Genomic DNA, 72089 nt, shown 5'->3' with positions numbered 1-72089 from the left:
CAAATTCAAGGCTGATTATAAATGCCACCTTGGATCGCTCCGTAATGATTTGGGTCAGCATAAGTTCTATGTGCAGGGAGCACTGAGTAATAAAGCTCCTGCACATCTTGGAATCACCATCATACTTGCTGGGCATGGACAACCGCATTCTAGGTTCAATGGCAGGCAGACAAATCAGAGCAGTAGGAGTCACAAGAGCAGTCTCAGGAACCTGTTGCTGTTTAGCTAACAGTTGTTGCAGCATGGCCGTGAATTGCTCCAGCTGATCACGCTGTGCAGTAATCTGCCGGGATTAGTGGATCACAATGGTGGCAAGATCTGGCTTGCTGGAAGACGGAACCTCGGCGGGATCCATGGCTGGATCTTACTGTCAGGCTTGCGGGTGTGGATCCTCTGGACCACTGCAGAAGATGACACAAGCCACTACCTGGGACCGGAGTCTAAGTGATACCCGGTATTCACCAGAGCCCGCCGCAAAGCGGGTTGGACTAGCTCCGGCATAGTACCACCAGGTCGTTCCACAAGCGTGCCTTGTCTGCAGTGGCTTCCAGGGTTGAGGTACAGAGACGACAGACAATCCGGGGTCCGATCCGGGGTCAGCAACAGGAGTTCCAAGCAGATGGGTACGTGAACATGGCACACAGGACAGCAGCACGGAGGTACACAGGACAGCAGCACCGAGGAACACTGGAACACAGGCACATGGAGACGGCGTCTGGAGGCTGCTATAAAGACGACGTGTGGAGGCTGCTATGGAGGCAATTTAAATTGGATAGTGCCTGTATGTGGCAGTCCAAAAAAGTTTTCAAAACAGAGGACCGGGTAGGCGGCCCTCCAGAAAAATTAAATATATAGAGTACCTGAATGTGGCACTCCCAAAACATTTGCAATACTGAGGACCGCGAATATGGCCCTCCATAAAAATGTAATACATACAGTACTATAGCTAGTGCCAGTTGGCCCTGGCAAAAAATAGCCAGTTGCCTCTGCTTTAGTGTACAATGAGGAGAAGAAGGAGGAGAATGAGGAGGAGGAATGCATACATGAGAATTATTCATGTTGAGCTGCTTTCACCTGGTGGAGAATGGAAATCGTGAGAAATCCAGACTTTATTCATCTTGATAAGCGTCAGCCGGTCAGCCTGTCAGCGCTATCACTCGACAGGCGTGTACGCTTATCGGTGATGATGCCACTAGCTGCACTGAAGATCCACTCTGAAAACACGCTAAAGGCAGGGCAGTCAAGAACCTCCAAGGCGTACAGCGCCAGTTGGGACCAGATGTCCAGCTTTGAAACCCAGTAGTTGTATAGAGCTGTGAGATCATTTAGGACAATGGTATGGTCAGCTTCATACTCCCTCACCATCTTTCTGTAAAGATCAGCCCTACTCTGCCGAGACTAGGAACAGGTGACAGTGTCTTGTGGGGTGACATAAAACTGGCAAAGGCCTTGTAAAGCGGACCCCTGCCAGTGCTGGACAAGCTGCCTGCTCGCCTACTCTCCCTCGCTTCTTGTCCCGCAGAAATTCGCCCTCTGCTGCTAGCGCTGTCAGAAGGGAAATACTGTTTCAGCTTGTGCACCAGGGCCTGCTGGTATTCATGCATTCTCACACTCCTTTCCTCTACAGGGATGAGAGTGGAAAGATTTTGCTTGTACCGTGGGTCCAGGAGAGTGAATACCCAGTAAGAGTCCCAACGCGCAAGAATTCACTCCCCTCACTGGCCTGACTTTCCATTTCCTCCTCCTCCTCCAACTCCTCTTCTTCTGCCCATACACGCTGAAGTTAATAAGGACTGAGCAATGGTGCCCTCTTCTATCTCCCCAATATTCTCCTCCTCTTCCTTCTCTTCCTCTTCATCCTCCTCCACCTCCTTTGATACGCGCTGAGAAACAGACTGGAGGGTGCTCTGGCTATAAACAAGGGAATCTTCTTCCACCATCTCTTGTGACGAGCACAAAGCTTCCGACTTGACGCGGAGAGAGTTTTTCAACAGGCCAATGAGGCCGATGGTGAGGCTGATGATGGCGGCATTGCCACTGACCATCTGTGTTGACTCCTCAAAGTTACTCAGCACCTGACAGATCTCAGACATCCACGTCCACTCCTCATTGTAGACTTAAGGAAGCTGACGGACCTGACTAGCAGTTCTGGTGGAAGTTGACATCTGGTAGTCTGTAATTGCTCTGCGCTGCTGGTAAACTCTGGATAACATGGTTAATGTGGAATTCCATCTCGTGGGCACATCAAACAACAGTCGGTGAGCGGGCAGTTGGAGGCGGCGCTGCACTGCCCTGAGAGTGACAGCATCTGTGGTCGACGTTCTGAAATGTGCACAGATGCAGCACACTTTTGTGAGCAAATCAGACAGATTGGGGTATGTCTCGAGGAACTGCTGAACTATCAGATTGAACACATGGGCAAGGCATGGCACATGATTCAGTCTGCCGAGTTGCAGAGCTGCCACCAGGTTACGGCCGTTGTCACACACAACCATGCCTGGCATTAGGTTCAGCGGTGCAAGCCACAGATCGGTCTTTGCCGTGATGCCCTGTAATAGCTCTTGGGCAGTGTGCCTTTTATCGCCTAGGCTCAGTAGTATGAGCACCGCCTGCTGTTGCTTAGCGATGGCACTGATGCTCACTGCTTATGGCGCCAAGCCCACAGGTGGTAATTCAGAGGAGGAGGTGGAGGAGGGGTGGGCATCGGCAGTATATGAGTGGCCCCAGGGTCAGACTTGGTCCCAGTCTCCACCAAGTTAACCCAATGTGCCGTCAGCGATATATAGTTGCCCTGTCCGGCAACACTTGTCCTCGTGTCCATGGTTAGGTGGACCTTGTCAGAAACGGCGTTGGTCAGGGCACGGATGATGTTGTCAGACACGTGTTGAGCTGTGACTGCACATCGCGAAAAGTAGTGGCGGCTAGGGACCGAATACCAAGGGACGCCCGCCGCCATGAGTTTGCAAAAGGCCTCGGTCTCTACAGCCCATAGGGTAGCATCTCCAGGATCAGTCATTTGGAGATGTGGACGTTGAGAGGTTGGGCGTGTGGAACTGTATTTACTCTTGCGCTCCAGCGTCTGGGGTATAGACAGCTGAACGCTGCGCATGGAGACATTGGTGGATGCTGTGGAGGATCGCGGAAGCGAAGGTGCGGTTTTCGAGCGGGAGGTGTTTGTGCCAGGGTCCTGGGCAGGGATCTAACTAGCAGAGACCCCAAATGACACAGGGGAAGGAGCAGTGTTGGGCCCGGCCAGAGGTGAACAGCCTTAGTTCCATTGAGTGGGCCGTTTAGCACTCAAATGCCTGCGCATAAGCTAGTAGTGGTGGAACCCCTGCTGATCCTGGTGTAGCACAGGTTGCACACCACAATCCATCGGTCTCTCCTTCTGGCCCCACCACTGCCTCTTCCAACCTGTTCTGGTATAGGACTCTCCTCTGTCTCAGAAGCACTGTCTTCACCCGGCCTATCAACCCAGCTTGGGTCTGTCACCTCATCATCCTCCGATCCCTCAGTCTGCTCCCCCCTTGGTCTTCCTACCCAGATAACAACTTCACCAACATCGTCCGACACCTCTATACACACTTCTTCCACTACATCAACAATGTCATCATCCCCCACAAACTGCGACATTTGGAAAGCCTGGGCATCCTGGGCATGCCCTCGTCCTCTACCCTTAGCCCTCGGGTTCAACATTTTCCAAATAAAAGTCTATTTTATAGACAAAAGAGAAATATAAACTGAAATTTCTTTTTGGTAATTTTTTTTTCTTTGTTTTTTTTTGGATTTATAGAAGAACAAAACGTGCAAAACGTGCAATCAGACAGCAACCTCAGAAGATGATTGCTATGGCTAGTTTCTAACCAACTCTGACAGCACACAAAAGATTTTGTGCTGTGACTTTCACTTTCACTTTTGAAAAAAAAAATCGGCAGACTGTGCCTAATTCAATCAAAACCCCAATAAATTGTCCCACTTAGCCAGCAAGGCAAGCCACAAGCAAATAAAAAAAAATAAAACGCTATTGTAGCCCTAACAAGGGCTGTTGGGTTCTTGGAGAATCACTCCTGCCTAACACTCATCTAATAGAACACGCTAACGCTTTCCCTGACCAGCAGCAGCTCTATCCTTAGCGGCATCCAGGCAGAGAATGATCCAAGCAGCACGGGCAGAGGCTAGTATATTCCAGGGTCACCTGATCAGGCCAGCCAACCACTGCTATCGACATATAAGTGTACCATATAAGTGATGCTGGGTGTACTGCAGAGTCTCCTGGCTTGTGATTGGCTCTGTTTCTGGCCGCCGAAAATCAAAACGGCGTGAGATGCCATTTTCTCGAGCTGGCGAAATTTGCGGCCGAGTAACAAGCAGTACGCTAATGCTCGGACGAGTATGCTCGCTCATCTCTAGTAATTAATTATATTACCTAAAAAGAATCCAGGGGGATGTCTACACATCTGCTTCTCTCTTTTGGCCATATATGTAGAGCAAACCCTTCTTAAAGAGGACATGTCACCCAAATTTTCGGCACTAGGAGCTGCTAAAGTAAGTGCTTGATCAAACGCTGCAGTATTAGAGTGATAGCGCAAAACCTCCGGTAACGCTATCGAGCACTGTGGCAGAGTACAGTGTAATTGTCGGACAGCTCACAAAGCTGTCCGATGTATTCATGAGAGGGCGGGGTTGGGGCGTGGCTAGGGGGTGGTGACTGCAGCCTGGCGTGCGGCAGTCACTGCTGGCCTATGGAGCGAGCTGGAAGGTCTGGGGAAGAGGCAGCGCCTCGGACCGCCCCCTCATGAATACATCCGACCTCTTTGCAAAGGGTCCAATGATTACATTGTATTCCGCCGCAGTGTTATATAGCGTTACTGCAGGTTTCCGGTAACGCTATCACTTTAACACTGCGGCCTTTGTTCAAGCACTAAGAGCTGCTTACTTTAGTAAGCAGCTCCTAGTGACGAAAATTTGGGTGACAGGTGCTCTTTAAATACATGTGCCAGCACTTTGCATATAAAGGAATATGCAAAGTCTGACAGAAAACCAGAACATGGTCCTTAGTAAATGTGACGTCAACAGATTTCTGGTATACATGTATCTCTGACCTGTTATCATGTATTAGAGAATGCATAGTTTTAGGACATCTGGGCTTGTGGAGAAGAGTCTGCTTGTAGCTTTCCTCCAGCTTCTGACAGGTCTCTTATTATACTTAAAGGGGTATTCCTATCAGGGCATTTACATTTAATTAAATTCATTTGCCATATGTAAACATTTCTTCAATTGGATGTTAATAAAAAAAAATGTTCCTGTGTGAAGATAATTTCTAATAAATGTAGCCAGGTTGTCCCTTAGAAACGAGAGAGCTTCCTCGGATACGACCACGTCACACTCTGGCAGCAGTGGCCAGACATGCGCTATAGAGTCCTGCAGGACCATTAGGATTCAGCAATCATTACCACAGGACGGCAGTGGGACCTGCAGCAACTCCCGGACACTTCATATACAAAAACAATTTATTTCTTTGTGCAATCTCTCAGGCAGAGGTGGCCGTATCCGAGGAAGCTATCTCATTTCTAAGGGACAACATGGCCACATGAGAAATTATCTTCACACAGGAACATTTTTTTAAATAACATCTAATTGAAGAAATGTTTATAAATGGCAGATTAATGAAACTGAATGTGAATGCCCAGACGAGAATACCCCTTTAAGGTGAATAAGAATAGACTTGCAAACCATTCCCTATAAGCAAAGAGGGAAATCTCCACTGGCTCCTCCTCTTCACTCTAATCAATGTAAGCAACAGGTTAATAGACCAGTAGAGTCCACAAGTAGCTGCCAGGAGGTGAGGGTGGGGATCCTCTATTGACAGGATAGATCCTCAATGTTTAGGAATGTGATGCAGTCCTGTACCCCATGTCAGCCTGCCTCCAACATCTGCCCCCTCCTCTCAGACAGCATCCCCATGTCAACTCTACCCCTAACAATCAGCATCCCCATGCCTGCCCCTCCTGAGGTAGGTGCTCCTTGTCTACCTCCTCACAACCAGCCTTTCCATGTTTTCCCCGCCCTCACAATGAGCCACCAATGCCTGTCCCTTTCTCAAGTCAGTATCCCCATTTCTGTCCCCTCCTGACAGTGGGCCTCCCCATGTCTTCTGCCTACTCACTGTCAACCCTCTCATGTCTTCCTCCTCGCCATGTATGATCCCTCCCCATGCCACATGCCATTTTACCTTATCGTCCAACTGTAGTTGTTACATATCCAAGGAATTGAAGGCCCTCAGAAAGTCATTGCGCACCCCCTTACTACTAAAAGCCACCTTCCTCCTATAGGCACTGGGCATTGTCATTCTTTGTGTTCCCTACAAAGGAGCGCTTTCTGTTTAATTCTGCACCACATTGATAACCTTGGCTTCAACTGGCTCTTGTCTGTGTCTTACCTTGAATTCGGTCTCCTTCTGCCTACTAACTTCCCACCTGGGTACCTGTAACCTATACAATTATTGTTTCATAAAGTAGAGGCCTTGTATCTTTGTTGCAGCAAGGTCCAGAAAATGCCCTTGGGATTAGCTCAAAGCGAAACCAGCAAAGCTGGTTTTTATACAACTTTCTTTGTTGTTCCTGTAAAATAGCATATTGGCAGACCCTAAATGTTAATGTGTCACATGGATCCTGCTTAAAACTCTCAAGAGATGGAGAGGACAAAAGCTATCAACATTTTTATGACCTTTTCATATTCATAATTGATAGATTTATTCAATACTAAGTAGTGACATTTAGAAAATGAATGTTGTTCTGTTATTATATTAATCCTTTAATTGTGTATATGGGGAGGTGGTTAGTACCTCTATGACTTGCAGAATATATAAAGATATGAAGATATATGATAGAACATAATTCAAGTCATTGATGTGAGATCAATCATCGGTTGTGGTAACATTAACCAGCCATGTTACGCTTTGTTACTTTACTTGTTCTTCTGGTTACAACATGGAATCAACAAGGTATGAAACCATAGCATAAGATTTGTTTGATTCAGTATTACTAATAATTACAATTAGACCTATTATTATAGTTACTCATTGACTAAAAGGTCCTCTAGACAGTGAGAATGAGTGACAGATAAATGTAGTTGAATACACACAAGCAAAATTCAGTATTTTACAGAGTGATGTTTTCCTCAAATAAGCTTTAACCTTAACTTTTATCATTGTGATCCACTATTTCTTTCAGTTGCTTCCAGTAAGTGTGGTGACAAATGCTCATCCAAAGAACATGTTGAACTATATTCTCTCCTGGATAAAACTGAAACTGCCATAAACAATATCCTTCACTCAGAAAACCATAAGAAAATTGTTCAGGACCTTACCAAAAAAATTAAGTCCAAGATATGTGACCTGGACCTTAATGCTAATGAAATGTCTGAGATACGAAAGATGTTTGAAGGTTTCCTTACACAAATTGAAGATGGGAGAATGAATGAAAGCTTCATTGTTGGCTTTTTGACTAATGATCCAATGAAACACATAGATTCATGCATAGAAACCCTGAGGTCAAAAAAGAAATGTGGCAGTAATAGAGACGGTAATAAATCACTAATGTTTAATCTCAGGAGAATATCATAAAATTAGTCAATTTCCATTGTATGTTGATTGGGTAGTTATGAAAGTTATTGCCTATCATCATATTCATATATTGTGAAACAGAATGAGGCAGAAGGGAAAGAAACTGCTGCAATGAAAGAATTCATAGAAGTGTTCATTGTTTATTTTGATTAATTAGTAAAATGTGAATTAAATGAACTGAAGAGAAACCTAAATTAAATTAGGATTTGTGTGACTTGCTGTCGCTTTTTAAAAAGTAGTGATACTTGGCAGGGAGGTTGTTCCAGACATCATGTCAAACTAGCCACAGGTCTTCTGTGGATTTAGGCTTGCTGAAATTTTTCTTTAATTGTCATCCCAGGCAAATTTGAAGATGATGAGATCCCAGCTCTTGAGAGCACAACTCTAATAATTAATCACAAATCAGTAACTCGTGTGACATGGGACAATTTAGCCTATACTTTCATCCCCCATGTCCAACAGTTTCTTTTCTTTCCTCCTCAGTTAATCCTTTCCCTGCAGTAGCTTTCTCCCCTGGCTGCTTACCTTTATGAAACCACAAGAAATCCTACTGCTTTTCCCTGCTCACTCTCACAGCAGGGCTGGTCATATGATAATTTCTGTACGTAGCTAGAAGGAGAGCTTTGTATTTGGAGCTCTATTGTAGGTTCTATGGATGTAGACATCTCCATATCCATACCCTCCCAGCCCTATCATCCCAGTCTATGATTTTTCAGAGATTTCTGTGTCTCTCTTTGTAGTTCAAAATATATCATAGACTATGTCGCCAAGACCGCCTCAACCGAATGGTTTGCTGTCTCCCTGGTGCCAGGGTTCGGCATGTGGTGGAAAGGGTGGATAAATTACTGGGAGGGGCTGGGGATGACCCAGCTGTCGTGGTCCATGTTGGTACCAATGACAGAATAGATGGTAGGTGGAGGAGCCTGAAGAATAATTTTAAAGAACTAGGTTCAAAGCTTAAGGAAAGGACCTCCAAGGTAGTATTCTCCGGAATCCTACCTGTGCCATGCGCTACACAGAGCAGACAGCGGGAGCTCAGGGAGTTAAATGCATGGCTCAGATCCTGGTGTAGAGCAGAGGGATTTGGGTTCCTAGAGCATTGGGCTGACTTTTCACTGGGGTACAAGCTGTTTTCTGCAGATAACTTGCACCTAAGTGGAAGGGGGGCTGCTGTGCTGGGGGAGAAGATCCTAGCAGGGGTGGCGGAGTATTTAAACTAGGATCGGGGGAGGAGGGAAAGGAAGACACTGAAGGGGTAGACAGGTCAGAGAGGGGGCAGGTTATGTTGGTGGGTGGTGATGTGGGCGGTGTATGGGGGCCTGAGGCAGTGGATAAGGAGATCCACAAGTTGCAGAACAGTGGTGAGGATATATGTGCCAGTAAAATTACTTTAAATCAGATAAATAACTGTGGAAAAGTAAATTGTATGTTCACAAATGCCAGAAGTATCTCAGGCAAAATGGGCGAGCTTGAGGCTCTGATATTAGAGGAACAGTTAGATGTTGTTGGTGTAGCAGAGACATGGCTCGATGCATCGCATGATTGGGTTGTTAATATTCAAGGTTTTACACTCTTTCGGAAAGACAGGGCAAATAGGAGGGGAGGTGGTGTATGTCTGTATGTCAGAAGAGACTTAAAAGCGATTGTGAATGAGTCAGTGGTCTCAGAGTGTGAGGAGGCAGAAACTTTGTGGGTTGAAATTCAAAGCCAAGAGAGCTTTGAGAAAATTATTTTTGGTGTAATTTATAGACCCCCTAACATCTCTGAGGAAATAGAGGGTCACCTATATAAACAGATGGAGCGGGCTGCACAGGAGGGGACCGTAGTGATAATGGGAGACTTTAACTTTCCAAATATAAATTGGGGTCAGGGCTCGTCTTCATCTATGAAGGGGAAACATTTTATCAACTTTCTGCAGGATAATTTTATGTTGCAGCTTGTAGAAGATCCCACAAGAGGTGACGCATTGTTGGACCTTGTGATTTCTAACAATGAGGAGACTGTCCAAAATGTCAGTATCAGGGAACCCCTTGGGAACAGCGATCATAATATAATTATTTTCCTCTTAAACTTTAAAAAGCAGAAACAGGTGGGAAAATCGAAAACTTTGAATTTTAAGAGGGCTAATTTCCAAAAATTCAGGGCTGCAATACAGGATATAGACTGGGATCAGATACTGTCACATGGTGATACTAATGTTAAATGGGAGAAATTCAAATCTATCCTGGGTTTTTATACTTCTAAATTTATTCCAATAGGTAACAAGTATAGACGGGCTAGATTACACCCCGCGTGGCTTACAGCTACAGTTAAAAGGGCAATTAATGAGAAAAAGAGGGCATTTAAAAAATATAAATCTGACGGGTCACCTGAGGCTTTCAATACTTACAAAAAACTTACCAAAATCTGTAAAAAAGAAATCAAATCAGCCAAAATACAAAATGAAAGACAGGTAGCTAAAGATAGCAAAACAAATCCCAAGAAATTTTTTAGGTATATCAATGCAAAAAAAAAATGGGTCACAACAGGTTGGACCCCTTTATTCTGAAAATGGGGCATCGGTGACTGGAGACCAGGAGAAGGCAGAGATACTTAATAGGTTTTTTAGCTCCGTTTATACAATAGAAGAGAGAACTTCTGACTTGGGTGGTGTCAGTGCGGGTCATGGATCCTGTGATATACTAGGCTGGCTAAATGTAGACATTATCCAATCTAAGCTCAATAAAATCAATGTGTACAAAGCTCCTGGACCAGACGGGTTACACCCCAGAGTTCTTAAAGAACTCAGTTCTGTTATTGCTGTACCGCTGGCTAAAATCTTCAGGGATTCTGTAATGTCTGGTGTGGTGCCAAGTGACTGGCGCAAGGCAAATGTGGTGCCAATATATAAAAAGGGCTCTAGAACTTCGCCTGGCAATTACAGGCCTGTAAGCTTAACTTCCATTGTGGGGAAAGTATTGGAAGGGTTAGTAAAAGACTATATACTGGAGTATGTGACATCAAATAGTATAATAAGTGACAGCCAGCATGGGTTTACTAAGAATAGAAGTTGTCAAACTAACCTTATCTGCTTTTATGAAGAGGTTAGCAGATGCCTGGATGGAGGAGCAGCTGTGGATATTGTGTTCTTGGACTTTGCAAAGGCATTTGACACTGTCCCTCATAGACGCCTGATGGGTAAAATTAGGGCTATTGGTTTGGCAGAAATCATTTGCAATTGGATTGAAAACTGGCTGAAGGATCGTATCCAGAGAGTTGTGGTCAATGATTCCTACTCGGAATTGTCACCAGTTATGAGTGGTGTACCCCAGGGTTCTGTGCTTGGCCCACTACTATTTAATATATTTATTAATGATATAGAGGTAGGAATTAATAGCACTGTGTCTATTTTTGCAGATGACACCAAACTGTGTAGTGTAATACAGTCTATGGAGGATGTTCATAGGCTGCAGGGTGACTTGGACAAACTGAATGTTTGGTCATCCACTTGGCAAATGAGGTTTAATGTGGATAAATGTAAGGTTATGCACCTGGGGGCCAATAATCCAAAGGCAAAATATGTCCTTGGGGGAGTAAATCTGGGTGAGTCCCTTGTTGAGAAGGACCTGGGGGTACTAGTAGATCACAAATTGAATAACAGCATGCAATGTCAATCAGCTGCCTCTAAAGCCAGTAGGATCTTGTCATGTATCAAAAGTGGTATGGACTCTCGTGATAGGGATGTAATATTACCACTATACAAGGCACTGGTTCGGCCACACCTGGAATATGCTGTCCAGTTCTTGGCACCGGTCCATAAAAAGGATGCCCTGGAGCTGGAGAGGGTTCAACGTAGAGCCACAAAAATGATAAGGGGTATGGAGGGTCTCAGTTATGAGGAAAGATTAAAACAACTAGATTTATTTAGTCTGGAAAAGAGACGACTACGAGGGGACATGATTAATTTATTTAAATATATGAATGGTCCATACAAAAAATATGGTGAGAAGTTGTTTCAGATTAGATCAAATCAAAAGACGAGGGGGCACTGTCTCCGTTTGGAGAAATCAAGGTTTAATCACCGGAGGCGACAGGGCTTTTTTACTATGAGAACGGTCAATCTGTGGAATAGCCTGCCTCAGGCGCTGGTCACAGCAGGGACAGCGGATAGCTTCAAGAAGGGTCTAGATGCCTTTTTACACCTAAATAACATAGATGGTTATGTTATATAGAATTGTTTCCCCTAAATCCCTTCCTCATCCAATCCCTTCCCTTCCTTGGTTGAACTTGATGGACAAGTGTCTTTTTTCAACCGTAGAAACTATGAAACTATCTGCATAAACCTTCCCCTAGCCTCTACTCTCCAGACACTGCACACAGCCTCTTCTGCACACAGCACAGACTATACACTTCATGTAAGTGTTTCAGTGCTGGTTTCTACTAATCATGTGCATAGTTTCTACTACTCTACTCTGCATGTGCATAGACTGACACTGCTAATACCCTGCAATACATCAGTATTGCAGAGTATTATCATAAACAAACAATAAGTTGATTGCTTGTTCATGTCCCATGGTGGAAAAAGTAAAAAGAAAAGTAAAAAAAAAGGTTATTCAATAAAAAATTAAGTAACAAATCAATAAAAATGCCCATAAGCCCCAAAACATATAAAGACATATATAATGCAAAAAAGTCTAAATCATAACACAAATCCCACATATATAGTATCACCGTGTCCATAACAACCTGTAGAGAAAAAGTAAATCATTATTGAACCCGCACGATGAACGCCATTAAAAAAAAAACTGTTATAAACTTGCCAAAAATTATGATTTTTACCTATTCAATCCCACAAAAAAATGCAATAGAAAGTGATCAAAAAAACATATGTACACCAGAATGATGCTGGTGCAAAGTACAACGTGTCCCGCAAAAAACAAGCCATCAACTAGGTCCGGAGACAAAAAAGTAAAAATGTTATGGCACTTGGAAGACAGCAATGCAAAAATGATAGATTTTTTCTCACATTAGGGTTTTATTTGACAAATTTAGCATGGTATTCCTGTAATCGTCCTGACCCATAGAATAAAGATAACATAATTATTAGGATATACGGTGAACACGAAAAAAAAGTACAAATTCCAGTACAGAATTGATGCTTATTTACTCCTGCCCTCAAAAAAAAGTTCCTAAATTTTTAAGAGAAAGCATCTCATCCCAAAAAAAAATCCCATCACATGGCCCCAATAACGAAAAAGCGGCCATAAAACAAGTCAGGACCACATGTGGGGGGTCTCTGTACCTGGGAGAAATTGCATAACAAATTGTATGGTGGGTTTTCTCTTTTTCTCTTTTGCAAATGTGTAAATTTTAGGGCTAAATAAACATATAACTGGCACAATTTGACCATTCTAAATTACACCTCCATTTTGATATAATAACTATGAAGATCTCAAGGGGTTAACAATTTCTTTAAAGCTGTTTCTGATAGTTGAAACTGCATTGAAAATTCATTGATAATATAGGATAATATTTTGATGCTAAATATGTAAAATTTCATTCAAAACTTTATTTATCCCCAAAATAGTAAATTCTGAAAATCCGGAAAAGTGATATTCAATTTGTAAGCCGCGTGACATCAAAACAAATTATCCAGACATTTCAGAAATGATGAAAATGTAAAGTAGACAAATGGGTAATGGGTGGGTAAAATGGGTGGTAAATCTATCTGCCTGAAAACGCAATAATTTTTGAATTTAGAAAATGGCAAATTTTTCAAAAATTCATCATTTTTTCTTTTTTTTTTGATGGATAGATAGATAGATATAATATAGATATGAGATACATAGATAGATACATAGATAGATATGAGATAGATAGATAGATAGATCCATCTTGCTGATTGTAGTTTTTTGAGAGCTGGAAACCATGGTTGCTATGGGCCAAAAAAGGTACTTTGAGGAATCATTCCCAGGGACACCTGGAGCAGAATTATGTATTTTAGTTTTTTTTTTGCTCAGAATGACGGTTACACTTTAAGCTACAAAATGGCTCCGTCCTTAAGGGGTTAAGATTTCTATTTTTCAAAATATCAGAACATAAACAAATTATTAAAAATAGATATAGTAAAAATATCTCAATTACAAATTTTCCCAGTCCGTATTCTCAATCGGTATTATCACCAACAGTGGCTGTCTCAGGAGAATGTCCAGTCATTTCCTGTAATACATTACCTGTGGTGGTGCTGAAGGAGAATTTAATACTTGCTGGACCTTACTGATCACTAGGGACAAAACACTGGGAGTACCTGGGTTCTTCTTATCAGGGGACCGTCGCTGTTAAAAATGTATATAAACCAATGAAATACTTATAAGTTTTAATGCCACAAAAGAGAAGAGATTTGTAATTACATTATGTTTCTTTTCAGTGCTGGGCGTCCTGGAAAACACAGTTCCTTGGAATATGTTCCCACATTGACAATAAAGAGCATTAAAATGTTATTTGTGAGGTACCTCTATTTTCCCAACATTGTTATTACTGTTTTCTGTGACACATTAGAGACATCCACTTAAGGGGATTTTCCCACAAAGACAAATTTTCTCAGGATAACAAAACAACATATTCTCTATTTTACTGTTATTAACATAAAAAACTGCATTTCACATATATAATTCCAATCTGTCTCTATTAGTCCTGATATACACAATCTCAGCTAACCCTAGGCATGCCCCTTTAACCTTTGGCTTAGGGTCAGCAGACATCTTGGACAGCTGAGATTTCTCTGTCTCTGCTCTCTGCCTCTAGCCCCCCTGCAGTCCAGGACAGAACTTACATGGACACAGACACTGAGTTCCTGCCGGCAGCATCGTGAGGAGTGTAAAGCTACGGACAAATAAGTTCTTTATCTGGGTAGGATGACAAAGTCACAGCAGATCTAGTGTGTTGTGGAATAGCAGAGATGTAGGAGAGCTATGTCATTGTGTGTAATATGCATCTCATCATCTCTGATCTGTCTCATCTCTCTTTCTATGTGTCAGATACTAGTACAATATTCAGAAGGTAAACAAAAGTGTATAGAAACATGTTCCCTGATAATCTGAGCACATTTTCAGCTCACAGAACTAGATGAATCATAATGGGGTACATTTACTAAGGGTCTGAATCAGGTTTTTTCGCCAGGTTTCCGAATGTTTTTGATTTGCGCCGAATTGCCCCGGGATTTTGGCGCATGTGATCAGATTGTGGCACACAGGCGCCAGCTTTCACGTGACAGAAATCGGGTGGCGCGTCCGTTGGAAAACCCGACAGATTTGGAAAAACTGCAGAATTTTTTTTTTTAAATTGTATCGCACAAATAGCACTCACATACACCGAGACGGAGGAAGTGAACTCCAGTGAACTCCGGCGGACTTCAGCACAGCAGCGACACCTAGTGGACATCGGGCACACGATGAATCCCGGCAGAACTCGAACGCGCTGCTGTATCGTGACTGGACCGGGTAAGTAAATGTTCCCCAATGTGTCTGCTTAGAGAGTCTCCACCAAGGAGCTAAAACAGCAATAAAAATGAGAAAAATTTTTGCCATCTTCTGACGCTAATAACTTTTTCATACTTTGGCGCATGGAGATGTGTGAGGTGTCATTTTTTGCGAAATGAGGCGACGTTTTCATTGCTACCATTTTGAGGTCTGTGCGATATTTTGATCATTTTTTATTTCATTTTTTATGTTATGTAAAAAGGTGTAAAAGTCGCATTTCGGACATTTGGGCGCCATTTCCCGCCTCGGAGGTCACCGCCGGCCGTAACCGTTTTTATATTTTGATAGATCGGGCATTTTGGGACGCGGCGATACCTAATATGTTTGTGATTTTTACTGTTTATTATGTTTTATATCCGTTCTAGGGAAAGGGGGGTGATTTGAACTTTTAATATTTTATTAATTTTTTTTATTTTTTAAACTTTTTTTTTTCTTTTTTTTTTCACTATCTTTTAGACCATCTAGGGTACATTAACCCTAGATGGTCAGATCGCTGCTACCATATACTGCAATACTTCTGTATTGCAATATATGGCATTTTTGCAGCACATTCATTACAATGAGCCACTGGCTCATTGTAACGAATCTGCAGCTGCCAGATAGCCTCGTGTCAAAAGAAGACACGAGGCTACCATGGCAACCGATCGCCGCCCCCCGATGACGTTCGGGGGCGTGGCGATCGAAAAAAAGATGGCGGCGCCCGCGCCCGCCGGCGACTTTACCCCCACCTTTGTATGAAGAGGACTCAGCCCGTGAGCCCTCTTCATACATCCCTTATACCTCTGCGCCGTAGAGCTACGGCGCAGAGCGTTAAGGGGTTAAAAACCTAAACATAAGGTTAGTGTTACATACACCGCTTGTACGGGTGTGGGAAATAAGGCACAATGGAGGTAGAAGCACAATAGGGCACATTTACTTACCTGTTCTGCGCGATCCCTGAAAGTGCATTGACTGACCGGAATGCACATCTCCCGCTATTCAAGAAGATCTTGCACCCGATTTCTTGCATGTACCGCTTACCAGATCAGTTCATCTTCTTCTTACCAGTGTATATAAGTGCTTGATCTTGCGACACAAATTGAAAGTTAAGTCCCTCAGTACAAATCAGTCGGATCGTCTGACAGACCCCCCCCCCATTTCTGTTGCATGAAAGCCGGTGCGGATGCGCCACAATTCGATTGTGTGCGACACAATCCCCTTCTAAATGACTGTCCCAGCGGCACGATCCCCGAAAACACCGGAAAACCAGACGGAAATGCGGCTATGGGACCCTTAGTAAATAAGCCCCAATGGGCTAGTATTTTGAACTAATGTTGCATAATTGTAAACAGTTAAGTCCAAAAGTTCAGTAGCATCAATAAAGTTTGAGCCTTCCAGAATGCTCAGCTATGAGAGAGTCCATACTGTAGTACAGTCCTTGAAGGGAAATTGGGGTGTAGTATCTGTCAGGATACAAAAGGGGGCAGGGACAACATTACAGTCCTGAAGGTCACGTGGTTCTGTAGAAGGGTCTTCAGTCTGGGGGTCATCTGCTGTAGCAGGAATGTCAGGAACACACCCTCTTTGAATTTAGGGCCAGGATGCTAGCCACTTTCACCCTATACCCTCTCAAAGAGCAGCAGAAATTTGGGATCCTAACTGGTCAGCTAAAGGGGCCTGCTCTCCTTGAGGGCAGGTCTTGGCGCTTACAAAATGCATCTGTTTACATAACATTATTACATGCATGTATTAACGGGATGTTAACATATGTGCGAACATTGGGGCTCGCAGTAGCAGGATATGGTAGGATCCATTAGACAACCTATGTTTAAAGGTTTAAATATCTATCAATGTTTAAAAACAGTTTTTCCCTTTGGTGAACCACCTAACAGTAAAAAGACCCCAAATGTCTGAAACACCACTTTTTGCCATTTTTGCAACACATCAAAATTTTCATAAAAAGCAATCAAAGGGCTATACAGTCACCATAATGGTAGCAATGAAAACATCAACTCATCCTGAAAAAAATAACGCCTTACACAGCTAAGTGCACTGAAGAATAAAAAAGTTATTGGCCTCAGAATATGAGGTTTTTTTTTTTTGTAGAAAAGATTACATTTTTTAAAATCTACTAAAACGCAATAAAACCTATATAAAATTTTTTTTAACAAAACCATTCAGCACAGGGATTAAACAAGACATTTTTCTGCATTAGTGTAGCTACAGCATTATCAAGGTATGTTTGGTTCATAATGTATTAAATCAAATGGTAGATTTCCCTTAAATATAAGTTGTTACACAGAAAACAGGCCTTTATACAGCTCTCTATGTGGAAAAATAAAAAAGTAATGGAATTTTGAAAGTCGGGGGTAACTAAAAAAAAAAAAAAGGGCTGGTACCTTAAGGGGTTAAGTCAGTAAAAACCCTGGACAACCTGTTTAACAGAATTTTAATTCTTTACCATCAAGTTATTTTTATGATTGTTAAAAACTGGATAAAGACATTGGCCCAGATTTATTCATGAAGCTCGGTCTGCACGCGGCTATTCACCAGTGCACCAGATCAAGAAGTGAGCGCCATATTTCCGTCGGACTTGCTGACATAAATGTGGCGGGCGGTGTGAATATGCACTGGAAAGGCCCTTCCTGTGCACACTGTGCACTACTAGTGCAAATACTTCATAAATACATGTGAAACCAGTTTGCACATAACTGTACATAAATATGTACAGTCTACGCCTGCATTCTGGCTGAACCTTTGCGTCAGCAGACTCCTAGTGATCTTAGATATGATTGCCTCCTAATTATAGGTAAACCTGACCAGTTATAATGTATCGGAGAATACATAGTTTTAGGACATCTGGGCTTGTGGAGAAGAGTCTGCATGCAGCTTTCCTACAGCTTCTTTTATGTCTCTTGTTATAATCACAGTAAATATGAATACACTCTCAAATCATTCCCTATAAGTAAAAGGTAAGTCTCTGCTTACAATCCCGCTGGTTATTGTATGCAACAGATTAATGGACCATTAGAGTCTAGTACAGTGATGGCCAACCTATGACACGCGTGTCAGCACTGACACACGTAGCCATTTTCAGTGACACACGGCTGCTGGAGAAAAATTGCTATAGTGCAGTTGTCTGTTGTCTGGGGCCGGTCGGTTGGCGATGTGGTCTGCAGCGAGCGGCTGCATCTCAGTCAGAGAGATCGCAGCTGCTGCTCCCGTCCTGCTCTGCGGAGGCCGCCCAATGACGCCAGAGTGGAGTGTGGAGACAGAGCAGCCCCAGCTCGCAAAGACGCAATCTATGCTGTGCCTGCGTGGGAACATCTACACAGGAGCTGAAGCGGCCTGAAGAGGAGTAAAGGAGGCTCGTGGTGTCGTTGGAGCCTGTGCCAGTTAGGTAAGTTAATTTATTGAGTTGAGCTCTGCCGAGCTGGGCTAGGCTGTGATGTACACTCTTTGGGGGGCACTTCTCAGGACACAAATGTCCTTAAAACTAGCTGTTGCTGGACTGCCACAGGCTCCCCATCACTGGAATAATTCCCCCTCACCCTCACTTATCTTAGCTCATGGCACCCCACACAAGTTAAATAACAGCAAGACCAACAAAAGAAACCAACTGACAGATTAACAAAGAAGTCACTAAGCAGGTAAGTTAAATAATTATACGTATTTGTTATTTAAACTCTAAATATCACAAAATTAGGGTTTTTTTCTCAAGGTGACACACCACCCGAGTTATGCTCATTTTTTTTGGCGAATTTTGACACACCAAGCTCAAAAGGTTGCCCATCACTGGTCTAGTACCTGGTGCCGATGCTGTCAGTCTCAGCAACTGGTCCACAGGCAGCTTCTAGGAGGGGAGGTGACTGGATTTAAGCACAATGTTTATGAATGTAATATAGCCCTGCACCCCTGTCCCATTCCTCCTTCTCAGCCTCCCCCAGTCTGCCCCATTCTACTCACAGTTAGCCTCCAACATCTCCTTATAGTCAGTTTCCCCATGTCTACCTCTTCCTTACACTCAGCCTCCCCATGCCCCCCTTCTCACAGTCAGCACCCCAATGTCTGCCTCTTCCTCTCAATCAGCCTCCTCATGTCTGCCCCCTCCTAACATTCAGCCGCCCCTTGTATGTTTACTCCTCAGCGTTTGCCCCTTTCTTACAGTTAGCTTTCCAATGTTCGGCCACTTCACACAATCTGCCTCCTCATGTCTGCTCCTCTTCACAGTCAACCTCCCTATGTCTACCTATTCCCCAATTATGCCCCCTCCTCACATTCAGCCTCCTCATAGGTAGCCCCGCTTCTTTCATTAAATGACCCTCATTACTCCTATTCACATAGATAGTGTTGCACACACACAGGCCCAGATTAAAGGAAGGCGGGGGGGGGGGGCACATGGGGCACGTGCCACAGTGCTCCCACCACTTTGCCTTTAAAGGCGCCTACACCAATTGTGCTTGATTCCGGCGGTCGCAGGGCTGCCCGAATCGCACACAATCCCCTTATCTCCGCAGGTTTTTTTAGTATGAAGCAGAGCAGGGAACAGTAGCCGAAGTTCACAGGACTTCAGTGTCCTGACGCATGCGGTGCAGTGTGGGGATGATAAATGTTGTGTTTTTGTCACTGCAAGGTCAAGATAACATCCTTGGGATTAGTTCAAGGCCAAACCAGTAGAGCGGGTCCAAAACCTGTTGGACATTGGAACCATTTAGGCTTTTATACAACTTCCTTTGTGGTTCCTGTAAAATAGCATATTGGCAGACTCTAAAGTTTAACGTGTCACATGGATCCTTCTTAAAACTCAAGAGGTGAAAAGTTATCAACACTTGGATGACCTTTTCATATTCCTAATTGATAGATTTATTCAACACGAAGTAGTGACATTTAGAAAATGAATGTTATAACAATAAACCTTTAATTGTGTATATGGGGAGGTGGTTAATACCTCTATGACCTGCAGAATATAAAAAGTTATGAAGATATGTAATAGAACATAATAAAAGTCATTGGTGTGAGATCAATCATCGGTTGTGGTTACATTAACCAGCCATGTTAAGCTTTGTTACTTTACTTTTTCTTCTGGTTACAACATGGAATCAACAAGGTGTGAAACCATAGCATAAGATTTGTTTGATTCAGTATTACTAATAATTACATCAAGACATAATATTATAGTTACTCATAGACTAAAGAGTCCTCTGGACAGTGAGAATGATTGACAGATAAATGTAGTTGAATACACACAAACAAAAAATTCAGTATTTTGCAGGATGATGTTTCCCTCAAATAAGCCTTAACCCTTCAAGGACCTCACCCTTTTTTGTTTTTTCATTTTTATTTTACACTCCCCACAAAAATCTATAACTTTTTTGTTTTAAACATAAAGAGCTGTGTGATGGCTTGTTTTCTGCAAAACAAATTGCACTTCATACTGATGGTATTTAATATTCTATTAGCACATTGTAATAATTGGGTTAAATCCAGACAGCTTCCGGTCTTCGGAAGACTGTCATTGCAACCGATCGCCGCTCCCTGATTACGTCAAGGGGAGCGATGATCTCCAAGAAGATGACGGCGCCCACGCGCAGCCATCTTTTTGAAGCCGCTGGCAGCCTTGCTTGCGGCGATGTGTGGGTTAACACTCACGATCGGTGCTAGCACCGATCTCTGGTCTTACTGGTAAGTCTGTGCTATGATATGCAGCAAAGAGTTACCGGCTATGGAAAGGGCTCACGGGCTGAGCCGACCATGTACCACAGCCGACCCATGACGTGCTATTACCTCATGGGTTATAGAGGGCCTGTCAGCCCCAAAATGGCCCCACCAAACATTCCCCCCAGAATCCTCTCCCTAGCCCCTTTCTACAGTATATATGCTAAATTTATTTTAATGTATGTTGGGAAAGTTACCAAATAAGAGGTCGGATCCCTGTATCTCCCGTGCTAGCAGTCAGGTTTATTCATGAGGGGGCCAGCATTCCTCTGTATGGTCTGTCCAACACTACCGCTACGTTCCTTCACTAGGTCCCCTGTAAGATAAGCTGGCAGCATCACATATATTACACGATAATTTACGGCTCTCCATGACGCTGGATATATCTATATATCCCATTATGACAAATAATTGTTGTTGTTTAAATAATAAAAAGTTATACAATTTTCCAATATGCTTTCTGCATTCCTCACTGTTTTCTAGATCTCTTCTTGCAGTGATTCTATAGAAAGCGTCATTGTCTATTTCCAGGGGACAGAAATCTGAATTACTCTCTACGACACTAATGAGCTTTACACCTGTGTGACCATCGTCAGATTTTTGTCCACTGGAAGTAAACATAGAAGCTTACTATAGAATGACAGCAATCAGAGATCTAGAATACAGTGAGGAATTGATATGGAAAGTACAATAGTTTGGAACATTGTATAATTTTTCATAATGTAAACAATAACATTAATTTGATGAAATGGGAATGCTCCTTTAGTTTTATTCATTGTGATCCGCTATTTCTTCCAGTTGCTTCAAGTAAAATGCACTCAAACAATGTGATAAAATATTTTCTTTCCTGGATAAAACTGATAAGTATCATTTATTCAGAATACCATAAGAAAATTGTTGAAAATGAAGTCCAAGATATGTGAATTTGACCTTAATGCTAATGAAATGCTAAGCTAAAAAAGTTGTCTGAAGATTTCATTAAAAAAAATTCAAAAATGATCCAATAAAACATGTGGCTTTTTTAATAGAAATCTTCAGGTCAGAACAGAAAAAGAAACACTAGATAACAGTATAGTGAAGGTAAGAGATCGCTTATGTATAATCTCCGGAGATTAACAGAAAATTAGTTAAATCAGTGGCATTAGGGCTGTTCCACAAAAGTTATTGGTTATCATCATATTAATATACTGTGAAACAGAATGAAACGGGAAAGAAACTACTGCCCTAAAAGAATGCATAGAAGTGTTACCATAATTGTTTATTTTGAAATTAAACCCAAAATTAAATTTCTGTGACTTTCTGTGGATATTTATACAGTATTGATACTTCTAGAAATACTTGTAGACTGTAACGTCCATGCCTAAACATCACTCTATCTGCAATTAGAAGAATAGATGGTGTTTATTTGTGTGTGAAAAGCGGCTTAGTGTTTCTGTTTGGTTTAACTGAGCCACACCCTGCTCCTTGCATTTCAGCCCTACCCAGCAAGGGTTACCAGCCTGATGGACAGTTTCCCCAGGGTGCTGCTGGAGGCGTGTCTGGGAACTGCCTTATATACCTGTCTACCACAGGCGTGCAGAGGGTGCGATCGCAACCAGGCCCAGGAGGTTTAGGGGGCCCACAAGGTTTTAGGCCTTAAGCTCAGGGCAAGGACCTCAAATGTAGTTTTCTCCGAAATACTACCTGTACCACGTGCCATACCAGAAAGGCAGCGGGAGATAAGGGAGGTAAATAAGTGGCGAAAGGAGGGCTTTGGGTTCATGGAGAACTGGGCTGACTTTTCTGTCGGCTACAGACTCTACAGTAGTGATGGGCTGCACCTCAATGGGGCGAGTGCAACTGTTTTGGGGGAAAAAATGGCTAGAAGTTTGGAGGAGTGTTGGAGGAGTTTAGATAGAGAGCTGGGAAGAGTCATAGTCCATGGGGGAGGAAGGGAGGCTGGAATAAGAATGGGGAATAAGGACAAAAGGAATAGGGATAGGGAAAACCATGTAAAGTGTATGTACACAAATGCCAGAAGCCTCACAAACAAAATGGAGGAACTGGAAGTCTTAATGTTGGAGTGCAAATGTGATATAGTGGGTATCAGCAAAACATGGCCGGACAGTAGCTATGACTGGGCTATTACTATAGATGGTTATAGTCTTTATATAAATGATCGTATAAATAAAAAAGTGGAAGGGGTTTGTTTATATGTGAATTCTTGCCTCAAGCCTGTCATGTGCAAATGTGGAGTCCCTATGGGTAGAGATAAGGGGAGGGAAAAAGAATAATAAAATATTACTAGGGGTTTGTTATAAGGCTCCAGATATAATGGAGGCAGCTGATAAGTCAAATGGATGCGGCTTCAAAGCATGGTAAAGTACTTATCATGGGGGACTTCAATTACCCAGATATTGACTGGAGGGCAGAAACATGCAGGTCCTTCAAAGGTAGCAGGTTCTTGTCAACAACAAAAGACAATTACCTGTCGCAAATAGTCCTGGAGCCAACAAGAGGGGGGGCACTGCTGGACCTTATCCTTACCAACAGACCTGATAGGGTATCAAAACTACAGGTTGGGGGGAACCTGGGGAATAGTGATCATAATATCATTGATTTTGTACTACGGTTTACTAAGAATGTTAGGGAAGGGGCAACCAACACTCTAAACTTCAGGAGGGCAAATTTTCAGCAACTAAGGGAAGACCTTAAAGGCATAGACTTGGATAATGTTCTCAAAGACAAAAGCCCCCCCCCCAAAATGGGACTTTTTCTCAAATATTCTGAAAAAGTCCTGTGTGAAACACATACCTTATGGGGAAAAGCATAAGAGGAACAAGAAACAGCCAATGTGGCTAACTAGTTTTGTAAGGAAAGCAATAAGCGAGAAAGATAAGGTGCCAAAACGTGAAGGTAGCGATGAGGCATTACAGGATTATAGAGAGAAAAATAAATCCTGTAAAAAGCAGATAAAGGCTGCAAAAACAGAGACTGAGAGAAAAATTGCCAGAGAGAGCAAAAATAATCCCAAATTATTTTTCAAGTATATAAATGATAAGAAACTAAAAACAGAGAGTGTGGGTCACATAAGAAATAACATGGGGGTCATGGCGGAAGGAGATGAGGAAATGGCCAGTCTACTGAATGTCGCCTTCTCAACTGTCTTTACCCAGGAAAATCCCCTGGTGGAAGACACAATGAGGAATAATGTAAATTCTTTTTGGAATGTCAACAGTTTAACCCAGGAAGAGGTACGGCGCCGCCTCGCAAGCACTAAGATAGATAAATCACCGGGGCCAGATGGCATACACCCCCGGGTTCTGCATGAACTATGTATCGTGATAGACAGACCGTTATTTTTAATATTTGAAGATTCACTGAGGACTGGTTATGTTCCACAGGCTGGCGCATAGCAAATGTGGTACCAATATACAAAAAAAGGATCAAATAGCGATCCTGGAAACTACAGACCCGTGAGTCTAACTGCTTTGGTAGGGAGTATCTCACTGTGCACAACCTTATAACCCAGCGTCAGTATGGGTTTATGAGAGATCGGTCCTGTCAGACTAATCTGATTGGTTTCTACGAGGAGGTAAGTTCAAGACTGGATCTGGGAGACGCTGTGGATGTTGTATATCTGGACTTTTCAAAGGCATTTGACACCATGCCACGTAAAAGGTTAATATATAAAATGAGACTGCTGGGAATAGGAGAAAATCTGTGTATTTGGGTAAGTAATTGGCTTAGTGATAGAAAACAGAGGATCGTCATTAATGGCACATTCTATGATTGGGTTGAGGTTACTAGTGGAGTGCCACAGGGGTCAGTATTGGGGCCACTTCTTTTTAATATTTTCATTAATGACCTTGTAGTGGGTTTACACAGTCAAGTTTCAATATTTGCAGATGATACTAAGCTGTGTAAAGTAATAAATACTGAGGTCGATAGTTTAGCATTACAGAGGGATTTGTGGAAGCTTGAGGAGTGGGCTGAGAAATGCTTGATGAGATTTAATGTAGATAAATGTAAAGTTATGCACTTGGGCCATGGAAACAAAAAGTATAAATATGTTCTAAACGGTCAATTACTTGGTAAAACTGGAGCTGAAAAGGACTTGGGGGTATTGGTGGATGGTAAACTAAATTTTAGTGACCAGAGCCAGGCAGCTGCTGCCAAGCAAGTAAAATTATGGTATGTATCAAGAGAGGAATAGATTCTCATGATAAAGACATAGTTTTGCCCTTATACAAATCGCTGGTCAGACCACACATGGAATATTTTGTACAGTTTTGGGCACCAGTGTATAAAAAGGATATAGTAGAGCTGGAACGGGTGCAGAGGAGAGCAACCAGGATTATTAGGGGAATGGGGGGATTAGAATACAATGACAGATAACAAAATTTGGGATTATTCAGTTTAGAAAAAAGGCGACTGAGGGGAGACCTCATTACAATGTACAAATACCTGAACGGACAGTACAAGGATCTCTCCAAAGATCTTTTTATACCTAGGCCTGTGACCAGGACAAGGGGGCATCCTCTACGCCTAGAGGAGAGGCGATTTTACCATTAACATAGACAAAGGTTCTTTACTGTACGAGCAGTGAGACTGTGGAACTCTCTGCCGCAGGAGGTTGTTATGGCGGACTCTATGTACATGTTCAAGAGAGGCCTGGATGACTTTCTGGAGAGAAAAAATATCACGGGTTATGGGGATAAAACATTTATTTAATTCTAAAAGGTTGGACTTGATGGACTTGCGTCTTTTTCCAGCCTTATATATGAGGATTCGGGTCTTCCGGCGATTCACTAAGGTAGTTCGCCCGATGTCCACCAGGTGTCGCTGCTGCGCTGAAGTCCGTGGGAGTTCACAATCCTATCCTGGGTGCAGGTAAGCGCGTGTCAAGCACCACTTTTTTTTTCTAAATTCCACGGTTTTACCGATTCCGTCAGCTAGGCCAACACAGACAAAACAGACTATTCCTGCTTATCATGTCTGCATTAAGCCTTGGGTTACTGCAGACAAACCCAGGGCTTTTACCACATGTATTTCATCTGCCTGTAAGACAGATAGCGGTTTTCCCACACAATACCTCTCACTTTCTCACATACCCTCCCCCTCAGTTCAGACCCACCGGGGTGAACTCCTGACATTAAGCAATGCGTTCGGGACAAGGCATCCGCATTGCCCTGTAGCTTCCCGGCTCTGTGCTCCACCATGAAACTGAAATTTTGGAGGGACAAGAACCACCTAGTGACCCTGGCATTCTTCTCCTTAGTTCTACTCATCCACGTGAGAGGAGAGTGGTCAGTTATGAGACGGAACTGTCGTCCCAGCGAGTAGTACCGTAGGGACTCCAATGCCCACTTTATCGCCAGACATTCCTTCTCTACGATACTGTAATTTTTTTCAGCTGGCGTGAGCTTCCTGCTCAGGTAAGTAATGGGGTGTTCCTCGCCATTCACCTCCTGAGACAGAACAGCTCCCAGTCCTACATCTGACGCATCCGTCTGCACAATAAACTCTTTCTTGAAGTTTGGCGCAATGAGGATGGGAGATCCACACAACGCAGACTTCAATGCCTGAAAAGCACCTTCTGCTTGTTCATTCCACCGCACCATGACAGGCCTTTTACCCTTCAGCAGGTCTGTCAGGGGAGCGGACATGGTGGCAAAGTTTGGTATAAACCGTCTGTAGTACCCAACAATGCCCAGGAACGCCCTGACTTGCTTTGTGCTCACTGGTTGAGGCCAACCCTGTATAGCGTCAATCTTGTTGACCTGAGGTTTAATTATACCTCGACTGATCACATACCCCAAATAGTGTGTCTCCTCCATTCCTAGCGCACACTTCTTGGGGTTTGCAGTCAGGCCCGCTGCCCTTAGAGAGTTCACTACGGCCTGTACCTTGGCCAAGTGACTCGCCCAGTCTTGGCTGTAGATGATAATGTCATCTAGATAGGCGGAGGCGTATCTCCTATGTGGCTTTAACACTATGTCCATTAACCGCTGGAAGGTAGCGGGGGCCCCATGAAGCCCAAACGGTAACACAACATAGTGAAAAAGGCCCTCAGGGGTAACAAAGGCTGTCTTTTCTTTAGCCCTATCTGTCAGGGGTACCTGCCAATATCCTTTAGTTAGATCCAGGGTGGTGAAGTACCGAGCACCCCCTAGTCTCTCAATAAGCTCGTCCACCCGGGGCATGGGATAGGCATCAAACTTAGACACCTCATTCAATTTTCTAAAATCGTTGCAAAATCGCAACGTCCCATCCGGTTTGGGAATTAGAACAATTGGACTGGCCCACTCACTTTTGGACTCCTCAATTACCCCTAGCTTCAGCATCTTCTGAACCTCCTCTGATATGGCCTGTCTACGAGCTTCAGGGACTCTGTACGGCCTTAATCTTACCTTTACCCCTGGCTCAGTGACAATGTCATGTTTAATTACAGATGTGTAGCCTGGCAACTCTGAGAACACATCTGTATTCCTTACTACAAACTCTCGAGCCTCTCGCTGTTGCTCTTTGGTAAGGGTATCGGCTATTCGCACTTCTGCCTCCGGCACAGGCTTATCTGCAGCCTGTGAGGGTAGCGCAGGAGGTGGACTGGCCAGGACCATCTCTGTATGCAGACTCTCTCTGTCTTTCCAGGCCTTCAACAGATTTACATGATAAGCCTGCTCGGGTTTTCTCCGTCCGGGCTGACGTATCCTGTAGTTCACCTCTCCTATTTTCTCTATAACCTCATACGGTCCTTGCCATTTAGCGAGAAACTTACTTTCGACAGTGGGGACTAGCACCAACACACGATCACCGGGACTAAAGCTCCTTACTTTTGCTGACCTGTTATAAACCCGGCTTTGAGTCCTTTGTGCCTCCTCCATATGCTCTTTCACTATGGCCGCCACCCTGTCCTGCATATCTGCGATATGGTCTATTACACTTTTGTGGGGGGTGGGCTCTTGTTCCCATGTCTCCTTGGCTATGTCCAGGAGACCCCTGGGATGTCTGCCATACACTAACTCAAACGGTGAGAACCCAGTAGAAGCTTGTGGGACCTCTCGGATGGCGAACATTAAATATGGCAATAGTACATCCCAGTCCTTCCCATCCTTGTTTACCACCTTTTTTAGCATACTCTTTAAAGTTTTGTTGAACCGTTCTACCAATCCATCCGTCTGAGGATGGTACACAGAGGTGCGTAACTGTTTAATGTTAAAGAGCCTACATAGCTCCTTGGTGACTTTTGACATAAAAGGAGTCCCCTGATCTGTGAGGATCTCCTTGGGAAGTCCCACCCGGCAGAACATGGCAAACAACTCTTTAGCAATTAGTTTCGCAGAGGTGTGCCGCAGTGGGATGGCCTCAGGATATCGGGTAGCATAGTCCATGACTACCAGGATATGCTGATGCCCCCGAGCAGATTTAAATAAAGGACCGACCAAATCCATGGCTACCCTTTCAAAGGGTACCTCAATAATGGGCAGAGGTACCAACGGACTTCGGAAGTGTACCATGGGAGCATGCAATTGACAATCAGGGCAAGTTTCACAATACCTTTTTACCCTATCATATACTCCTGGCCAGTAAAAACGCTGCAAGATGTGTTCCAGAGTTTTTGTGGTACCTAGGTGCCCTCCCATCACATGCTTATGTGCAAGGTCTAACACCATCTGACGATATGGCTGAGGCACCATTAACTGCTCCCGGGTTTCACCGTGGACCTTATCAATGCGGTACAATAACTCCTGATTAACCACCACACGAGGGAACAACTTATCCGCACCTGGGTGCTGAGGTAACACCATTAATTTCTACCACATTTTCTCTGGCGCGGACCAGAGTGGGGTCCTGGAGTTGGGCAGTACCAAAGTTGTCACGGGATACCTCCAAATCAGACAACTGCGGTCCTGTCACTACCTCCTCAGTTTCGCCTGCCATAACATCTAGGGGAAACATTACACTTCCATCTCCTGTGGCGGTCACCCCTACGGCAGGAACTCCAGAGTCTGGGTCATCAGGCTCGGCTTCAGAGATCTGACCAGACAACACAGGAGAACAACCCCCCAACTCTTGGTTTCCCCGCCATAGAGTCCAGAACATGGGGAAGTCCCGTCCCAAGATAAGGTCATGGGGCAAGTTCTTGACAACCGCTGCCTCATGTAGTGTCTCTCCACAAGAAGTCTGGAAGTTAATAACTGTGGTGGGGTAGTCCTTTACGTCCCCATGGATGCACAGGACTCCAATTGTGCGCCCTGTGACCGCCTTGGGGTCTGTGAGGGACCCATTAATCAAGGTCACCCGACTGCCTGAGTCCAGCAGAGCCAACGCTGGATGCCCTGCCACAGTCACCCGGCACAGGTGGCGCTCATCAGCAGTGTCAGGGCTAGTAGCTGTGTAGACAGGGGCAGCATAGAGAGAAACCCTTCTGGCGGAACTGCAGTCCATGGGCTCTGAGGAATTGGGGCAATGGGCTGCAATATGACCTGGCTCATGGCAGGTCCAACAGGTGGGAGCCTCCCCCCTCCTCCTCCCCTGGGGTACTTCCCGGACATTAGGCGTTGTCCTGCCCCGGGAATTTGTGGGTGACAAGACCTTCCGTGCCTTAAGGCCTGTCTTGGTATAAGGGGCTTTGTTTGTTAGGGCCTGGGTGGCACAAAACCTCTCCACCAACCCCACCAGCGCATTGGCATCAGACGGGTCCCCGTGTCCCACCCATTGTTGGATCTCACCCGGCAAGGCCCTCAGGAAACGGTCCAAAACAACCTTCTCGACCATCTGGGCTGGGGTTGATGTCTCCGGCTGGAGCCACTTGCGGACCAAGTGAACAAGTTGGTGCATCTGCCCCCTCGGTGGTAGCGCCTCCTGGTATCTCCAGCTATTCACTCTTTGAGCGCGTAGATGCTGATCCACTCCTAGTCGGGCCAAGATCTCTGCCTTTACCCTGGAGTAGTCCCGGGCATCCTCCTCGCTCAGGTCGTAGTATGCCTGCTGGGGATCAGCGACGAGGAAGGGGGCCAACACCTCTGCCCAGTGTTGCTGTGGCAACCTCTCTCGGGTGGCCACCCTCTCAAAGCCTGTCAGATAGGCCTCCACATCATCCTCGGCGGTCATCTTGGTCATAGCTTTGCGGACCTCTTTCCTGGCGTCCTTCACCGTCATTGCTGGGACAGTCCTTTGCTGAGCAGCGGTCAGGGCTGTTATCTGCTGGAGCAGCAATCTGTTTGTCTCTTGCTGCTGCACATTGGACTGGACAAGCTGCTTGATTAACTCCTCCATGGCTGTGGCTTGCAGCTTCAGTGCTGTCAACTTCCAGGATATGCACTAGTGTATACTTCACTGCACTTTGCCCGCTCCAATCCACCATATGTGGGGAATTGCTCTGGTAAATGACTGGTAGCAGTGCAGGAAGCAGTGACACACGCAGGTTTAAAAGTCCAACTTAAGTGTTTATTCACACTTGCAAAACAGAACACAAATTCAGCCTTGGCTTAGGCACATGCAAAAACATTATAAAAGTAATTCCTGCCCGGCTAGGCGCTGTCTAATACATTTGGAGGACCCTAGCTATCCGGGTACCAGGCTGCCTGGCACACGCTCTTGGCCAGCAGCAAGACAGGAGACCCTCAGTTACCTTTGCTGTGAGAATGCAATCTCGCTTTCAGCTCTCCAGGTAGGGCCTCTCCTACTGCTTCTGGCCTGCAGACTAAATCAGGCCCTAACGAGGCCTGTGACCTGCACCTGTGGGCTATACAAAAGCCCAGGACCGAAGCCCGGGTGGAGTAGGAGTCCCACTACCAGCCTACCCCTACTCCATAATAAGCAGGCCCAGTACGTACATTACAAATGTGTCTGTGTTAGCTAGGCCAACACAGACAAAACAGACTATTCCTGCTTATCATGTCTGCATTAAGCCTTGGGTTACTGCAGACAAACCCAGGGCTTTTACCACATGTATTTCATCTGCCTGTAAGACAGATAGCGGTTTTCCCACACAATACCTCTCACTTTCTCACAATACACATACAGGTACCACTGTGTACTACTTTTTAAATTTTGTATATAACATGACGGCTCATTTACTAAGGGTAGCGCTGCTCACTTTCGTCTGACTGTTTGCCGTTTTCGGAATAAGCGCAGCTTTGACAGGTATTTAACACAGGGGTTTGCAGTAGGATTGTGTCGCACGTGATTGGATTGTGGCGCAGCTGCGCTGGCTTTCAGACAACAGAAATCATGGGCGGGCCATCAGACGATCCGACTGATTCAAACTGAGCACGGGATTTAAGATGCAAATTTTGTGATCTCTATGGGACCTACAGCTCCATCAGTAGTGGGTGACAGATGTCTCTTTAGCTCAAATAGAAAAGCCTGGATGTTCCCTATCGTCTATACCATAGCCCATTGTTGATCCTGATGTTTCTTCAGATCCTGACGATACTGCTACAGTAGATGACCCCCAGGGTGAAGAAAATCCTTCTACAGAACCACCTTCTCATCCATCGGAGATGCAGCGGAGATGACACTGACACAGGATCCCTCGTGATCTAAGTCAAGCCCATTTTCTCCACCGGCAGGGCCGGCGCTATGGGTAGGCAAAGGTGGCAATTGCCCAGGGCCCCCAGGGGAGAAAGGGGAATTTTGTTTCTAGGTGCTATGGATCCAGAGATATTCAGGTTTAAAGTGAGGATATCAGGTGCCATTTTTATATATAAATATCTCCGTTTTCCTACATTTTAGAAAAACAAATTTATATTCATATAAAAGAGGAGACTCTCTTCTTTCACAGGAAAAAAGAAGTGAGGTTCTATGAGTCACAGAACCAGAGATACAGCCCCCTGAAATGTCTCTCCCATCTCCAGATTCTTAGCCATCAGGCTGCGGGAGCATTTGCTGCACACAGGAGCTGCTGCACCTCACAGATAATGGAAATATTCACTTTATATGTTACTAGTACTACATTTTGAGAATGGATTATATCAACTAATATTCATGTTTTTAACCCTTCTCATTGCAAATCTAAGAACACACTTTGGGCCACATGTATCAATCGTTTTTTTCTGTTGTTTTTGCGCCTTTTCATTCAGGCGCACCGTTTTTGTGCCATTTTTGCGACTAAATGCCAAACTAGCTGCGCAGCAAAAATAACCAGCTTTCCCTCATTTATCCTAGCAATCCAGATGTTTTGATGCGCCTAATGATATTCATCACTTGCGACTTTTCATTTAGGCGCAAAAACACTCCAGCCCGAAGCTGGCGTTAACTGAGAAGAAAGCACTGAGTCCCTTTGCAGAACAGCTCATTTCTAGCAGCAAAGCTCAGCCAGACACGAGAACAGATCATACAGACATGAGATACTCTGCAGACACTAGAACATATAATACAGTCATTAGATACTCTGCAGACAGGAGCTGCAGACTCTATTTACAGTTCATCACCTTCTATTTACAAAACATTCTGCAGAATCCTGAGCTCAAAGCAAGAGAGCTGAGAACGTTGCAGAATGTTGCACATAGTACTGACAAGTGTCCCCCATGTAATTCTGCACTGTATCACTAGTGTGTCTGAGGGGGATACTGTGCAGAATTACAGGGGTGCAGCAGGAGACCAGCACTGGGGGATCCCCTCCAGGAGAAGCCACTGCTGAGGAGGTCACTGGGTGCTGGGTGTCACACACCTGGGTGCTGCTGTGAGTGTTATCTTCATTCTGGGCTGTGGGAGAAGCAGAGAGGAGCTTGTAGCAGGATCACATGTAAGTGCCCGAATCTAACATTGCGCCTAAACTGTGTTAAAGTAAAGTGATTAATAAGAGGCAGAAAATTACCTTATCACAGATGGTTGTAGCTTGTGATAATTCTGGAAAACAGTGCGCCAGAATTTACACGCAACTACTACACTTAGGTGCACAAAAGTGATAAATGTGGCCCATTCTCTCTTATTCCCTTTTATTTTGTGATAGTTATTTTCTGTTGTGAAAATTGATTGATACGATGAACATTCAATCCTCTTCGCTTAATGTTACTACACTGCGACCAGAACATGTCCATAAAGTTATATGTAACACCAAAAACACACACAGGTTCTGGAATAAAGTTTTTATTTCTCCCCATCCTCCGTTATTTACACCGATGTTATGACGTTCTCACTCTCATTCTTATGAAGCGCGGAGGGTTCTGTTATTGTGCGGATAATACATTGGCGACATCTAAATGTGACTTTTATTATCTCATTAGAGAGGTTTATGGATATATAGTTATTTATTTGGGTTACCATTGTGTAAGGAACAGACAATGATACATATGTGTGAATTTTCTGCAGTTCCCTTTGCTGCATATTTTGGTGACTATACACATGTGGAGTCTGTATGCTCTCCTCACATCTTCATACCTCCCAACATTTGTGAAAACGAAAGAGGGACAAAACGGCGATCCCCCTAAGCCACACCCCCAATCACTCCCTGGCCACGCCCCAAATTTTAGCCATATTAAAATAATAAAAATCATCTCAATAATAAAAAAAAAAAAAATATCCTCATTGGGATTTGAACCCAGAACCTGCAGTGTCCATGTGCAATAATAACACAGCGCCTCAACCCACTGAGCTATAGCCTCTGTGATTAACAAGGTGCAGAATTTTGGTAACTAAGAACTATATACTGCTTTGGTATATAGGGAGGGATCTTCTCAGATTATTGTAATTATTGAGACTATTATTATTATTATGGAGATTATTATTATTATTGAGATGATTATTATTATTTTTACCATTATTAATAATCATCTCCATAATAATAAAAATAATAAAATTTATAATAATAATAATAATAATAATAGTCTCAATAATTACAATAATAACCTCTGAGAAGATCCCTCTCTATATATCAGTGCATTAGTCTGTGTCACAGTGTAAATGGCAGATAACATGTCTTAGTTACCAGAAATCCTCAGCTCTGTATCACTGGGCTTATAGCTCAGTTAGTTAGGCTCCTGTCTATGGTGCAGAGGGTCCCAGGTTCGAATCTCAGCCTGGCCAAAACTTAATTTAATTATATAAAGAGCTTGTGTCTGGGGAATCCCTGGAGACCAAATATGGACAGATACTGATCTGACCTGATGACGTGGTCCCTGCTCTCTCAGCCAAGCCGACACTTCTCTGAAAAGGATTCCCTGCCCGATGTCTGCTCTGGGGAACCCTAGGAGATGCAGTGACCATATATGGACAGATGCTGATCTGAAGCTGATGATGTGGTCTCTGCTCTCTCCGCTAAGCCCGACACTTCTCTGAAAAGGATTCCCTCCCGATGTCTGTAGAAGCCATTCTGTACCGTGAGTTCAGACTTTCAAAGTATTTACTATGCGGACACAGCGCCGGGACACAGCGGGACCTAGGGGGAGAATCCGTGACTATCTCATAGCTGCCCGTGACGCGGGCAGAGGTACGAAAAACGGGAAAGTCCCGTCAAAATCGGGACGGTTGGGAGCTATGCATCTTACTGTTTTAGGAAAGTAGATTTTCTTTATATAAGTATCTGGATTTGTACATATTTTAGAGGAAATTTTGAATGTTAATTGCCAAATGCATCGCCTGGTTGTCTGCTTTCAAAATTATATCGGGTTTATGGCGCCTTTACTTTTTATTCTGTTTAATTGATATATTTTGCAGGTTGTGACTGTCTAAAAATGTCTAGCTGAAAAGCAGATATCTAGTTATTACAGTTTTAGTGATATTATGTGGATTTATTCATGTGAACATATCAATAGGGCACATTTGTGAACTCTACAAATGTTCATGTTTGTATCAAATTTTTTGCCATCAAAGTCAAATTTTAAGTATTTTTAATAAAATGTTTCAATTTGAATCAAAATTGCATGAAGGCGCCTATGTCTATAAACTCTTTGATGCAATTTTGAAAATGGGGCAAGTGTCTGCTTTCAGAAAATATCGGTCCCTCTCCCCAATGGGCCTCACAGTCTAATCAACCTACCAGTAATTTTTTGGAGTGTGGGAGGAAACCGGAGGACCCGGAGGAAACCCACGCAGACACAGAGAGAACATACAAAATCTTTGCAGATGTTGACCAGCATGTTGACAAGGCTGTAGTGCTAATCGCGGAGCCACCATGCTGCCCATAAATCTCCCTATCATTTATCTATCTCCTATAAAATTCTCATATTACAGTTTGTTTTACCAGACTAAAGCAGCCTCTTGCTGACTGTGACTGGTCATAAAATAGTTTTATTTTGGGGCCCCACTTTTAGTTTTGCCCAGGGCCCCACTTTGTCTAGAACCGGCCCTGTCCACCGGGAAGGTCGAGCGACGACTCAGACGGGAACCTGGCGAAGAAAAGGAAGCAAAAGCCTCCCCCTGACCTCATGGCTTGTCTTCACCACTCTTCAGAAGGATCGCCTCCCACCTCTGTGCGCCCCTCAGGTTTGTACACTATAACGCCAGGCCGACAGCACCGAGCTGGGTCGCGGTCCTGCCGAAGAATGGAGAAGACAAGCCGTGGGGGTAGTGGAAGGTGAGCACATAGTTTTATTTTAACTGGCAGCAGTGTTCTGGTTGCCTATACACTGTGGGGGGGTCAGTGTATTGTATACCTATTTACTGGGGGGGGTTCCATGTGCTGGCTACCTATTTACTGGAGGGAGAGCTGCAGTTGGTTATTGCAGTTAGTGTTATTCAGATGCCTCTTCACACACACAATATATATCTAACTTATATATAAATACAGTATATCTAAATCTAATAGAGAGGGGCAAGGTACATATATCTCATAAAGGGAGGAAAAGGGAGGAGGGTATTTAATACACTGGGGCACAGTATCTATATTTATCACAGGTGGCACAGTAGGAATTAAAAGGGAGGCTCAATGTAATCCTTCATTATCCGGGTACTGTATACACATAATTTAGAGGGTTTTATATATATGTAAAATCATTTGGGATACTGTATATATGAATGTAGGGACCAGGAATTGGTCTTGGTCTGTACGATGCTCTCTTCTAATACTGTTCTTATGAATTGAATAGAGATGAGCGAGCATACTCGAAATGTCATCTCGCGGCGTTTAGATTTTTGGCGGCCAGAAACAGAGCCAATCACAAGCCAAGAGACTCTGGCCTGATCAGGTGACCCTGCAATATACTAGCCCCTGACCGCGCTGCTTGGATCATTCTCTGTCTGGATGCCGCTAGGGAGAGAGCTGCTGCTGGTCAGGGATAGTGTTAGGGTGCTAGTAGATTACTGTTAGGCAGGAGTGATTCTACAACAACCTTAATGTTAGGCAGAAGTGATTTTCCAAGAACTCAACAGCCCTTGTTAGGGCTACATTAGCGTTTTTCAAAAGTTAAAGTGACACACTCAGTCACAGCACAAAATCCTTTTGTGTGCTGTCAGTGTAGATTAGAAACTAGCCATAGCAATCATCTTCTGTGGTTGCTGTCTGTTTCTTCTGCACGTTTTGTTCTATAAAAAAAAAAAAAAATTTAAAAAACACAAAAAGGACAAAAAATAAAAACAAAAAAAATTAAAAAACACACACACAAAAAAAATTACTGTTTATTTTTCTATTTTGTCTATATAATAGACTTTAATTCTGAAAATCACACCCTAAAAAGTAGGGGAACTTACAAAATATATTTTTTTATATATAAAAATCTCTTTATTTCATCAACAATAAAACATCTATTTTACAATTTTATTCCAGCTTTAAAATGATCCCAAGATAGATTGAGGCTCAGGCAGCCCAGTTGTCGCAAGTCAAAGATACATTACATTGCTTTACAATATCCTATATTAGTATTCCCATCATTTAGATAGATTTTTCTTTCCATTGAAGAAGGCTCAGTTTTAATTACCTTGCTACTGTGGCTGCCGTGCGCCCCTCGCCCCGACGCGCGTTTCGCCTATTGCTTCCTCAGGAGGCGTGTCTAACCGAGAGGATGTCCGGTTATTTAAAGCCCTGGGAGTGAGTCATGTGATCGCTACATCTGCTGTGATTGATGGATAAGTGTTGCAGTGTTCACCTGTTAATTGGCGCATGCCCTTCCGTTGCGTCCGCCTGTACCAACATGGCGACGTCCCTCTTCCGGTCACCTCTGCGCCTGCGCTGTCCGAGCAGGGAGAGAGAATCTCTATCCCTTATTCAGACCAGCGCATGCACATTGGTATATTTACGGAGGAGGACGTTGCCAGCGGAGTTCACCGCCGGGATGCGCTCACAGGTAGGTGTATGTAGAAAGTTGTGCCTATTGTATCACTATTGTTGTTCTGTGTATTCTAGTCACTATACTACTCATCTTTCTATAGATGGAATGTCTAAAGTGTGTAGTGCTGTTAAGTGCAAATTGTGCCGCTACCAACTCTGTGAAATTTATATTTAATCTTCTACAATATGCTCATTAAAGTGCTTATTAGTGCATAAACAATTAGATTTGTTAGTGTATGCATAAGTGTAGTGTCTAGAGTATACTACTAAATTAAGGTATAGTGCATCTCTGTGTATACCTTATACATGAGGAAAAAAGGTCTATGTGCAAAGTATGCTGGTGTGAACAATTTTTTCTACGCCAATGTTGCGATCCAGTGTGATCCTATTATCTTACAATTTTTGTCCCACAAAAAGTGCTAAGTGCCATTTTAGTGCCAAATAAGGTGCTGAGTGCTGTTTTACATGTCAATAATTTGCGTTATTGATATTAACAAGAAATGAAGTGCTAAGTTTTGTTTATCGTATAGGTGACTATTACATCAAATAAAAATATTAAGAAAATAAAGTGCTAGATATTATTTACCATCTAAGTGGCTATTGCGTCAGAAAAGGATGCAAATACATACATAATTTTACAAGTGTGAGAAATTTTCTAGATGGCCGGATATAATACCAGATATGTCCAATATTAGTGTTTTCACTTTTTTAATTCCATTTGTCCTTCTTTTTCTCTCACGTAGATATTCAACTCTCCTCTCCACAGTCATCCATCACCACTTCTATCTCTCCAGGTGAGTCATGTTCCCCATGGCATACTGGACATCACAAGAATCTAGGTTTAAGGATCAAAAGTTAAAAACAGATACCAAAAACAGTTTCATAAAAAGGATCCAAAACTTAATGACTCATTGAGTCCTAAAGGTGCCATTGTGCCTAATGTAAAAATCCATTTACACTCAATTTGTGCCAGTTTTTTCATCAGATCCCCCCCACGTACACCCAGTTGTACCTTATCGATACCCCTGAAGACCAGTCCTCTGGTATTGCATTGATGGTGCAGTTTGAAATGTCTTGGTAACGTTTTCAATGATTCGATGTGTTCTTCCGTTCTGGCATTTTCTATATCACGGAGATGTTCCCCGACTCGCAGCTTGAAGTCCCTCGTCGTTAAGCCAATATAGATTTTCCCGCATGGGCATTTTGCATGGTATATTATTCCCGAGGTTTTGCATGAAATGTGTTGTGTAATCTTGTATTCTTTCGTGTGGTTCTGGTCCCAAAACGTATTGCATCTTTCGATATTCTCGCACGCCTTGCAATTTTTACACGGAAAACATCCCCATTTTGGGCCTTTTGTTCCAAATATGTTCATCTTTTCAGGGATGAAATGACTATGAACTAATCTGTCTTTTAAGTTTTGTGCTCTTCGTGCCGTAATTTTTGGTTGTTTTGAGATCAATTTACTTAAGTTTTTATCCGAGTGCAAAATTGGCCAATATTTAGATATCGTGGAGGTCAGCCTTTTCCAGTCATTGTTGTATGTTGTAATTAGACGTGTGCTGTTTCCTTCTTTCACTGTTTTCCATTTCTTTTTTTCTTCGTTGGGACATAACAATTCGTTTCTGGGTGTGAATTTGGCTCTCCGGTAGGCCCTTCTGATGTTCCTCCTAGAATACCCCCGTTCCCGAAAACGTTCTTTTAGATCTTCCGCCTGTTGTTCAAAACTGGATTCATTAGAACAAATGCGTTTAAGTCTTAAAAATTGTCCTACCGGTATCCCTTTTATTGTTGAGGGGATATGTGCTGATTCCGCATGTAGCAACGAATTGGTTGCGGTGTGTTTCCGATATACTTCGGTTTCCATCTTCCCTTCTTTGTCCACTTTTATCCTAACATCCAGGAAATCAATTTCCAATCCCACCTTATATGTCAATTTGATGTTGGTTGTATTATTATTCAATTCCTTCATGAAATCTTGCAATTCCTCCATCGTCCCTTGCCATAAAAATAGTACATCATCGATGTATCGCATCCAATTGTGTACGTGTTCAATACCTCGGATGGGATCTGTTTGGAATATTTTTCTCTCCCATGCTCCCAAAAACAAATTCGCATATGAGGGGGCGCATGCGGCCCCCATTGCTGTTCCTTGTACTTGAAGGAAAAAATGGTCTTTAAATGTAAAAAAATTGTGTGTCAAAATAAAATCCATTAATTTCACAAGAAGTTCTGAGAGGTTTTTGGGGAGGTTGCTTGATTCTAGGAAAAATTTCACTGCTGCTAAACCATCCACATGTCTGATTGAAGTATACAAAGCTTCTACATCCGCAGTTACTAGTAGCATGTTTTCTTCCATTACGACATCATTCAGCCTATTCAGGGCAGCTGTCGTGTCCTTGATAAAAGAAGGTAGTTCTTTCACTATCTCTTTTAAAAAATGGTCCACAAATTGACAGATTTTTTCACACATACCTTCTTTTCCGGAAACGATGGGTCTCCCGGGTGGGTCCTCCTTATCCTTATGAATTTTAGGTATAATATAAAACGTCGGTATCTTTGCCATTTTATTAATCAATGCCTCCATGGTGTTTTTAGAGATGAAGTGACCTTGAAAATACTAACTCCGAAGAAAAATTTAACAACATGAGGAGTGGGGAAAGAAAAGCATTGAGAGAGATGGAAGGGTGGAAAGATGTCGAGTTCAAACAAGCGGATAAAGGGGGGAACCTAGTTATCTGGGCAAAGGAAAAATATGAAAAACAAGTATTCAAACTATTAAATGATAAAAACTGTTACAAACGATTAGATACATCTCTCCTTTCTCATTTTCAGAAGGAACTGCGAAATATTCTAACAGATGCAGTTCAAACAGGAGTCATCTCTAAAAACACCATGGAGGCATTGATTAATAAAATGGCAGTCTGTGAGTGATGATGACCTTCTTGACGTAGTGGAAGAAGTGTGTAAAGAGGTGTCGGACGATGAGGAGACACGGTTGTCAGACAGTGGTGAAGTTTTTGTCAGGGCAGGAAGTCTGAGGGGGGAGCAGACTGAGGGATCGGAGGATGATGAGGTGACAGACCCAAGCTGGGTTGATAGGCACTGTGAACACAGTGCTTGTGAGACGGAGGCGATTCCTATACGAGAACAGGTTGGAAGAGGCAGTGGTGGGGCCAGACGGAGAGGCAGGACCAGAGCTGGTGCATCAGCGCCAAATGTTTCACGTAGTAAAGCTCCCGTTTTAGATTTTCTGAAGTCTGGAGGTTCTTTAAAGAAACACCGGATGACTGACGGACTGTGGTGTGCAACCTGTGCCACACCAGGATCAGCAGGCATTACACAACTACTAGCTTAAACACCACCAGTATGCACAGGCATATGAATGCTAAACACCCCACTCAATGGAACCAAGGCCGTTCACCTCCGGCCGTGTCCACCACTGCTCCTTCCCCTGTGTCATTTGCTGCCTCTGCTAGTCAGGACCCCAGCACAAACACCTCCAGGGTGAAAACAACACCTTCGCCTCCACGATTCTCCACAGCGTCCACCAATGTCTCCTTGCGCAGCGTCCAGCTCTCTATACCACAGACGCTGGAGCGTAAGAGGAAATACAGTTGCACCCACCCACACGCCCAAGCCCTCAACATCCACATCTCCAAATTACTGAGCCTGGAGATGCTGCTCTATAGGCTGTTAGAGACCGAGGCCTTTCGCAACTTTATGGTGGCGGCCGCCCCTCGGTATTCGGTCCCCAGCTGCCACTACTTTTCCCGATGTGCCGTCCCAGCCCTGCACCAGCACGTGTCAGACAACATCATCCATGCCCTGACCAACGCCGTTTCTGACAAGGTCCACCTTACCATGGACACGTGGGCTAGTGCTGCCAGGCAGGGCCACGGTATATCGCTGACAGCACTTTGGATGAACTTGGTGGAGGCTGGGACTGAGTCTGACCCTCGGGCCGCTCATATACTGCCGATTGTGGGGCCTACCCTAGTCATGGTCTCTATGCCTCCTCCTCCCACCCCTCCTCTACCTCCTCCTCCGAATTACCATCTGTGGGCATGGCGCCATCAGTCGGTAGCTCTAGGCAGAGCAACAATGCCGTTGCTAAGTGACAGCAGGCGGTGCTTAAACTGCTGAGCCTAGGCGATAAAAGGCACACCGCCCAAGAGCTATTACAGGGCATCACAGCGCAAATTCCTGTGTGTGACAACAGTCATAAACTGGTGGCAGCTCTGCAACTTGGCAGTTTAACACATGAGCCATGCCTGGCCCATGTGTTAAATCTCATAGTTCAGCGGTTTCTCAAGACATACCCATATCTGTCTGATTTGCTCACGAAGGTGCGCCGCATCTGTGCACATTTCAGAAAGTCGACCTTAGATGCTGCCACTCTCAGGGCAGCGCAGCACCGCCTCCAACTGCCCGCTCACCGACTGTTGTGCGACTTGCCCACGATGTGGAATTCCACATTAACCATGTTATCTAGAGTTTACCAGCAGCGTAGAGCGATTGTAGACTGCCAGATGTCAACTTCCACCAGAGCTGCTAGTCAGGTCAGTCAGCTTCCTCAAGTCTACAATGAGGAGTGGACTTGGATGTCTGATATTTGTCAGGTGCTGAGTAACTTTGATGAGTCAACACAGATGGTCAGTGGCGATGCCACCATCATTAGCCTCACCATCCCGCTGCTTGGCCTGTTGAAAAACTCTCTGGTCAGCATGAAGTCGGAAGCTTTGCGCTCGTCACAAGGGACGGGGGAAGAAGATTCCCTTGTTGATAGCCAGAGCACCCTCCGGTCTGTTTCTCAGCACGTATTGGAGGAGGTGGAGGAGGATGAGAAGGAAAAGGAGGATAATGTTTTCTCAGGCAGACATGAAAATGATTACACACTGGCCCACATTTATCAAAAATAGTGCAAAGTGCAATGTGCGGTTTGCCTGTGTACTGTGCAGGGTCTGCAAGATTCCTGAATTGTTGTGCACATTCTTCATGGATCTTCTTCACCAATTTTTTTTGGTGCACCTTTCTGCGACACAATTCTGTCAGACTCTGCATGGTAAATGTGGCGCACGGTCCGAATGTGCACAGGAATGCCCCTTTCAGTGCAGTATAGTGCAGCTGCGACACAAATGTGTCTTGGGCACTTCTTAAATACATGTGCAAGCAGTGTGCACTCAAAAGAACAACAGAAAACTGGCACAGGGACCTTAGTAAATGTGGGCCATTGGGTTTTGCCAGAAGAGGGCACAAAATACTTCTTGTAACAGGTCAATAGGTAGTTGAGGGTAGGTACTGCACCAGGTCTATCAAACAGGGGCAAATTTGAAAGAAAAATGCAATGATCCCCATCTAGATTTCATGTTGTTGAAGGACCCGTGTAATGACATCATCACATAAGGCTTTCAGATCAAGAAAACATTGCATCTACAACTGCAGAACCTACTATGAGCTTGTCATAATTAAAATCATGAAGTAAAAAAAATTACTTCATGCTAGTGACTTCTAGTGCTGCATCAATGAATCGTGTTAGCTGCTGGAAGGTACTTATGCACATAAAGGGAACATGAGTGCGGCCCCAAAGCCAAATTATTGCCCTAGGGCCAGTGAGTCTCTAGTTATGTCCCCAGTAAAGAGTATGAGTTGGAGGATACTTATATAAGAACTACCTTCAACTAGCATAGGTCCTCTGTATTGTCTGGGTCCTTCTTCAGATGAAGCGGCGATCATGGTATATGTCGTAACCAAGAATGTGCTGTTAAGATTGGAAATTCTAGTATACAGTTTGTAGTAGTTTTTTGCTACTACTGGTAGTAATGTATTTACAAAATAATAAAACAAACCATTACTACTTGTATAAGATGCAAAAAGGTCAAAATATACAACTGCAGGGAAATGTATGTAAAGTTGGGAAACGTGGTCTTGGATTTTCCTTCTGTTGCTAGTAGTTTGATTTTCCTTCACAGTTACAATACAACTTTACACAGGATCTGTCATCTGCCGCAAGTGAGAACAGTGGATTCAGACTTGGGTAACAAATCGCTTTTTTTGCATTCTGTTTCACAACAACTTCTAAGCTATTCAAATCAAGAAACTGGATCCGGCTTTCCGAAACATTTGCATTATGCAAGGAAGATTCGTGGTAGAAGAAGATAGCAATATGGTTACTAGACCTTGCAAATCTATGCTTTGTGTTTTTAAGTTGTGGTAGCAGGTGCTTGTTTATTGACTTTTGCATATACAACAATGAAAAGGTGAAATGTTTAATATGAGGGGAACCCTAACTCTAACCTAAAGCTCATAACCTGCTTGAAAGGATTCTGATAAGTTGAATCCCAAATAATTTGTTTCAATTAATATAGAACCCCCACAGAAATGTTTAATATTTGGCAAATAGGAAATGTAAATGATGTAAATTATATTTTCAAAATAGCTAGAAAGGGGCTTACAGGGGTATTAACATTTGGGCATTCACTTTTAATTTAATTCATTTGCCATATATAAGCTTTTATTCAATTGGATGTTATGAAAAAAATGTTCCTGCATGAAGATTATTTCTCATAAATGTTGCCATGTTATTCCTTAAAAAGAGATAGCTTCCTTGGATACGACCACCCCGCACTCTGGCAGCAGTGGCCAGAAATGCACTAATGAGCCCTGCCTGACCACCTGGATTCAGCGTTCATTACCACAGGACGGGTGTCCTGTGGTAATTCAGTAACTCCCAGACATTTCATATACAAAAACCTTTTGTTTCTTTGTGCAATGCCTCCAGTAGATGTAGTCATATCCAAGGACACATTTATGAGAAATTATCTTCACATCGGTAATTTTTTTACACCATTTAACACCATTTCTCAAATTCCCAACTCTTTGGTTCTAACGCGAAACAGTTTTCAAAGACTGTTAACTCAGAGCCCCATTTCTTTATAACTACTAGTCTGCCCAAAAATAACACTCTATTGAGCATATTTTTCTCCCCAAAATACTAATTACGCCAAATAAAGCCTTAAACATTCTAACATCTACATCTAATCTAGTTTCCACACCAGATTCCAATATGCTGTAAAGATATTTTGGGCAAGCCCGTATAACGTGAATGTAATCTATATCCATTATTTCACACCCCTTGCAATTCAAATTTTCCTTTGATTTCATCCTAATTACATTCTTTGGTGTGTAGTGTAATTCATGAACCATATTACGGTAAATTGAATAAACCTATAATTATTACTCAGTGATACGTCTATCCCAAACTTCATCATCTATAACCCCTAGATCCTTTTTTTTTTTGGATGGGTATACATCTTTCACTCCCGTTGCTTTTAACAAGCATTTCTATAAGCTAGAAATCACCTTCTTCTATTTATTCCCAATTTTAACATCTCTATACACTCGCGTTTCCAAATCTAACTTCTCCCTTCCTACTGACAATAAAGCATGATAAAGTTGGTACACCCTAAACATTAATAGCAGCACACATCAGGGAATACACTGCAGCATTTTTTCAGATTCCATGGATAATCACTTTATGTGGCACAGAAGAGGGGTATTGTTACTTTCCTGATCGTCCTCAGGCAGCACAAGACTAATTGTATATGCTGCCTTCAGACTCCAGGAAATGAAAATTCCGGTAAGAAGAATTTTACACTTACCTGATCGTCATCTGTCAGCGCATACAATTAGTCCTGTGCTGACTTCAGACTTCAAGAAATGAAAATTCTGGTAAGAAGAATTCTACACTCCGTGCTAGAGCAGTGGTGGCGAACCTATGGCACTGGTGCTAGAGGTGGCACTCAGAGTCATTTCTGTGGGCAAACCATCAAACCATCACCCCAGGACAGAGTTCACCAAATAGGACCAAATCCACCAAATCTTCCTGCATTCCACGGCAACTTAAGAGACGCTTTAAATATAAAGATATTTTAAAGCAACACTTAATTGGCTGTTTGGAACTGTGGGAAAAGTGAGAAGATGTGGACAGGGCTGCATTATGTTTGGAGGTTATCCTGCTGGACCCTTCATTATTCCTCTACAGAGAGACCGTGGACCCTACAATGATGTTATTTCAACTGTATTGGTTGCCTCAGGGGGCCAATATGATTAAAAGATGTGGAAGATCAGGTAGCAATAAGTTAATGCTTAAAATGCCATGTTGGCACTTTATGGTAAATAAGTGGATTTTGGTTGTGGTATGGGCACTCTGTCTCCAAAAGGTTCGCCATCACTGTACTAGAGTACAACAGTGTGCAATAGGACAAAAGTTTGGGCATTTTAAAATAGGCTATAAAGCATGATAGAAAACCAAGACCCAAAAATGTATGTTTTGCAATCCCTACAAAGATAGGTTGTGGCTGGAAGAAGTCGTCATGGTTGTCTGACTCAATGGAAAAGACTGTGACAGTGAAAAATGCCATTGAAGATGTTAACTTGATGATGTGACAACTGTAGTAGTTTGGTGTTATGTTGGACTCACACAGGTGTAATATTATTCTGTGCATGGGGGTGTCAAACAGTATAGATATTATGTGTGGTTTTAATATGTGTTTCCTGATATAGTTATCTCTAATAGTGGTGCATTGTGGTTTTTATTTGATTGAAGTTTGTTAGTACTATATAGCTCTATTGCCATATTAAAGAAGAGAAGGATTTTTCCTCTACAATTGGCCAGTTGCCATCAGCCTCACAGGGTATTTTGTCTTCCACTGGATCAGCAGTGTGGGAGAATAGTTTAGACTTACAGGACCTGCATCTTTTTTCAACCTTATGTACTATGATAGTAACCACATAGTAGTATGCTTTGGTGAAATTTGTTTTGTGACATTATGCTGATGATGAAGAATGGTTATGATGAATATTTGATACTGGAATAATGTGGATGGGAAGTACATAGACGCCATAGTAAAGGTGCTGTGGGTGAGGGTTGGGGGAGGTGCTAGGCTAAGACATACATAAACAATTGCTCATATAGGTCTCTGCATGAGTGTGGATAATATGTGCTCATTTCTGGGGAACTGGGTCTGTGGCCAAACAGCCAAGTGACCTAATTTCACTTAATTTTAGCATTTTGTTAACGATGTCACATATATGTTGTTTATCCCATTAACACTCTGCGCCGTAGCTCTAAGGCGCAGAGGTACAGGGAGTGTATGAAGAGGGCTCACGGGCTGAGTCCTCTTCATACAAGGGTGGGGGTTGTTGCATATTGCAGCAAACCCCCACCGCTAATAACCGCAGTAAGTGCTTGCACCGATCGCGGCTATTAACCCTTTTCATTTCACTTTGCCGGCGGCATTTAAAAGACGTCGGCGCATGGGCACCGCCATCTTTATTACGATCGTCATCGGGGGCGGCGATCGGTTGCCATGGTAGCCTCGGGTCTTTTTTTGACCCGAGGCTACATGGCTTCTGCAGATTCGTTACAATGAGCCAGTGGATCATTGTAATGAATGAGCTCAAAAATGCTATATATTGCAATACAGAAGTATTGCAGTATATGGTAGGAATGATCTTACCATCTAGGGTTAATGTAAAAAAAAGTTTAAAAAATAAAAAAAATTAATAAAATATTAAAATTCAAATCACCCCCCTTTCCCTAGAACTGATATAAAACATAATAAACAGTAAAAATCACAGACACATTAGGTATCGCCGCGTCCCAAAATGCCCGATCTATCAAAATATATAAATGGCTACGACCGGCAGTGACCTCTGAGACGGGAAATGGCGCCCAAATGTCCGAAATGCAACTTTTACACCTTTTTACATCACATAAAAAATGGAATAAAAAATTATCAAAATGTCGCACAGACCTCAAAATGGTAGCAATGAAAACGTTGGCTCATTTCACAAAAATTTACACCTCACACAGCTCACACCGTACCCCAAAGTATGAAAAAGTTATTAGCATCAGAAGATGGCAAAAAATTTTTTTCTTTTTTGTACACATTCGTTTAATTTTTGAAAATGTATTAAAACACAAAAAACTTATATAAATTTGGTATCACCGCGATCGCACCGAACCAAAGAATAAAGCTGAGGTGTTATTTGGAGCGCACAGTCAAAGTCGTAAAAACTGAGCCCACAATTTTTCCACATTTGGAATTTCTTTTCAGCTTCGCAGTACATGGCATGTTTAAATAAATAACATTACGAGAAAGTAAAATTTGTTACGCGCAAAATAAGCCCTCACACAGCTCTGTACACGTAAAAATGAAAATGTTATGGATTTTTGAAGATGGAGAGCGAGAAGTGAGCGAAAAAACCCTGCCCCTTAAAGGGCACCTACCACCCAGGTAGAAGGGGTGGTAGGTGGATGGATGGGACATGAGGATGGCCCTTTTTTGGGCTAATCCTCACGTCCCGGGTGTCTTTTACAAAACTTTATTACATGTATATGCTGATTTTTTTATGCGGCTACTGGGGCGTGGAGTAGCCGGACATGAGGCTACTAGTCGCGGCTGTTCTGTCTTCATATACGTCACAGCTGTGTATACTCTGACATACAGCATAAACCTTCCTGTCTTCCAATAAGCCAGACTGTTGTGGTTACGTAGTCCAACTTTATTGCTCCAACAGGTTGACAACTGAACAGTGAGGATTTGGATATTCAGATGTCTGTTTAATGGTAAAACTGAAACAAGCACATATAGGTAATCAGAATAAAGTACAGATCTATAATCCTGCAAGAACAGTAGAAATACATTTACATGTATATAACATAATGTATGCTAGCCAGTCTACTTACAAAGCATTACAGTTCATTAACAGTAACTGAGTTCATAAACTATAACATTATTTTACACCTCTTACCAGCTATGCTGTTCACAAGGAATAAAAAGGAGAAAATATATGGCGGGTAGAATGACTAAGATGGAGAGTGTCTGATCTCCCCAAAGTACAGTCTCAAGTGGTGGAAGCTCCCACAATGCATTTCACCTACTACCAATAAGATTGCATTAAGTCATAGGTCACATGACAATGACATAAGCATTAGACAATTACATGTTTTACAACTAATAACAATAACAGCTGACAGCCACTAGGTGGTGTACTAACCAAAAATTAAACATAATGATCATAATGTGGTCATCAATGCTTTCCACCTTATGCCCTCATTGAAGGGCAGAACACTCCCCGCTTGACATCATTGGATGTCACCACTAGAATCTTCAGATGAGAACAAAAATGTCAGTTCACCCACTGGTCTGAGGAATATTTTGGTTCCATCTTTTCTCCATACTTTGACTTCTGCCTTACGAACACTACCATCTTCACTTGGTATAGTTCTGGTGACAAGGCCCATAGACCACTCATTTCTGGGTAACTGAGAATCCTTCATGAGTACAACATCTCCCAGCTTGAGATTGGGTTTGGTGGTTTGCCACTTTCTTCTAGGTTGCAGAATAGGGAGGTACTGCTTTCTCCATCTGTCCCAGAAGGTGTTTGCAAGACTTTGTACTTGCTTCCATTGGCATCGGTACATGTCTTTAGAATTGAATTCTCCCATAGGAGCGCTAGGTGTTGTAGTCTTCTGCGTAAGCAGCTTGGTTGGAGTGAGAAGAGATGGATCATTCGGATCACTCAAAATTGCAGTCAAGGGTCTGGCATTTATGATGGCTGAAACTTCTGCCAGAAAGGTTGTTAAGCTCTCATGAGTAAGCCTTGTAGAGCCCACCTGAGTGAGAATAGAGTCCAAGATTCTTCTTGCTAGGCCTATCATTCTTTCCCACACTCCTCCCATGTGTGAAGAGTGTGGCGGATTGAAGGTCCATGTGCATCCTTGTTCACTCAAGTACCTTTCAACCCTAAGAGTGTCAAGATTGCAAGGAATGTTTAGTGTTCTGACGGCTCCTACAAAGTTTGATCCTCGGTCAGAGCGTATGTGCTTCACTGGTCCTCTGATGGCAATGAAGCGCCTGAGGGCATTTATAAAGCTAGAAGTGTCCATTGATTCGATTACCTCAATGTGAATAGCTCTAATAGACATGCAGGTGAAAAGTACTGCCCACCGTTTGCAGTTTAATTCATTCTTTCTGGTACGTCGAGTAGATATTGTCCAGGGACCGAAGACATCAAGGCCAACATTAGTAAATGGAGGAACCATGCTGAGTCTGTCAATCGGGAGATTGGCCATCTTTTGAGTCTGAAACATACCACGGAGCTTACGACAAATGACACAGTTAAAGATAACCTTGCTCACACATCTCTTGGCTCCAACTATCCATATCCCAGCGACTCGAAGAGCTCCTTCGGTAAGTAATCGTCCTTGATGTTTTGTTTGATCATGAAAATGTTGCACAAGCAATGTGGCAATATGGTGATGAGCCGGAATTATTATAGGGTGTTTCTCTGCAAAGTCTAAACTGGCTTCCTTAAGTCTACCCCCCACTCTCAACAATCCATCGTTGTCCATAAATGGGTCCAGTTTCCATAAGGGGCTGTCATTAGAGATATTTTTATGTTTAGCAATGTTTTCAATCTCTTTTACATAGGTCTCTTGTTGTACCAAACGAAGGATTGCATGCTTTGACTGCTCTAAATTGGAGACTGAGTAGGCATGAGTACAGTGATGCCATCCCTTACAGCTGTCTTTAATCTTTGATGCAGTAAACTTGTAAGTATGAGCTATATGTACTAAACAGGTGATGGCTCGGACAAGTGACTTCCAAGTCGAAAATTTCTTGAAACGATCGCTCTTTAAGTGACTTTCTGAAGTTATTGTATGTAGAGTAGATACCTGAGGACGGATTTCTGCATCAGCGTCTGCATCCACTAGCTCATACATGTCAAGAGTGGTAGAACTGTGCCTGGAATCATACAAGAAGGTTGGACCGGTGAACCATATTGTGTCTTCGAGACAATTAGCTGCAACTGGCCTGGTTGCTTGGTCAGCAGGGTTGTGATCTGTGGGTACAAAATGCCATTGTTTTGGAGAGGTAGACCTCCGAATTCTCAGTACTCTGTTGCTGACGTAAACATAGAAACGCCTAGTCTCGTTGCAAATGTACCCCAGGACTACTTTGCTGTCAGTGTAGAACTCAACATCTTCAATCTTGATGTTCATTTCAGTAGCAATGAGCTCTGCTAGTTCGACTGCCAGTACAGCGGCACAGAGTTCTAGCCTGGGAATTGTAAGTTCAGGGAGTGGTGCTAGCTTTGCTTTACCCATGACAAACCCAATATGGCATTTTCCTAGGTTATCCACAGTCTTTAGGTAAGCCACTGCGGCAACTGCTTTAACAGAAGCATCGCTGAAGACACACAATTTCTGCACTTTAACATCTGTAGATGGCACAGGAGAATAAGGGCGTGCAACATGAAGGGTAGCTAAGAACTTTAGTGAACTTTTCCACTTCAACCACAGCTCTGACTTTTCAATGGGCAGTGGGTCGTCCCAGTCAGATGTCTCACGAGTTAAATCTCGTAATATCGCTTTCCCCTGTATGAGGATAGGAGCTACAAAACCTAGTGGGTCATACAAACTGCTTATAGTTGACAAGACACCTCTGCGAGTGAAGGGCTTTTCTTCTCCGCTGATTTGGAAGGTGAAGGTATCAGACTTTAAATCCCAAAGGAGACCAAGGCTGCGTTGCATAGGGAGGAAATCTGTACCTAAATCTAAGTCCTTCAAGTCATTTGCGTGGTCTTGTGTAGGAAACGCTTCCAATAACTTTTGACTATTGGAAGCTATTTTATGCAACCTTAAGTTAGAAGAAGCGAGCATTTTTTGAGTTCTACTAAGGAGACTGATTGCTGATTCATCTGTGGGCATTGACTTCAAGCAGTCGTCCACATAGAAGTCTTTCTCAATAAAGAGCCTAATATCGGACCCATACTTCTGTTCACCTTCTTGGGCAGACTGTCTGAGACCATAAATGGCGACAGCAGGGGAAGGGCTGTTGCCAAAGACATGCACCTTCATCCGATACTCTGTGATACCTTTAGAGGGGTCATTGTCTTTGTACCAAAAGAATCGTAAAAAATTTCTGTGTTCTTTTTTAACAAGGAAACAGTAGAACATTTGCTGAATGTCTGCCGTGAATGCAACAGAGTCTTTGCGGAAGCGAAGAAGAACCCCTAAGAGTCTGTTATTGAGGTCCGGACCAGACAATAAAACATCATTTAATGAGACACCGTTATATTTGGCACTAGAGTCAAATACCACCCTGATTTGACCTGGTTTCTTAGGGTGATATACCCCGAAGATGGGTAAGTACCAGCATTCTTCAGAATCCTTCAGGGTGGGAACTATCTCTGCATGTTTATTCTCAAATATCTTTCCCATAAAGGTGAAGAACTGGTCTCTCATCTCTGGTTTCTTTTCCAGGTTGTGCTTAAGAGAGACAAACCGTCTATAAGCTAATTCTCTATTATTGGGTAAAGGTTGCCGCTGGAGTTTGAAGGGTAGAGGTGCAATCCAGTTGTTTGACTCATCTTTAGTTATTTCCTGTTTCATTATGTCTAAGAAGAGTCTGTCTTCAAAGGACAGCGCCATCTGCTGGTCATTTTTTTCTCTGTGAAAAACTGTGCAACCTAAGTGGTCTTGGTCATGCTCAAAAGGATGGTTGTCACAAGGCAGGCCTGCAGATGTACAAGTTAAGGGAGTGCTGTAAGTTAGTTCCTTTATGAGGAATTTATTCTGGCATTTTTGGAAAATAGATGGACGTCCACTTTCTAAAATGTTGGTGTGCATACAATTGATGGAGATAGGTTTGTGCATTCCATTTAGACAAACATCTCCTATAATGACCCAGCCTAGGTCGAGCTTTTGTGCATAAGGAGCACTGTGAGGACCGTTAATCTGAGCTCTGGCTTTGTGGACTCGTAAGATATCTCTCCCCAGGAGCAAGACTATCTGAGCCTCAGGGTCAAGCTTAGGTATCACGTGAGCCAAACGTTTCAAATGAGAGTGCTGGGCTGCCACATCTGGCGTGGGTATTTCTGACCTATTATCTGGGATTTGGTTACATTCCAGTATGGTAGGTAGGGACAAACACGTATAACCATCTATGGACTCAATTTGCAAGCCAGTAGCCTTCCTCCCCGCTGTTTCAATAGTGCCTGCACAAGTCTTTAAAGAGTAAGGAGAGCAAGGTCCCTTAATATCAAAGGTGTCAAAGAGGCATGACCTGGCTAAAGACCTATTACTTTGATCATCTAAGATCGCATAGGCTTTAATGGCTTTGTTCTTGTGGCCCACTGGGTAGACTCTGACCAGGCATATTTTTGAACAGGATTTGCCCCCTGCGAGCCCTTTGCAGACTTCCATACATTGTGAGGTAACCGCAGGGGTGTCTGTGTCCGGGATTTCCAGCTCCCCGCTATGCTCATGGATCTGTGATAAAGTGCCTGATGGTGGCTCAGGGTGTAAAGCTGTGTTATGTCCTGTGCTGTTGCATTCTGTGCACTTAACACCAACCTTACAATCCTTTGCGAAGTGTGACACTGAAGAACAGCATTTAAAGCAGATCCTTTGTTCCTTGAGAAAGGCTTTGCGATCCTCCAAAGGCTTCTCCCTAAAGGCCCTGCATTTCAGTAGAGGATGTGGCTTTCTGTGCAGGGGACACAGTTTGTTCGGTTCTTTGACCTTGTCGTCTGCTTGTTCAAAGTTGGATTTCCTGTAAGAAGAACCTGTAGAGGAAATGTTAGTTTTGTGGACTACCACTGGTGTCTTATGAGATGTTGCACCAATGGAAGCCCCACCTGACAGCATAAAATTAAAACTGGGATCATTCCTAATTTTAGATTGCTGTGTAATAAAGTCCACAAATACCTTAAAGGGAGGGAATTGTACATTATGGGTATGTTTGTACCAGGAGCCATGTCTCATCCACATCTCCTGCAAGTTGTTAGGGAGCTTTTGAACTATAGGATTGACGCCTCGAGCAGTATCAAGATAAGCAAGACCTGGTAAGTCATTTTCTATTTTGGCAACCAGAAGCTCCAATAATAGGTCGGCTAGATCTATGAGTTTATGGTAGCCTTTACCAGCTATTTTGGGAAAGTCGTCTATTCTTTTAAATAAAGCATTCTCTATAGCTTCTGGAGACCCATAGCGTTCGTCCATTCTCTCCCAAACCATCCTAAGACCTATATCTGGATAGTTCACATTGATGTCTCTGATCCTTTTGGCATGCTCAGCAGAATCATCACCGAGCCATTTGACCAGAAGATCTAGCTCCTCGCTGCTGGATAAGTCTAAGTCTCTCACTAAGTTCTGAAATGAGGATCGCCAAGCTCTATAGTTCTCAGCGCGATCACTGAACTTTATAAGTCCTTTGGCAACTAGTTCATGCCGAGTGAAGAACTTAGCAAAGTCCACTGTAGCTTGCTCGGCACTGGAACGGTTTGGTGTCTTGCGATAGGTGTATGGTGTGTTATCGTACCTGTCAGGAGTTCCTTCTGGAGGCCAGTCAGGGTAATACCATTCAGGCTTTGAGGACGTTGCTTTCTTCTGGGTGGAATTCTGGATTCTTTGCTCAGTGACCTCTTGCTTACAATGTTGTGGATCCATGCTGTTGTTCTCTTTGAAGTGCTGATGTACATACTCTGAGGTCCGCTCTGCTCTATCCGGGTGCTCAAATTCTTGGTCAAGCACACTGCTGCGTCTCTCACTCTCAGGGTACTCTGCTGCTTCCAGAGATTCCGCTTCAGCTAGGGCTGCCGCTGCTTCTTTTTCTGTGGCAAGCTTCTCCAAGGCCGCATCCAAGTGTGCTTTCTCACGTGCTCTCTCTGCCTCTAGAGCTGCTTTCTCACGTGCTCTATCTGCTTCTAGAGCTGCTTGTTTTTGCTTTAATTGCATCTCCTGTTCAGCAAAGGCTACTCTCGCTTTTGCCGCCTCTGCTTTTGCGCGGGCAATGGCGGCAGCATTTTTGATAGATGACTTATTTGAGCCACTTGCTTCGGATCGTGTCTTTAATGAAGCTGATCCTCTCTGTGACATCCTGGGACTGTTTGGAGACTGTTCTACGCAGGCAGGTCTGCGATGGCGTAGTTTCAGTCTTCTGGGTAGACGTACTGTAACTTGCTTGCTTCTCTCACATGTGACAGTTTAGAGGTCGCGTTGGTGTCTGTATGTAGAACTCTACGTAGACGAACTGCAGCTCTGTGTAGTCAGAACATATTTTCTTCGGCAATTCCACCACTTGCTTTAGCAAAGCTGTTTTACTGTTCTGTCTTCATATACGTCACAGCTGTGTATACTCTGACATACAGCATAAACCTTCCTGTCTTCCAATAAGCCAGACTGTTGTGGTTATGTAGTCCAACTTTATTGCTCCAACAGGTTGACAACTGAACAGTGAGGATTTGGATATTCAGATGTCTGTTTAATGGTAAAACTGAAACAAGCACATATAGGTAATCAGAATAAAGTACAGATCTATAATCCTGCAAGAACAGTAGAAATACATTTACATGTATATAACATAATGTATGCTAGCCAGTCTACTTACAAAGCATTACAGTTCATTAACAGTAACTGAGTTCATAAACTATAACATTATTTTACACCTCTTACCAGCTATGCTGTTCACAAGGAATAAAAAGGAGAAAATATATGGCGGGTAGAATGACTAAGATGGAGAGTGTCTGATCTCCCCAAAGTACAGTCTCAAGTGGTGGAAGCTCCCACAATGCATTTCACCTACTACCAATAAGATTGCATTAAGTCATAGGTCACATGACAATGACATAAGCATTAGACAATTACATGTTTTACAACTAATAACAATAACAGCTGACAGCCACTAGGTGGTGTACTAACCAAAAATTAAACATAATGATCATAATGTGGTCATCAATGCTTTCCACCTTATGCCCTCATTGAAGGGCAGAACAGCGGCTACCCCACGCCCCAGTAGCCGCGTTACTCCGCCTACCAGGTAATCTTCGGCGCGCAGCTCCTGGTAGCTGCGCGCCCTCGTCCGAGTCCCCCGGCTACTACGCATCCATCCACCTACCACCCCTTCTACCTTTATAGGTAGAATCGGGGTGGTAGGTTCCCTTTAAGGAGTTATGGTTTAGAAACACATCTTTGTCATCCCCCCTCCCATCTGACATACTGGGGGTCTTTTACTAATGGCCCAAATCGCGTTTTTATGGCGGGTTACCCGAATTTTTCCGTTTTGCGTTGATTTTCCCTGAATTCCCCTGGGTTTTTGGCGCACGCAATTGGATCGTGCACGCGAAGGAAATCGGGGGCATGGCCGAACGAAAACCCGACGGATTCAGAGAAACTGCCACATTTAAAAAAAAAAAAAGTGTTGCGCTTACATGCACCAGGCCCGGCTTGGTGAAGTTCAGTGCACTCCGATGAACTTCAGCGCAGCAGCGACACCTGGTGGACGTTGGAGGAACTGCCTTAGTGAATCGCCAGAAGACCCGAATCATCCACACAGAACGCGCCGCTGGATCGTGACAGGACCGGGTAAGTAAATCTGCTCCACTGTTTGACAGATATTAGCATACCAGGGCTTAGTGTTACACAGAGCTCATTTATTCAGATTTATACAAATCTTTATTCTGGCAGATTGAGAAGAGTCCAGAAACCAAAAGGTAATCAGAAATATTTGTTGGGGTGTAGTAAAGCATTTGAATACTGATAATGTAATGTTGTCTGCTTACTGTTAACATTAGGATATTATAACTTTTATCAAATGATATTGTAAATACATATATAATAAGAGTTTACACTGTGGTTGCAATGTATATTTGGTGTATAAACTCATGCACATGCTCAGTGTATCCATGTATACTGCATACAGGAGTGTATCATACTGTTTAACATAGTAATTTGGTCATGCAAAAATATTTGGGAGTCAATTAGCAATACATAACTACTAGAGATGGGCGAATCGATTCCAACAAAGTGGAATTCGATACGAATTTCACAAAAAATTCGATTTACAAAACCCGAAGTTTGCGCTGATTCGCGGGAACTAAGTTTTTTTTCCCCTCTTTTTCCCCTCTTTTTTCAGCTAAATGGGCACGAGCACAACGTTTTACATGGGGCAGAGAAAGGCAGAGAAAGGAGAAAGGAACACCTTCAATGACATCTGTAAGACCTGTAAGCCAATCAGCGACCGGCAGGCTTATGTGATGTCACATAGGCTCAGAGCCCTATAAAACTGTCGGTCATTTGCAATCCCGGGATTTTACACTGGATGTGCTGTCTGTAACGCCTAGCTGCTGCTACTGTACTGCGCAGTAGTGATTCCTGCTCCAATCCCTGGATGTTCTTTAAGGGGGATCTGTATACCCCAAATAGCAGTTTTATTTAGTGACTAAATCGAATAGGAATAAATCTGATTCATGCATCTGCATTAGCGATTTGTGGACCAATCCTTGGTAGTTCTTTAAGGGAAATCTGTGTACCCCAAATAGCAGTTCTAATCGAACAAAATCGAATAGGAAGAAATCTGTTTCACATTCATGCATCTGCAGAAGTGATTTGTGGACCTCTCACTGGGTGTCAGTTGTGTGGCATCTGTATAACGCAAATTGCCATACCTTTTTGGGGCTATAGTTTACAGCCAGATATCAAATCCACATAGTTTATACAGTGATTTTTGCTGAAATTACAGTGTCTGTTGTTCGTTATCTGTATGCAAATGGACATACTTTTTTGGGGCTATAGTGTACAGCCCGGTTTACGTGTGAAATCCATGTAGTTTATGCAATGATTTTTGCTGAAATTACAGAGTGTTAGTTGTGGGGTATCTGTACAACGCAAATTGCCATACCTTTTTGGGGCTATAGTTTAGAGCCAGATTAACGTGTCAAATCCATGGCAGAGGTCACAGCACAGTAAGGGGACGTCGCAGCAGGGGTGACTCTGTAAGGCCAGAACTGCCGTTGTCATCTAGCTGCTGTGTGTTAATCAACAACCCAAAGGTTGTTGATTGGTTGACTAGGTCATCCTATTCCTCAAATATAACATCTGACAACCCCATCTAAGAGTCTTTGGGTTCTTCAGATGGGATCGCCCAGGAGCAGGTCAGCGGCCCTCACCTGTACTCAACCAGCCTCTGTCCTGTTCCTTTCCCGCAGCCAGAGAGCTACTAGGTGGTCTGGGCTCAGCGCCACTATTCAGTGAGGACGAAGTGTTTAAGGACAGTCAGCAGCATCTTGGCAGTGAAGAGGTGGGGCAGACTTCCGCTGCTTCCTGCAGTAGGCAGGCTGTGCTTACTGACACCTGTGAGAAGAGTATTAGTGACTGGGAAACGCAAATTGACGATGATGTAGCTGATCGCACTTGGGAGCTGGGTTCAGGAGGGGATTCATCATTGTCAGGCGAAGAGAGTGTCAGCTTGCGCGTCAGGCAGCAAGTTGCTACTGTGGCCGTGAGTCAGCAGGCTGGCAGCAGTGTGAGGACAGGAACCAAACGTCCGCGGGGTACAAATCCCAATTCGCAGGTCCAAGTAAGCAGTGGCACAGGGGCTCAGCGAGGCAGCGGCGGTAATAGTCGCTCAGTGCAGAGTGTTGGCGGTAAAATTACAACCACGGTGGTGTGGCAGTTTTTTGTAAAGACACCAGGGGAGCCAAGCGTGGGTATGTGTCGTGTCTTTGACATCATCTCCCGGTCCAGATGCTCCTGCTCCTGCTCCTCGCTACGCATGGCGCCAGCAGTCGTTGAGCGAGGCGATTACAAAGAGACAACTCTGTGCGTCCAGCCATCCCAAGGTGCAGAGCCTGACCGTGCTCTTGTCAAAGTTGTTGGTACTGCAGTCTCTCCCTTTCAACATCGTGGACTCTGCACCCTTCAGAGAACTAATGGCTTGTGCTGAACCAAGGTGGAGAGTTCCAAGCTGGAATTATTTTCCCAAAAAGGCAGTGCCAGCCCTTCACCAATATGTACAACAGAAGGTGGGCTAGTCCTTGAGCTTATCAGTTTCTTCCAAGGTGCATGGCAGCGCGGACGTGTGGCGCTGTAACTATGGTCAGGGCCAGTACATGCCTTTTACTGCCCAGTGGGTGAATGTGCTTCCCGCCTGGCCACACTAACAACTTCCTCAAGAGATGGCGCTTTCTTCTCCACGTAGTCAAACTGCTGCTCCTGCGCCAGTGTCCGCCTCCTCCTTCTCTACCACCACCTCCGCCTCCACAAGTGCTGCTCCATCATACCACATGAGTAGGGCACAGCGGTGTCAGGCAGTTCTACTCCTGGTTTGCCTGGGAAAACAAAGTCACACAGGGGAGGAACTGCTCCGCGTCGTGCAAGAAGAAATCAATGTGTGGCTTTCTCTACGACAACTAAAAATCGGAACCATGGTGACAATGGGAGGGACATGGTGTCCGCGCTGCACCAAGGAGGGATGGTCCATGCGCCCTGCATGGCGCACGTGTTCGGTCTGGTTGTCAACAAGTTCCTGTAGTCTTCCACCCATCTGCAAGACATTCTAAAAATGGCTAGGACACTGTGCACGCACTTCAGCCATTCTTTCAAAGCCAGGCACACCCTCCTTGAGTTGCAGCATCAGAATGGCCTACCACAACATAGTCTGATATGCAATGTTTCCACCTGTTGGAATTCCAGCCTCTATATGTTAGACCGCCTGTATGAACAGAGAAAAGTTATTAATGATTTTTTGAGGATGCAAGCGGACCGGATTACTCCCCTGTGTAACTTTGATGTCAGCCACTGGCAGCTCATGCATGACACCTGCCATTTGCTCAGGCCCTTTGAAGAGGCCACATTATTTGTCAGTTGCCAGGACTGCGGGATGAATAACGTCATTTTACTACTTCACGTCCTGGAACTCATGCTGCAAAATCTGTCTGGTCAGAGCACTGGAGAAGTGGAGACGACATCTCATGGCCACATGAGTCAGGTGGGGGCTGAACTGGAGGAGGAGGACATTGGAGCACAAGCAGAGTCTGGTGCAATTTGTGGTTGTTTTACTCGGGTGACAGGAGAGGAGGAGCAGGAACATCCAGAGGAGGATGAAGACAAGGCAGATGACTCAGAAGAACCGTGGCAGTATGCAGTGAAGATGGAGGCCGGGAGTCCCTCAGAGTCACCGCAGCATGCTGCTTTGCCTAACTAGTGACAGCCGAATAGTCAACATCCCCCCTAGGGATGACTTTTGGCTCTCCACCCTCTTGGACCCTCACTACCGGTCAAAAATGGGTGACTTTTTGTCCAGCTGCTGAGAGGGAGGAACAACTGGCATACTATAGAGAAATGCTGAGCACACAGTGGGCCGCTGCCTATGTGCGCCATTGTCCATTCTCTGTCAGGTCTGACAGGGGGATTCCTGGCAATCATCGCTCACGTACTACTGCCACGGTTGCTGTAGGGAGCTGGGAGGGTAGGAGCAGTAGCAGTTCCATCAGTAGCAGCTTAAGTCTGGATTCCTTAATGATCAATTTCCTTCACCCGCCTATTGAGGAGGGTAGCCGCCACCAACAACAGGACATGGAGCAGACCCTACACCAGCAGGTGGTGGCCTACTTGGACAGCACTTTACCACCTCAGGTAGAGAATCCCATGGACTAATGGGCTGCCAAACTTGATGCGTGGCCGCAACTTGCGGAGTTTGCAGTAGAGAAGCTGTCCTGCCTGGCCATTAGTGTGGCATCAGAGCAGGTGTTTAGTGCGGCGGGGGCCATGATTACCCCAAGGAGAACCTGCTTGTCCACCCGTAATGTGGAGAGACTGACCTATGTCAAGATGAATCAGGCTTGGATCGGACAGGATCTCAACTCAACAATGCCTAATGCATCAGATTAGATCAGCCATGACGCCTCCTCCAAACATTGAGAAATGAGTGTGGGTTCTAACTTCCTGCCTCAGCCACTATTCTGATGCTGCCACACATCTGCTGCCAGTTACTCCATCTGCCTCCTACCATCTTTACCAGGGACTAGAATTGTCCGCCACCTCCACAATATATCATTGTGCTACCCTGCTGGCTTCTGCTGCTGCTGATGCCACCTTCACACTCCATCATTGTGCCACTCTGTGGGCTCCTGCTGCTGTTACTGATGCCACCTCAACACTATGGCATTGTGCCACTCTGTGGGCTCCTACTGCTGCTGCTACTGATGACACCTCCACACTATATAATTGTGCCACTCTGCGGGCTCCTGCTGCTGCTGATGCCACCTTCACACTATATCATTGTGCCACTCTGTGGCTTTCCATGTTGCTGCCACCATGTTGCTGCCCCCGGTGGGCTCCTTCTGCTGCTGCCACCTCCACCCTCTTATCATTGTGCCCCTTTGTGGCCTCCTGTTGCTGCTTCTGATGCCACCTTCACATAATATCATTGTGCCACTCTGTGGCCTACCATGTTGCAGCCAACTCCACACCTCTGACCTCATGCCGCTGCTGCTGTTGGTACCATCTTTGCAGTTCTTTTTTTGGCAAAGACCTGATATTTTCAGGAAAACTGTAATGTATTATGCATGTGGCGTCTTGAATCTACAAATTGAAATTTACATTGAATATTTCAAATTCAAATTCATTTCAAACTTCATCATTGTGCCACAATGTGGCTTCCTCTGCTGTGGGTTTTGTGGGCTCCTGCTACTGCTGCTGATGCAACCTCCACTGTATATCATTGTGCCACTCTATGGCTTTCCTTGTTGCTGCCACCTGTCGGCTCCTGCTTCTGCTGCCGCCACCTCCACCCTCTTATCATTGTGCCCCTTTGTGGCCTCCTGTTGCTGCTTCTGATGCCACCTTGACATAATATCATTGTGCCACTCTGTGTCCTACCATGTTGCAGCCAACTCCACACCTCTGACCTCATGCCGCTGCTGCTGTTGGTACCACCTTTGCAGTTCTTTTTTTGGCAAAGACCTGATATTTTCAGGAAAACTGTAATGTATTATGCATGTGGCGTCTTGAATCTACAAATTGAAATTTACATTGAATATTTCAAATTCAAATTCATTTCAATGCCGCCACCTCCACGCTCTATCATTGGACCACTCTGTGGCTTTCCATGTTGTTGCCACCTGTGGGAACCTGCTGCTGCTTCTGATGCCCCCATCTCCACACTCTTATCATTGTGCCACTTTGTGGCCTCCTGTTGCTGTGGATGCTGCTGCTGCCGCCCCCTCCACACTCTGTGGCTTTCCATGTTGCTGCCACCATGTTGCTGCCATATGTGGGCTCCTGCTACTGCTTCTGCTGCTGCTACCTCCACAATCTTATCATTATGCCCCTTTGTTGCCTACCATGTTTTCGCCACCTCCATAATTTGTCATTGTGCCACTCTGCAGCCTACTCATGCTGCTGCCAACTGACCAATGTCTCCCTGGAACACCCTGTGATTTCCATAATGCTGTTTTCACCCTCCACCACTCTATGACGTTGCCACTGTTTGGTTTTCCCCTTCATTTCATCTGTCAGAAGGATGAAAACCTTCAGGATTGGAAACCAAAAGCAGGAGTGGATATAGAACACAAAGGACATGGAAGTATCCCATTTACTGCTCATCTCTATTCTGGATCAACTCCTGTTTGTTTTTGGCTTTAGCAATATTGATGGATTATTGACCAATTGAAAGAGCACACTGACGCGTGAAAAGAAGGGCAAAATGATCAGTGACGTCAATGCAAAATTACTGCCGACACCCTCTGCACTCTTTTTGGGGGTTTCTACATGTATCCGTGTTTAACAGAACAGGTTCTGTCATAATCTATGGAATCATTGGATGTCAGTGTAAAAAGAGTGCACTCTTTGATGTTATAGTGGGATCTTGGCCCTCAGCTCAGTGCTTTCAAGCTGGCACAGATGTTACAGCTTCGCTTATTTGGTGAAGTTGGCTTCTGTAAGTGCACATGCAAGTGAAGAGTGAAGCGATTCTAAGAGTGGCAGCTGTCATGTGAGTGTCATACTAAAACACAGAATTGTTTGAAGACCAAACCACCCACCCTATGCATATTTAAGCATGGCACAATATTCTACAACACCCCACAGGCTCTCTGCAGCTAGGAAATACCAGTTTTTTTTTATGTGATTCGTCATGATTCGATTCGGGTCTAATCAAATTTTTTCTAAAAATTTGGCGAATCGGGATGAACTGAATTTTACAAAATTTGCCCATCTCTAATGACTACAGATGTACTAAGTGTAATGATATCACTTAAATACTATGTACATGCAGTCTCCTACTTAAGAACACCTGACCCCTAGTTACCGACAGGCCTCTGTGACCACTGTGACCTCTGGTGAAGATCTCTGGGTGCTATTACTTTAGTCCCAGGCTGCAATGATCAGCTGTAAGGTGTCTGTAATGAAGCTCTATTGATAATCCTTGGTCCCATTACAGCAAAACATTCTGAACCTCCAATTGTCATTGGGGCAAAAAAAATTTTTTGTCTGGATCTATAAATGTCAGGCTTGCAGGTGTGGATCCTCTGGACCACTGCAGACGATGACACAAGCCACTACTTGGGACCGGAGTCTAATTGTTACCCGGTTTTCACCAGAGCCCGCCGCAAAGCGGGTTGGACTAGCTGCGGCGTGGTACCACCAGATCGTTCCACAGGCGTGACTTGTCTGCAGTGGCGGCCAAGGTCGAAATACAGAGATGGCAGACAATCTCGAGGTCAAAGTCCAGGCACAGGGTCAGGGCAGGTGGCAGAGATGCAGCATCAGAGTCCGATCCGGGGTTAGCAATAGGAGGTCCAAAGCAGATGTGTATGGGAACACGGCACACAGCGCAGAGCAGCTCAGGTAACACAGGAACACAGAGGAGCTCAGGTAACACAGGAACACGGAGGGACTCAGGAACGCAGGAGACACAGGAACGCAGTAGACACAGGAACGCAGGTAAATCGCAGAGGACCTTTCTCTCAGGCTGTGAGGCACAAAGATCCGGCAAGGCAGTATGGGAGGTGCTGGATTTTTAAAGGGGAAGTGATCAGCCAGTGCACCAATTAGCGGTGTGTTGGCCCTTCATATTTCCTGAAGGTGCCGTGCGCGCACCCTAAGAGACAGGGATGGGCACGGACGAACTGCAGCAATGAAATGCTAGTCTGCTCCCAAATGATCTTTACATCTTGTAAACATCTTTACCACTCATCAACAGAAGGTACATCCATTGAAATGCTGTGAACCTGGAGGATGGGGACACACGGACTTCTCCGTGTGTTGGTAAACCCCAAAAGGCGCAACCCTAGCGTGATATTGTATAGGTGATGTGTAAACTTGACAACACATACAGTGGAGATTCTCACCTGGTTTCAGGTGAGCCAAAGCTTTGAAATGATGATGGCAGCCTGTCCAGCCTCTAGCCTCATCATAGGTGGACCCAGGGAACCACTTCGTCAAGGTGGAGAATGTGCTAACTCCCGTAGGGAAGGAAGGTGGTGACGGACCGGCGCTCAATCAGTGAAGAGGACGCGTACAGCCTTATGTAGCAAATGAAGGCTTTAATATTGCACTGCTGCGTTGCATTTCAGCTCCGTACCGGAGCTTTCATCAGGCATAATAACAAATGGTGAACATTCCAAATATATTGTGGGAGATTTGGCCCAGTAGAGACCGTGGTAGCGGGGTGCTGTGATGCAGTTCACGACAGTGACACCAAAGTACAGTCCAAAACAGGTCTAGCCTGTGTTTATTTCAGCAGGAACAAAATAAAACAGCCTTCACATTCAGGCATAAAAACCAAAATAATATCCTATCCGTCAGGATGCTAACTAAACAATGGTTTTCTGACTCACCACTAACAAAACACTTTTCGTTGCTCCAGGCACAGAGGTCAAGGCTGCGTGCTCTCCAGCCTCCTTCCAGAGAGACAACAACTTCAGCTCTGCTGAGCGGCTTTATGAGGCTGATTAGGCTGCTCCCACCACCTGTGTCCAAGGTGCTGGACAACACAACCTCAGCACTAAGGCCTTGCATAATAGCAAAACCTAGGGGAAACACACCGCCCATCCACAGTTAACCCCTTCAGTGTCTCACATACCCTCCCCCTCTGTTTGACCCTGTGGGGGCGAACACTTTTGGCCATCAGACAGTGGGTACGAGACAGGGCATCGGCATTCCCATGCAGCTATCCTGCTCGATGTTCCACCGTGAATTTAAAATTCTGCAACATTAGGAACCACCTTGTGACCCTGGCGTTCCTCTCTTTGGCCTGACTCATCCAGGTGAGGGGAGAGTGATCGGTCACTAGTGTAAACTGTCGCCCTATCAAGTAATACCTCAGGGATTCCAGAGCCCATTTTATCGCCAAGCATTCCCTCTCAACTATGCTATAGTTCTTTTCAGGAGGTGTGAGCTTGCGGCTCAGGAATGTCACAGGATGTTCCTCACCCTCCACTACTTGGGACAGGACAGCCCCTAAGCCCACGTCAGAAGCATCAGTCTGCACAATAAAGGTCTTGGTGAAGTTAGGGGTGATCAGTACCGGTCCCTCGCACAAAACCACCTTAAGTCGCTGAAACGCCCCCTCAGCCTCTTCACTCCACTTTACCATCACCTCCCTGCTACCCTTGGTCAGGTTAGTCAGGGGTGCCGCTATGGTAGCAAAATCGGGGATAAAACGGCGATAATAGCCCACTATGCCTAGGAAAGCCCTCACTTGCTTCTTGCTCATAGGTCGTGGCCACTGCTGGATCGCCTCCACTTTATTTACTTGGGGTTTGATGACACCTCGCCCAATACAGTACCCCAGGTAACGGGCCTCTTCCAGACCCAGTGCACATTTTTGGGGGTTCGCTGTCAACCCTGCTGCCCTAAGGGAGTCTACCACTGCTTGCACCTTGGGCAGGTGACTCTCCCAATCGTTACTATAAACTATGATGTCATCCAGGTAGGCCGAGGCATATCTCCGGTGAGGTTTTAGCACGAGATCCATTAACCTCTGGAATGTGGCGGGAGCCCCATGTAGCCCAAAGGGAAGTACAACGTACTGAAAGAGCCCATCAGGAGTAACAAAAGCGGTCTTCTCTTTGGCCCTGTCAGTAAGGGGTACCTGCCAATACCCTTTTGTCAGGTCAAGGGTGGAGAAGAACCTAGCCTGTCCAAGTCGTTCTATCAACTCGTCAACCCTGGGCATGGGATAAGAATCAAATTTGGACACCTCGTTCAACTTCCTAAAGTCATTGCAGAACCGTTGGGAACCATCAGGTTTGGGAATCAATGCAATAGGACTCGACTAGTCACTTTTAGACTCCTCGATAACCCCCAGGTCTAACATCTGCCTGACTTCTTTGGATATGGCAAGCCGGCGCGCTTCAGGGACCCGGTAGGGTTTTTGGTGTACCCGGATGTGGGGTTCGGTTATGATGTCATGCTTGATGACTGAAGTACGTCCCGGTAACTTAGAGAACACATCCACATTTCGGAACACAAACTCCTTCGCTTCCTGAATCTGGGCCCTGGAGAGGGACTCCGAGATCCGTACTTCAGGCACCTTGGCATCGGGTACACCTACCTCCGGTGTCCCCTTCTTGGGGACAGACGCTTTTTCTACTCCCACGGCCATCAGGGACTCTCTTTCCCTCCATGGCTTTAGGAGGTTCACGTGGTATATCTGTTCGGGTTTCTTCCTCCCCGGCTGAGATACCTTGTAGTTTATATCCCCCACTTTCTCCATGACCTCATATGGTCCTTGCCATTTTGCCAAGAACTTGCTCTCAACGGTGGGCACCAGAACTAGCACTCTGTCGCATGGGTTAACGGTCCTGAGTCTTGCTGACCTATTGTAGACCCTAGACTGGGCCTCTTGTGCCCTTGTCATGTGCTCCTTTACAAGGGGCATTACCGCCGCTATGCGGTCCTGCATAAGGGAGACGTGTTCTATCACACTACGGTGGGGGGTCCTCTCCTGTTCCCAGGTCTCCTTGGCTACATCCAAAAGCCCACGTGGGGAACGGCCATATAACAGCTCAAAGGGTGAGAAACCCGTGGAGGACTGGGGAACTTCACGTATGGCAAACATCAAATAGGGCAACAAACAATCCCAGTCCTTCCCATCTTTGCTGACCACCCTCTTTAGCATCCCCTTCAAGGTCTTGTTAAACCTCTCGACCAGGCCATCTGTCTGAGGATGATACACAGAGGTGCGGAGCTGTTTAACCTGCAGTAACTTACACATCTCCTTCATTACCCTAGACATGAATGGGGTACCCTGGTCAGTCAAGATTTCCTTGGGGAGGCCTGTGCGTGAGAATACCTGGAACAGCTCCCTAGCAATATTTTTGGAGGAGGTGTTCCTTAATGGAATCACCCCGGGATACCGCGTAGCGTAGTCCAGGATAACCAGGATGTATTGGTGCCCCCTTGAGGATTTGACTATGGGGCCAACCAGATCCATTGCAATCCATTCAAATGGCACCTCTATGATTGGTAGCGGGACCAAAGGACTCCTGAAGTGGGAGACCGGGGCAGTAAGTTGACACTCAGGGCAGGAGCTACAATACCGGTTTACCTCCTCCCACACCCCGGGCCAGAAAAATCTCTGCAGGATCCTCTCTCGGGTCTTCTCAGCACCTAAGTGCCCTCCCAGCACATGTTTGTGTGCCAACTTTAGCACCAGCCTACGGTGAGATTGGGGTACTACAAGTTGCTCAACCTCCTCACCCCGTATCTGGTCGACCCTGTACAACAGTTCACCAACAATCACCATTCGGGGGTATATTTTGTCAGCCCCTGGTATTTGGAGTACCCCATTTATCACCTTAACATTCTCCCGTGCTTTAAACAAGGTAGGGTCCTGTAGCTGTGCAGCCCCAAAATTTTCACGGGAAATCTCAAGGTCCGGCATGTCGGCCACCTCCTCGTGGCCCTCGACCTCACCAGCTAGGACCTCTAGGGGAGAGAATTCATCACATGGGGTCACCCCTACTGCTGGTGTGGGTACATTGGCCTCAAAGGGTTCAGGGGCCAAGGCCGGACACACGTGATGTCCATTATCTGCAACAGCACCTGAGGTGGGTCTTCGTCTCCAGAGGTCCCAAAACACCGGTAAGTCTCTGCCGATAATAGCCTCATGAAACAGGATCCCCACCACCCCCACTTCATGGGTAATAGTGCCACAAGGGGTATGTAGGTTGATGACAGCAGTGTGATATTCGCGAGTGTCCCCATGTATACACAACACACCCACTTTCTGCCCACTGTATAGTCCAGGATCAACCAACGTTCCCCGCACCAGGGTGACCAGACTCCCTGAGTCTAGCAAGGCTTCCACTGTGTGTCCCCCGATTGTGACCATACACACTTGGGGTTCTGCACCCGTGACCGACTCGGCTGCCAGAACCGGCCGGGCAAACAGTGACACTCGCCGGGTCTGGTTGCAGTCCATTGGCTCCACTGACAGTGGACAGTTGGCAGCAATATGGCCCATTTCATTGCATCGCCAGCACTGGATACGGCTATGACCTCTGTCACGAGCCTCACTGGGTTTCTGGGAATCCACGCACCCCAATGAACCCCCTCCCAACCTGACATGTCTCCCCTTTTCCGCAGTAGCAGTCTTACCAGATGGTTTGGTGACCCTGTCACTGGCACTGCTTCGTGTGGGAGAGGTAAGTAGAAGGTCCTCCGTAGCCCGATACCTCTCTACTAGGGACACGAGTTCCTCAGCTTTTGTGGGACCGGCCTGTCCAACCCACCGCTGGAGCCGAGAGGGCAGAGAACGGGTGAACTTGTCGAGAACCACTCTCTCTACCATCTTTGCTGGGGTGCAGTCCTCTGGTTGTAGCCACTTCCGGACAAGATGGATCAGGTCATGCATTTGGGAGCGTGGGGGTAGTTTTTCTGAGTAAGCCCACTGGTGGACCCGGCTGGAGCTAACTTGAACGGTGACCCCAAGACGAGCCAGAATCTCCGCCTTTAGCTGGGGGTACTCACGGGCTTCCGTTTCACTCAGGTCGTAGTAAGCCTTCTGCGACTCGCCGGTCAGGAACGGTGCCAGGACATCTGCCCACTGCAGCTACTCGCTCAAACACCATGAGATACGCCTCCACGTCGTCGGTCGTCGTCATTTTTTGTAAAGCCTTTTGTACTGCAGCCCGTGCGGAATGCTGGACAACCGGGTACCCTTGCAAACCAGTATGGGACCCCTCAGTAGTCGTTGCTTGTGGTGCTGCCATAACGCCAGAAAACTTTTCCATCATCAGCTGGAACATGGCTCGGGACTCTTCCTGTTGTTGCTGAAGCATGGCTTGCTGCTGGCGGGCCCTCTCCTCCTGCTGCTGGAGCATGGCTTGCTGCAGCTGTCTTTTAGCCTGGGACTCTTCCTGCTGCTGGCGGGACCTCTCCTCCTGCTGCTGGAGCATGGCTTGCTGCAGCTGTCGATTAGCTCTGACCTCCTCTTACAGGTATTTAATAAAGTCCTCCATCTTGGCTTTATCCTGCACTTTGCCTGCTGCTTTCACCCAGGCCATGCAATGTTGCAGGATGTAGCGAACCTTTCAGGTGTGTGTCTTTTTGAACTGCCCGCAATCCGAAGCACCATATGTGGGAGATTTGGCCCAGTAGAGACCGTGGTAGCGGGGTGCTGTGATGCAGTTCACGACAGTGACACCAAAGTACAGTCCAAAACAGGTCTAGCCTGTGTTTATTCCAGCAGGAACAAAATAAAACAGCCTTCACATTCAGGCATCAAAACCAAAATAATATCCTACCCGTCAGGGTGCTAACTAAACAATGGTTTTCTGACTCACCACTAACAAAACACTTTTCGTTGCTCCAGGCACAGAGGTCAAGGCTGCATGCTCTCCAGCCTCCAGAGAGACAACAACTTCAGCTCTGCTGAGCGGCTTTATGAGGCTGATTAGGCTGCTCCCACCACCTGTGTCCAAGGTGCTGGACAACACAACCTCAGCACTAAGGCCTTGCATAATGGCAAAACCTAGGGGAAACATACTGCCCATCCACAGTTAACCCCTTCAGTGTCTCACAATATACACATACAAAAGGTACCGGGACCGGATGCTATGATGACATCACGATCAGGTGACCGGGGGAGGTCAAAGTTCATCTCTCCGTTAAACAGTGAAAATTGAAAACAATGTATAAATATAGATAGATGTGATAATTTCACCAACACATACAATGATAACATTGCAAACGAATAAAATATATATATATATTACATGAATTTAAGAATAGATAAAAACATATGTAGATATCTAAAAATTATAAATGGTAATCATAAAAAATAAATAACAATATGTATTTAAAAATGTATTTAAAAAAATACCCCCGTTTCCATAGTTTATTTGGGGGGCCACCAGGAATTGGATGCGCTCTCATTCACGAAAGGAGGTTGTCAGAGGATGAGACGCCGGACAATAACGGGACTACGGAAAGCGGGAAGGATCAAATAAAGATATTCAAAGCGGCCATAGCAGAGCGGACTGGGTGCAACAGTGCGGACGTTGTGGATGTTACAGCCTTTAGTTACAAGTGGCAGATGGTAGGTGTTTACTGCATCATAAGAGTATATATAATATACACTCACCGGCCACTTTATTAGGTACACCATGCTAGTAACGGGTTGGACCCCCTTTTGCCTTCAGAACTGCCTCAATTCTTTGTGGCATAGATTCAACAAGGTGCTGGAAGCATTCCTCAGAGATTTTGGTCCATATTGACATGATGGCATAACACAGTTGCCGCAGATTTGTCGGCTGCACATCCATGATGCAAATCTCCTGTTCCACCACATCCCAAAGATGCTCTATTAGATTGAGATCTGGTGACTGTGGAGGCCATTTGAGTACAGTGAACTCATTGTCATGTTCAAGAAACCAGTCTGAGATGATTCCAGCTTTATGACATGGCGCATTATCCTGCTGAAATAGCCATCAGATGTTGGGTACATTGTGGTCATAAAGGGATGGACATGGTCAGCAACAATACTCAGGTAGGCTGTGGCGTTGCAACGATGCTCAATTGGTACCAAGAAGCCCAAAGAGTGCCAAGAAAATATTCCCCACACCATGACACCACCACCACCAGCCTGAACCGTTGATACAAGGCAGGATGGATCCATGCTTTCATGTTGTTGACGCCAAATTCTGACCCTACCATCTGAATGGCGCAGCAGAAATCAGACCAGGCAACGTTTTTCCAATCTTCTACTGTCCAATTTCGATGAGCTTGTGCAAATTGTAGCCTCAGTTTCCTGTTCTTAGCTGAAAGGAGTGGCACCCATTGTGGTCTTCTGCTGCTGTAGCCCATCTGCCTCAAAGTTCGACGTACTGTGCGTTCAGAGATGCTCTTCTGCCTACCTTGGTTGTAACGGGTGGCGATTCTAGTCACTGTTGCCTTTCTATCAGCTCGAACCAGTCTGCCCATTCTCCTCTGACCTCTGGCATCAACAAGGCATTTCCGCCCACAGAACTGCCACTCACTGGATGTTTTTTCTTTTTTGGACCATTCTCTGTAAACTCTAGAGATGGTTGTGCGTGAAAATCCCAGTAGATCAGCAGTTTCTGAAATACTCAGACCAGCCCTTCTGGCACCAACAACCATGCCACGTTCAAAGGCACTCAAATCACCTTTCTTCCCCATACTGATGCTCGATTTGAACTGCAGGAGATTGTCTTGACCATGTCTACATGTCTAAATGCACTTAGCTGCTGCCATGTGATTGGCTGATTAGAAATTAAGTGTTAACGAGCAGTTGGACAGGTGTACCTAATAAAGTGGCCGGTGAGTGTATATTCAGCATATGTGGTTGAGTGTGCTTAGATGGTAGGACTATAGGGTCTTATGAATATTTGGGCCGTGTCATATATGGGTTTAATATAGGATGTAGTTGGTGCATAGTTGTCATCTATGGTTAGAGGGGCAGGTTGGGAAAAAATTTAAACATATTCAATCGCTTCATTCAAGCTATTTGGGGACAATGTAATCAATTTATAGATCCAGTATGATTCCCTCCGATTCAGAGAACCCACTCTATCAAATGACTCTTTTGGAATTTGTTCTATAGGGGGGACTTTAATCACATTAAAGCTACCACTATGTTCCACTGTAAGATGTTTTGAGAGGCTTTGCTTCAAGAAGCCGATTTCGGTTTTAAATCGATGGCCACTGATCCTCATTTTTAATGTCTGGATGGTGCGACCTACATACTGTTTGCCACATACACAATCTACCAGATATACCACGAAGTCGGAGGAACATGATAATTCATTTCAGATTTTAAAGGTTTCTCTGGTTGTCCTGGAAACAAAGGTCTTAGCTCCGTCGTTAATTATTGCACAACAGAGGCATAATTTGTGATGACATTTAAACACCCCTGAGACCGTATTGACGGGTTTCAGTTTGCTGAGGGCTATCATGTTCTTGATCGTTGTTGATTTTCTATATTTTATTGCTGGTTGTTTTGGTAGTAGATTCTGGAGGAGGGGATCCTTCATGAGGATATTCCATTGTTTCGAAAGGATAGCTCTGATGTTATTGCTACCTCTATCGAAGGTGGTCACGAAGTTGAGTCATCTATCTCTAGACTTTTTGGGTTCCAATGGTTCCTTTTTCGGCTTTTAACAGTCAAACTGGGATATCTGAGAATATTTTCTGTGGGCTTGCTCTATCAATTTACCGGGTTATTTTTTCTCCTTAAACCTCTCTTTGAGGATGACAGATTGACATGTATAGTCTTCAGTAGTGGTACAATTCTTTCGAACCCAATGGAATTCGCTGAAAGGCACATTTTTAAGCCATTTGGGATAATGTGCGCTAATGTACTCCAAAAAGCTGTTGCTGTCAACCTTTTTAAAGTGGGTGAATGTTATGATCTTATTTCCTTTTTTGTCAATTTGAGGTCCAAAAATACAATCCTCTCGTTATTGAGGTCCATAGTGAATTTAAGACCCCAGGGTTTTTACAAAGTTTTCAGCCTCAGAGGTACTCCCACGCCATATGATGAATAAATCATCTATATAGCGTTTATAGTAATCTATATTTTTTAGCCAAAAAGTGGAGCTGTAAATGAAAAGGGACTCGAACCGCCCCATGAAAAGGTTGGCATAGCTGGGGGCGGCTCGATTCCCCATAGCCGTCCCACGGGTTTGATGGTAAAATTTCCCCTGGAAGTTGAAAATGTTATGTTTCAGGACAAAATCTAGT

This window comes from Engystomops pustulosus, chromosome 11, assembly GCF_040894005.1.
Source record: "Engystomops pustulosus chromosome 11, aEngPut4.maternal, whole genome shotgun sequence".
NCBI lineage: Eukaryota > Metazoa > Chordata > Amphibia > Anura > Leptodactylidae > Engystomops > Engystomops pustulosus.
The sequence above is the reverse complement of the archived record's forward strand: the minus strand, read 5'-3'. Positions refer to the sequence as shown.